The sequence below is a fragment of the Myiozetetes cayanensis genome, unplaced genomic scaffold (genome assembly GCF_022539395.1).
Source record: "Myiozetetes cayanensis isolate MyiCay16 unplaced genomic scaffold, myiCay2020 scf163, whole genome shotgun sequence".
Lineage (NCBI taxonomy): Eukaryota > Metazoa > Chordata > Aves > Passeriformes > Tyrannidae > Myiozetetes > Myiozetetes cayanensis.
Window position 1 is genome coordinate 1 of NW_026087304.1, and position 72089 is coordinate 72089.

General features: G+C 41.7%; 1 protein-coding gene across 1 annotated transcript; it reads left to right on the forward strand.

Moving 5' to 3' along the window:
- The first annotated feature begins 6 nt into the window (after positions 1–6).
- LOC126638128 (guanine nucleotide-binding protein G(q) subunit alpha-like) lies at positions 7–59832 on the forward strand. Its single transcript, XM_050311773.1, has 2 exons — positions 7–366; positions 58876–59832. Exons 1-2 carry the CDS (start codon positions 231–233, stop codon positions 59175–59177), a joined length of 438 nt encoding a protein of 145 aa, XP_050167730.1. The 5' UTR covers positions 7–230; the 3' UTR covers positions 59178–59832.
- The last annotated feature ends 12257 nt before the right edge of the window (positions 59833–72089 follow it).

Below are 72089 nucleotides of genomic sequence, written 5' to 3' on the forward strand. Positions count from 1 at the left end.
GAGGAGTTGGAAGCGGCGACTATTTGAGGCAGGGAACGGGAGAATCTGTGCTGCCGGGGGCCCACTCTTTCTCCTTGTCCGTGTTTGTCATCGAGGCAGCTCCCTGCCCTTGTCCTGCAGTGCCCAGGTGGGGCTTCCGGGCAGAGAGCGTCTGTGTCCCCCGGGGCTGGTGCTCTGGTGGGGTGTGTGTGAACGCGCTTTTAGGGTGGGGGTTGAAACAGTTAGGAAGAATGACTTTGGAGTCCATCATGGCGTGCTGCCTGAGCGAGGAAGCCAAGGAAGCCCGGCGGATCAACGACGAGATCGAGCGGCAGCTGCGCCGGGACAAGCGGGACGCCCGACGGGAACTGAAGCTGCTGCTGTTGGGTGAGTGCGGGCCGCAGTCAGCACACACGCCTTAAGCACCACTGGGGGTGCAGCCCAGACATCGCCGCCCCGGACTCTGTCCGGCTGGCCCCACTGGTGCATTACACGGCGTGGTCGGTTCGGTTTCTCCCGGGCGCCTGCCACCTTCGCGGGGTGGCCGTGACCCGCTCGTCGTTCCTCCACCACCGTGTTGTGTGTGCACGCTCATGTGCAGGCTTCGCCGAGGTGCTTTTAACTGGGTAAATAACCGTGGTTCCTATGGGTGGGTTTGATATGGTTGGGAACCCCGTCTTCCAAAATGGAGAGTGAAAGGATGGCTGGTCAGTAGAGGGGGTTTGGGGGGAATATCAGCGATGATGGATGTGGTGATAAGGAAGCAGATTAATGAAAGAATTTGCAGGGGAGTTTCTTTGCAGATTAATGGTTACAGGCTTTTAATATCTGCATTGTTCTGTGTGTCTTAGGTTGTTGGGTCACCGGTTTCATTTTTTAAATTGTGAGTTTTATTTAATGAGATAAAATGGGATAAGGGGCTTATGCCGAAATTGTAGACTGACTTTTAAAGCAAAATGAGAAAGAAACCATAAAGACCCAGATGCACCCATGAAGCTGAAGAATAACCTTAAGCATACTGGTGGATCGCAGGATCTTTAATACCTTTGGAATCCACCCGCTGTTCAGGAAATAAAATCTATTGTATCATTTATCTTTTATTAAAACGGGTTGTTATTTTGGAGCCACAAGTGTGCAAAGGCAATGCTTGTTTAATAGGAATTTGGCTTGTGTTAAAATAAGCTTTTTGAATTAAACCACATTTGTCTGCGTCTGATGTGATCTACTACACTGTGTAGTTGTTGTGGTAATACAGCTTGTGCCATAAACTAGCAGGCCTTGAAATATGCCTGCACCAGTGTTTGGATGAATGGGAATGTTCCAAATGGATGTTGGATGTTTATGCCAAAGACTTTTGTCTTGGGTTATGTATATGAAAGTAATGATTTATATTGGGGTAATAAACTGCCTTTTCAGTAAGTTAAGGAGATTTGAAAGGAAGTCAGAATTTATTTTAATGCTTGATTATGAATGTGTTATTTCCTACTTTAAATAATACAGTTGGTCTTTTGTATATGGAGAAAGGTATTGGGATCCTTAACTGATGTGGAAAAAGGAGGGGTAGAGATGCTATCAGTAATAACATTGTCTCATTTTGGTGTAATCTTTGGTTGATCGAAGTGTGTGCTGTGGCTGTTTCATGATGCAAACCCAAGATAAAATAGAGGACAGATAGCTTACCTTTTTTGAATTTTATGGATGTTTAAGTACTTAACTATATGAATTTACTACAGGAGAGGTAGTTGATGTTTGACTTGTTACTCAGGTCCAAACCGCTGCTGCATTTCATGGTCTTCTTGCAGCAATGCTAGAGGTTTCTCCCAAGTTTTTAAAAATTCATGAAACTTACTGAATGGTAACAACATATACCACCCAAAGAAGGAATTCAGAGATTTGGTTCCACAATCAATAGTGCAGATCTTGTATTGTTTTATAAGATCCACCCACTGGTAATGGTAAGTGTACAGATAGGTAATGGTAGATGAGGGCCTAATTGTGGCATTACTTTTAGACCAAATGAAATAAAGTGTTTTCAGGGTAAATAGATAAGAAACCATCACTTAGCTTTGAAGAAGATGCAGTGATTGCCTGTATGAATGTTTTCTGCATATATCAATATCTGTATAAACCATGCTTCTGAACATGTAAGCATGATGTACACAGAAGCGAGGTAAATGTTCTGTTTCATACTTAATAGCATATTTGTATTTGAGTAGAAATCAGTATAGAAATTGTTACTATGTACACATTTTTTGTGTTCTGTTGTCAGCCACAGTCACATATTTGATTGAAAGTGTTTGTGCACATGCAACTGTTTAACAGTTAATATTGTAAAATGCAGTATAGCAGTAAACCATTGAAGTCACGGGGTTGGATAGAGATTCAAGTTTCAATTTATTAAAAAAACCCCCAACCTTTCTAAAAATTAGTTTTAATTGGTGGTTTTCTTTTAAGTATCTGACAGTACTTTCAGTCACTCTCACTGCTTCCCCAACATAGTAATTTGTTCAGTTCTTAACCTTGTGTTATTTGTTTGAGTAATTCATATGGTTGAGATGGACAAAACCATTTTAAAAATAGTATAATAATAATTAAAATGGTGAAACTGGGAACATGCTTGCCATCCATTTTTTTAATTGACTTGACCTTTACTGTCCCATTACATATCTTTGTCCCTCAAAACTTAAAATAGTAGTATTGCTTAACTGTATTTTATGTAAATGTTAGGTAAACATTTTTCAAAAGTGCCAACTTCTCAGTCCCACTTTGGAAAGTGTTGTTGGACTTAAAAGCTTAAGTGGATTAAAGGCTTTTGAACATAAGGAGATAACATGGCTTAAGCTGAACTATGTTAACTGACCACATATACTCTTTGAACTTGTTGCAAGTGCAAAGTAAAAGGTATTAAATAAAAAGGTTTTAAGGAAAAATGAGCATATCTATGCCACTTTTTTTTTCTTGTTTAAAAATTAGATGTACATACAAATGCACACATGTAGCAAATATAAATAAAAAATTCTGGGTCAGAATAGAGGATTTTTTTTTTCCTCCTTAACTTGAAGAAATTAGAGTGCTTCCTTGCAAAGTGAAATATTTACATCTTAACTGTGTTGGTTACTGTTACTGTGTGACACGTTATGCTGTGTGCACCTTTCTTGTGTATTAATGATATGTTTTTACTTCTCATGGGATCAAAGAGTTTAAAATATTGAAAGTAATTTCTGGAAAACTTTTTGCATGGTAAGATTTTTTTAAATTATTAGTTAAAAAACAGAACCTCCTCATGATTAAACATTAAAATACCACTTTTAGGTGCTGCATTGAACATCATTGTCCTATTCTAATGTATTATAAAAATTAAGCCAAGTACCTCTTATTATTGTAATTCTAAAAAGTGAGGACTCTAGCATACGCACTGACATGCATTACAAAGACATAGAATAGCACAAGTTGGTTGTAATGTTTTAATGTACTTTGGAGCAAATTCAGTCTTCCACTGAATTTGGTTTTCATCTCCTGTATTTTTGAAATTCTTCTGTATTCCGTTACTACTGAACATTTTGTAAAACCTTATGATTGTTCCCCAGAGCATAAAGTTGTTAATAGTCATTTGTTGTTTGCTGTTGTAAATACATTTATTGCTATAGTACAAGAAAAAAATGATATGGTTTTAGTGTTGTATATTGGTATGCACCAAACATTGTACATATTCTGCATGCTTGTGTTTTAAGCATGTATGTACGTATTTATTGTTAAGTAGTAAGAGCCATGTACTCTAGCTTTCTATGTATATAATTTTGACTGTCATCAGTGGAAGTTTCACCTGGTCTCAGAAAGCAATGTTTGGACCTAAAAGTTTGTTGCCATAAACCTTAACTACTGGACATACTACGTCTGTACACTGTATATACTTCTGTTATGCATTATTTTCTCATCAGGAGTATCTAAGAAAATAATCAGCAATATTTTGCAAGCTATGTCTATATATCTATAAGCTTTGGCAAAATTAAGTATTGGAGCACTTGACAGTGTGTTTACTATTTGGTATCATGCTTGCAGGCATTGTGACATGCAAAGCATGGGTCTTAAGACAAAGGTATTCTTTTCCTGTGAAATACCAAATGAATCAGTGAAGCAATGTGTCGAATGTTGCCTAAATGGTTGTGGGGAAAAAAGACTCCAAGCCAAATTAGGTAGGAGATAAGATAAGGATACAAAGGCTTTAATGAGCCCCCAGGCTTTCCGGAATACTCCCAATGCGCGCTCTCCAATACAGGTGTTTTCAGTTTTTATAATGATTTTCACCCAATCCCCATCCAGCCACCGCCCAGGTTCTGCCCCCGCCACACCTCTTGGGAATTGGGTCTGGGGGTGTTTTGGGACCCCCTCTTCTTCATCTTCATATTCCTCAGAGCATGTACTGTTCTTGGAGGCCTTCCAGAGTTCTAGCCTGAAGGTTGTTGCATCTATGGCTATATCTTCTTGCGTAGATTTTAGGGTGTTCTCTATAATTCTACCTTGAAAAAGAGACTAAACAGGCTATGGAATTTAGGGAATTGATATGGGAATGGGTAACAGGGTTTGCTATGTGTGGTTGGTGTGTTAAAGGGTAAAGGGACAATGTATTGCTACTCTAAAATCTACATTTACTACATAACTACTTCTAAGATCCAGAAAAATTAAAAAATCAAAACTCCAAGGTATCAGTCCCCCCTTTAGAGACTGGACAAAACTCAAAAATTTTGTCCAATCTCTACTACTTACATCTAATCCTTTTCAAAGGAGATGACCAACATCTACAACATTGGTTCATGCAATGAGCTATTACAGAAACACTAACTATGTACATTACCAATAGAAACAGTTGTTTTACCCAGGTCCAGTTCGGTAACCATGAAGTAAGTTTGTGGAGAACGTCTCCCAAACCCAGTGAGACATTATCCAGAGATATCTGATGTAGAATTTTAGTTTGGTTCCAAATTGCAGCTAAATCGTTATTAATTCTTCCACTTTGGTCTATGTAAGAACAGCAACTGGTGTTAATGACTACACACGCCTCCCTGAGAGGCTAGCAAGATGTTTAGAGCTAGTCGGTTTTGTAGTACTACACAAGACAGACTATGGACCTCCTCTTGTAAAGTTGAAATTGCATCTGAAACCTGATCTTGAATGTTTTCAATAACAGTTGAGATGTTAACAATTGCTTTTTCCAATTCACTCACCCCTAGAGATGGGATCATGGCTCTGACTATACTGTGAAAGAGCGTGGGATGCTCAACAAGGGGATTGTTTGTCCTTTTTATTCTTTTTGGATAAGTTCTTTCTCATTCCTCTTGTTCATCAATTTGGTCAAAGATTGTTATGTTTGGAATTACAGCCCCTAGGACACAGGCCCGATCTTTATCAAGGGGCAAAACTTTCCAAGTCTCCTTTTCACAGATCCAGTACCACCCTGAACCATGGGGAGGAATTAATCTCATGGGGACCTGCGCCAACTTTATTACAACTTCTGGGTTTATCTCTTCCTTAGATTTATCTTGATCGCAGTAGGGAGGGAGAATGATTTTTCCTGTAGCATTAACAACCATGTAGGGGACAGTATAATTGTCCTGATTAGACATTACGTGACTCAGGGTTACTGGATAGTAGGCCTCAGTAATTGGTTTCCAGGTCCCTGGGAGTTCTAACATAGACTTACCAAAGTTTGTTTCATTTAGTAAAATGCCAATAAGGGGCCAGCTGCCATCTTTACCATCGATTGCTGGTATTTGGGTACAAATCCAGCAGTCATCTTTGCGGAGGATTTTAAATACATTTTGGACTATGGCCACATGCAATTTTGGATCCCAAACTTAATTCATAGTTACTGACCATACAGAAAACATGTACAGTAGAAACAGTCTATGCCACATCTTCTTCGTTGGAGTCAGGTCCTGCTTTGCTGATAGTTCCAGGAATTGAAGCTTTCTTCACTCTGGAGTAATGAAACTAGGGTCCTTTGCCAGCAACTTTGACAGCAGTGAGGGAAGTCAGCAGGACTTGGAAAGGTCCTCTCCACTTGGCTCACAGCGGGTCACTGTCCCACCATTTGATGTAGACCCATTCTCCTGGTTGGAATTGATGAGCAGGGGGGTCCAATCCTATGGGCCTGGAAAGCTCGATGAATTTCTGGAGCTTCTGTAAAGTAGAGCCTAAAGCAATTAAATACTTTTGTAACTCAAATTTCCCTCTCATGTGAACGTCCCCTGGAATGTGCAGAGCCTGGTATGGTCTTCCATATAATATCTCATAAGGACTTATGTTATCCCTCCGTCTTGACTGGATGTGAATCCTCAGCAGAGTTAGAGGCAAAGCCTGAACCCATGACATGGATGTTTCCTGACAAATTTTATCAATTTGCATTTTAAGAGTGCCATTCATGCGTTCAACTTTGCCAGTTGCCTGAGGTCTATAAGGGAGTGTGGAAGTCCCAAACAATTCCTAGGACACAACACACCTCCTTCACTATTGCTGCAATGAAATGTGTCCCTCTGTCTGATGACATTCCCAGAGGAACCCCAAATCTTGGAATTATGTGATTAAGCAAAGCTTTTACCACTTCCCTTGCTGTTTTAGTACGACATGGGTAAGCTTCAGGCCATCCACTGAAAGTGTCAACCAGTACCAATATGTATTTGTACCCCTCCCTTGGTGGTAACTCAGCAAAATCTATTTGCCAGTAATCTCCGGGAAGGTTCTTAGTCTTTGTCACTCCTAACACCACCCTCTTGGTTGTATCAGGGTTGTTCTGCTTGCATATTTCACACTTACTCACTATGGATTGTACGACTTCAGTCATACCTGTCCCTATCACTACCTTCTTTAGGTGTTTTAGAAGGTTCTCTATTCCCTAGTGGGTAACCTCATGTTCTCGCAGAGTTATTTCCCTTAGGAGTGGGGCTGTGACCGACAACCTGTCCTGTTGGTGTAACAGCCCACCCACTTTCTTTGATTTCAGCTTTAAGGGATTTAATTAATTGGTGGTCCTTCTCATCATATTTTGGGGTATACCCTGTCAAATCAATTTCTTTCTGTGGAACTACTGCTAGAATGCCTTTTTCTGCAGCCCTTTTTGCAGCCTGGTCAGCAAAATGATTTCTGAATTCGGGAATTATTTTCCCCTTCTGATGAGCTCTGCAGTGCATAATAGATACCTTTTCTGGCTTCCAGATACTTTGAAGGAGTGCATGGATTTGGTCGGCATGTTTAATCCCACTACCTTGGGCAGTTAGTAGTCCTCTGTCTTTTCAGATGGCTCCATGGGCATGTACCACACTGAATGCATACTTAGAATCTGTCTAGATATTCACTTTCTTACCTTCGCTCAGCTCTAGAGCTCTTGTCAGTGCAATCAGTTCTGCTTTTTGGGATGACACATCAGCAGGCAAGGCCTTTGCCTCGATTACCTCGTCTTTGGTTGTTACAGCATATCCTGTCATCCGTTTTCCATCCCGCACAAAGCTGCTTCCATCCGTGTACAGTTCCCAGTCTGGGTTTTCCAGAGGTACATCTTTCAGGTCTGGTCTGCTGGAATAGGTGTCCTCGATGGTCTGCAGTCATGCTCAGGTACACTGTCAGTCAATGTGGTGGACAGAAACATAGCAGGATTTACAACAGATGTTTTCAGGGTAACAGCATCCTGTTCTAACAACACAACTTGGTACTTAAGAATTCTGCTAGGGGACAGCCAGTGGCCCCCCTTTTGCTCAAGCACAGCTTGGACTGCATGGGGTACATGCACGACAGTGCGCTGTCCCAGGGTGAGTTTCTGGGCTTCTTGGATCAAGATAACAGTCACTGCCACAGCCCTCAAACACCCTGGTCATCCTTGGCTGACACTGTCTAACTGTTTGGAAAAGTAGACAACAGGCATTCATTGGTTTCCCAGGGTCTGTGACAGTACCCCCAGGGCAACATTTAGTTGCTTATATGTAAACAGTTCAAAGGGTTTGGTTAGGTCTGGTAGTCCCAGTGCTGGAGCTGACATTAAGGACTGTTTCAGTTGTTTAAATGCAGCTCTGATCTCATCTGTCCATGTCACAACTCCTTTCTTGGATGTTTTCAGTGCTTCATATAGGGGTTTGACGAGTAACCCATAGTCAGCTATCCATAGGCGACACCATCCCACCATTCCTAGAAAAGCCTGCATCTCTCGTACAGTGTGGGGCTCTGGGAGACGACAGATGGCTTCTTTCCGATCTGTGCTGAGTCATCGATGTCCACGATAGATTTCAAGCCCCAGGTAAATGACTATTTTCTTTGCAATTTGTGCTTTCTTTTTTGAGACCCTATACCCAGTTAGTCCCAAAAAGTTTAAAAGACTTACAGTGAGTCTGATGCATTGGTCCTGACTTTTGGCAGCAATTAGTATGTCATCTACATACTGCAGGACAACTCCTTCTGGCTGCTGTCTTCTCCAGTCCTCCAGTTCTTTTGCCAGCTGGTTTCCAAATATCGTTGGGCTATTTTTATAGCCTTGCAGTAGGACCGTCCAAGGTAGTTGAGTTCTCCCTGTCAGGATTTTCCCATTCGAAAGCAAATGATCTTGGCTGTCCTTGTGCACAGGAATGCAGAAAAAGGCATCCTTTAGATCAAGCACAGTAAACCACCCTAATTCCTCTGTTAATGTCGTTAACAAGGTATAGGAGTTTGCTACTACCGGGTATATATCCTCGGTTATTCTGTTGATTGCCCTCAGATCTTGGACCAATCGATAGCTCTTACCATCAGCCTTCTTCACTGGAAGGATGAGGGTGTTATATTTGGACTCACATTCTACCAATAGGTCAAATTTAAGAAACTTTTCAATTATGGGTGCTAAACCTTGACGACTTTCTAGCTTCAAGGGGTATTGTTTTTGTCTTACCGGTGTTGCTCCTGGCTTGAGCGTGATGCTTACGAGTTCTGCTTGCTTGGACCTCCCAGGATATTCGCTAGCCCACACTAAAGGGATCACAGCATTTTCAACCTCTGCGGGGATCTCTCCATGGTTCTCCTGTATGAAGAAGGTAGCTGCCTCGATATATTTAGTGTCAGGGATGATAATTTTTATCCCCCCTCCCCCCCTTACAGAATTTAATTTCAGCTTCCAATTTCTCTAATAAATCTCTACCCAATAAAGGCATGGGAGAATTTGGCATATAGAGGAATTGATGAATTACCCAGTGTTTCCCTAATTTAAATTTCAAAGGTTTGAAGAAAGGCCTGGTTTCACTTACCCCTGTGGCACCAACTACAGTTATAGTATCATGACTCAGTTTCCCTTCCAAGGTGTTTAATACGGAATATGCAGCACCTGTATCAACTAAAAATTCCACATCTTCTCCTCCCAGCTTAGCTATAACTAGAGGTTCTGCTGGGGTAGAATTCTCCAGTCCCCTTCATGCATTCTGGTTTACAGTCAGTTGGGAGGCTGGAGGAGGGGATGGTAATTCACTTCTCCTCTTCGAGTCCGGACAATCCCTTCTCCAGTGCCCCTTCTTTTTACAAAAAGAACATACATCATTAGCCTTAGCATGCTGGTAACTAGATCTATAATTTTCACGGTGGACATTGTGTTTGCGATGTTTTTGGTAGTCACCATCCTGCTCCAGCCCCTTTGCTTTGCCTTTTTGATCTCTATTTCGATAGACTGTCCAAGCTATATTTAATAACTCACCAATATTCTTGTCCTCACCCGCCTTCTGCAGTTTTCTCCTTATATCATCTGCAGATTGGTCTATGAATAAATAAACTAAATGCCTTTTCCCTGACTCTGATTCTACGTCTATGTCTGTGTATTTTCGTATGGCCTCTTTTAGCCTGTTCAGAAAATCTGTAGGGGATTCATTTTTATTTTGTTTCATTTCATACATTTTCGACCAATTTACTGCTTTTGGAACCCCATGTTTAAGACCATAAACTACCCAGTCCTGATAGCGTTTCAATGCTTCCCTTTTTTCTGGTATATTGGGGTTCCACTTGGGATCTTCTAAGGGAAACATATCTTGTAGTTCTCCTTGAATCTGCCCAGATGTTATTAACGTCTCAATTGCATTCCGGGCAGCTCGCTTGACCATGTCTATCTCAGTAGGATCTAATAATGTTTCCAGTATTGCCTCCAAGTCATCCCAATCGGGATTTTGTGTTTTTATTACTCTCCTCACATAGTTAGCCACTCTGTCTGGGTTATCCCTATATGCTCCAACTGAAGCCTTCCACTGCTGCAATTCATTTAGAGAAAAAGGAACTTTTATTAAAACTGGACCCTGGTTGCTCATGGCCTGCCTTAAGGAGGCTTCTACTGCAGGTTTTTCCTTTTGTGCCCTTGTTCTACTAGCCATGGGGCTGGGGTCTGACAGAGTTTCCCGTACTCTTCTTCCCCTTGTCTTTGGTCTTACTACAAGTGGTTTCTCTTCCCCCTCCCCCAAGTTATCGTTTAATTCATCCCCAGAGACTTCTGTGGCTGTATCAGTAAAATCACTATCCCGAGTCTTAAAGTGTGCGCTCTAGGAGTCAAAAGGGGGGAGGGTCCGCCTTTGCCTCCTCTCCGCAGCCCAGACTGACTTGTTTCTCTTTAATCTGCTCCTCCCCCGATGCTGTGCCTCTAAGCCCTGGTTCTCCCTTTCCGCAGTAGAATCGGGCTGTGCCAACGGGATGGGGGCGGGTTCGTCCCCGCCTCTCATGGCAGAGCTGGAGGGTCCCGTGTCAACCGGGGCGGGAACCCCGGCTGCAGACACCGCCCCTGCTCCTCCTCCTGCAGTGTTGAGGTCTGAGCCTCCTGTTGCCGTGGCAACTGAGCCTGCGCTGCCTGCAGCGGCCCCGGCGGGGACCGCCTCCCCGCCACCGCTACCGGCAGAGCCCGCGGCTCCAGCCAGGACTGGCGCTGCCGGTCCGGCCAGTGCCAGAACCCCCGATGCAGCCGGTTGGAACAGCCGGCGCCGACCCTGCAGGTCCCGGAGCACTAACAGCAGTTCCCAGGACCCCCGCTCCGCCCGGAGCGGCCCCAACTTGTCCCGCCGCTGCCCCCGAGGCCCCCGAAGCAACCGGACACGGCACCGCAGATCCAGCCGGCCCTGCCGAGCTGGCAGGACCCGCCCCAGGGGCTACCCCCGCTCCTAATGGACCTCCGCCCCCCGCACCTGCGGCCGGACCCAGGAGGGGTCCTGGGTTTGTTATTCTCATATCTGGGGGAATTAAAAGGTCCAGATCTTCATTTCCAGGGCTTTCAGTATTGACCTGACTGATAGGATCACGCTTAACACGATTTTTCTTTCCCTTTTTCTCCTCTAATGCCATTTCTGGGAGTTCTGTTTCTAACTGAACTTTATCTCTCTTATATTCCTTTCTCAATTTCGGACGGGTTAAGAAAAAATAACTCGGCATAGGGCAACTCAGACCACCTTTCCTCCTTATGAAGGACTGTCATAAGATGAAACACCATATTGATCTCAAAAGAGCCAAATTTTGGCCACGCTAATCCTCTAATCTGCCCGTTGAAAGGCCAAACATCCATAGAGAGTCTAACTAGCTCCTACCTTTTTAAAGATGTTTCAGGGCCAGTTAAATCATCCCAATCATCATCATGGCTAAGCTTCGCGAACGAAGATTTGAGAAGGGCTCTACCCACGCTTGCTACAAGCACGCTGATGGCTAAAAAGGCCAATGCGAGATAGACAAGTCCGGTTGCAGAAGGCACAGCAGAAAGACTCCCCAGGTGATACAGACGAGACGCGATTCTTTCTGCGTTGTCTTTTCTCCTCAAGAGTGATCCTGCGTGTGTTCTCAAAAGCAGCAGCAGCGTTATAGATGATGTGTCTCCAGGCCTCCCGACTGGAGGCCAGGGTAGACCAATGGTGATGATCAATATGGCCAAGGCTGAGGGATTGTTTCAGGGAGTCCTTGTAGCTCCTCTTCGGGGCTCCTCTCTTGCGGTAGCCAGTGGCAAGTTCCCCATAGAGCACGATCTTAGGGAGGCGGTAGTCCTGCATCCTGGAGACATGCCCTGCCCAACGCAGCTGTGTTCTCAGCAGCATGGCCTCAATGCTTGTGACTGCTGCCTGTTCAAGGACAGACGTGTTGGTCACATAGTCAGTCCAGTGGATGTTTAGAATTGAACGGAGGCAGCGCTGATGGAAGCGTTCTAAGAGACGCAAGTGGTGCCGATAAATCATCCCAATACCGTAAAACTAAAGTGAGGGGCGTTCCCTCTGGAATATCTTCTTTAGCTTGTACACATCCCATGTTGACAAGCAACAGACCTAAACCTAGAACTCACAGCCTCACACACGCTTTGCAAGCTTTGTACCCAGGCACCACCAGGTTCAGACAGAAACACAGTTTCAATTGGGGGAGGCATCCCCCTGCCTTTCTCTGGCCACACCCGGCCAACACAAAACCCGAAACCCTCCTGCCTGTCCTGACTGAAACTTCCTGGACACTTCCACTGCCCACTCTGGCAAAAATCCCTTTGCCAACAGACTGGGAAAACACTGACTTTTTGGGCCCAAGTCCAAGTTTCCTTTCCCAGTCTCACCGTATTCCCTAGCCCTGGGGAAAACTCCTTCCTGCAGCTGCTAATAAAAATTCTCCAGGAGTTGTTCCTTATCTTACCTCCGTGTGTGGTTCCGAGAAGCTGGGCTCCCCGAGACTGGAGCAGGAATTCTCCAAAATATGCCGGCTGGGGAAGAAATCCCTGCAAAACGAAATATCAATCCAGAGGACTCACAGGTCCAGATGTCCCCGTACAAAGCCACCAAAACTGTTGCCTAAATGGCTGTGGGGAAAAAAGACTCCAAGCCAAATTAGGTAGGAGATAAGATAAGGATACAAAGGCTTTAATGAGCCCCCAGGCTTTCCGGAATACTCCCAATGTGCACTCTCCAATTGGGTAGATTTTAGGGTGTTCCCTATAATTCTACCTTGAAAATGAGACTAAACGGGCCAGTGGAATTTAGGGGATTGATATGGGAATGGGTAATAGGGTTTGCTATGTGTGGTTGGTGTGTTAAAGGGTAAAGGGATAATGTATTGCTACTCTAAAGTCTACACTTACTACATAACTACTTCTAAGATCCAGAAAAATTAAAAAATCAAAACTCCAAGGTATCACAAACATGAACATCTTTTCATTATCTATATAAGTAAACCATTTGAATTTAGCATGAATTGCAACTAGTCTTAAGTGAAAACCTTTTTTTTGTTCTCCAAATCTAAAGGATATTTATATGTTGTGGGGTTTTTTATATACCCATTGTAGCTGAATGAAAGATTTGTGTAGAGAACTCTGAATTAGCAAAGACTTAGACTTAACAAACCTTGAAGAGGAAGCGGGCCCATCAAGCCAGCAATGAATCTTCTTTCCCTGCTGTAATCTGAAATGAGTATGCAAATAGACACTCATCTACTTATATAAGTAGATAAACTGATACTATGCATGTTTCATTTTTTTGTGCACAATTTAAAAATGCTGATATTGATTAGCATATTCAAATTGACTATTTTCTTTGCTCTTCATTAAAACAGAAAACATAATTATTTTTCAAGAGCATTGTAACCTTTTCTTATCATATTGTATTGGTCCATACTTTCACTGAACACTTGAAAATAATTTTATTTAGTTACAACAATATGTATTTATGATTAGATAACAAGCAAATACTTAAGATATATCTTGATGATGCATGTTGAAACTAGATTGGTAAGTATATCATACTTTGGAGAAGCTGTTTCTAAGGTTATCTAATTTGATTTTGCATGACAAACACTGATATATTCTATTATATATAGACATATACATTCATTTATAAAAATAACTGGCTTTGAGGAAAACATGAATTATCATCTTGATATCAATGTGATATGATTTCACATTTGCTGGAAAAGAGCATATTATTTTTTTAATGCATGATAAAGGAATATTTTATTTTCAACTCTTCTAAAGGATTTTCTTCTGAGTTGTTTTGTTTTGGTTTTCCTCCTTTAGAAGTGATCTACTGTAGTTAACGGAAATTATCTTAGAACCTCAACAGTCAAAGAATTCTATCTTAATTTTGCTCATATGTCAAAAAGTCAAGGGACCCCAAATTTGTACTTCCCTTTTAAAAATATTATCGAATTTGTATAGGACAGAAACATATATCCATCGACAAGAAGGGCCAGAAGGAAGATCTGGGAAACTACAGGATAGTCAGCCTGACCTCAGTGCCTAGCAAGGTTATGGAGCAGATCATCCTAAGTGCAATCACATGGCACCTACAGGACAGCCAGGGGATCAGACACAGCCAACACAGATTTAGGAGGGGTAGGTCCTGCCTGACCAATCTGATCTCTTTTTATGACCAGGTGACCCACCTGGTGGATGAGGGGAAGGCTGTGGATGTGGTCTACCTGGACTTCAGCAAAGCCTTTGACATCACCTTCCATAGCGTTCTCCTGGAAAAGCTGGCAGCCCACAGCTTGGACAGGTGCACTCTTAGCTGGGTTAAGAACTGGCTGGATGGCTGGGCCCAGAGAGTGGTGGTGAACTCTGCATCCAGTTGGTAGCTGGTCACTAGTGGTGCCCCCAGGAATCAGTTCTGTTTAATATCTTTATTGATGATCCAGATGAGGGATTGAGTGTACCATTAGCAAATTTGCTGATGACACCAAGTTGTGAGGGAGTGTCAATTCGCTGGAAAGCAGGAGGGCTCTTCAGAGGGACCTGGACAGGCTGGATAGATGGGCTGAATCCAGTGGTATGGGCTTCAACAAGGCCAAGTACCGGGTCCTTCACTTTGGCCACAACAACCCCCTGCAGTGCTACAGGCTGGGGACAGAGTGGCTGGAGAGCAGTCAGGCAGAAAGGGTCCTGAGGGTTCTGATAGACAGAAAGCTGAACATAAGCCAGCAGTGTGCCCAAGTGGCCAAGAAGGCCAATGATATCCTGGCCTGTATCAGGAACAGTGTGGCCAGCAGGACCAGGGAAGTGATCCTTCCCCTGTACTCAGCGCTGGTGAGGCCATACCTTGAGTACTGTGTCCAGTTCTGGGCCCCTCAGTTCAGGAAGGATTTTGAGGCACTGGAGCGTGTCCAAAGAAGGGCAACGAGGCTGGGGAAGGGACTTGAGCACAAGTCCTATGAGGAGAGGCTGAGGGAGCTGGGGTTGTTTAGCCTGGAGAGGAGACTCAGGGGAGACCTTATCACTTTCTAGAACTACCTGAAAGGAGCTTGTAGCCATGTGGGTATTGGTCTCTTCTCCCAGGCAACCAGCAGTAGGATAAGAGGGCACAGTCCTGAGCTGCACCAGGGGAGGTTTAGGTTAATTAGGAAGAAGTTCTTTACAGAGAGAGTGATTGGGCATTGGAATGGGCTGCCCAGGGATGTGGTAGAGTCACTATCCCTGGAGGTGTTTAAGAAGAGACTGGATGTGGCACTTAGTGCCATGGTCTAGTTGACAAGGTGGTGTTAGGTCAAAGGTTGGACTCGATGATCTCAGAGGTCTTTTCCAACCTAGTTGATTCTGTGCTTCTGTGATATATGCTGAACAGAGGACTCTCTTGAGAAGGGACTTCTGGGTATCGTAGTGTTAAGAAATATTTCTGTGTTTTTAACTACTTCAAATTATTTTTGTTGGTGTATTAAGGCAATGGTAATTTCATAAGGGACAGTATTTCTTTTGAAGTAATATGACAATCTGCAAAATTTATCCCAGGAAGGGAGGCCATTGTAAGGTAGATATGTGTTTCTTGCTCTGCTGCATGGATTAACACTCAGGAAATATGTGTTCTTATAATTGAACAAGATTGTATGCAGCTGTTGCTAATAAAATTATGTTAAGGTTTTCAACATTCACCTGTTATTTGCTCTACTTATTTAAAAAATCTAACTCACAAGAATCAAGAGCAACAAGGCAATATAAAAACTGAGGAAGGACTTTAAATATCAGAAATACTATGAAGCCATATATATGGTATTCTTAAAACCTGTTGCCTGCTTATTTCTCTGATCTTAAGTATTGTGTTAACAACAGACTTATGCCCCTCAGTATTAATGCAAGTGATACTACAGTTTTGAAAGTTTTCAGAGTTACTGGGCAAGTTCTAGGAACAACATAAATCGGTGGGTTGTTTGTTTTTTTTTTTTTTTAATTCTACCTAATTTGAGAATAGAATAGTTCAATTGGAAGGAGCTTACAATGATCATCTAGTCCAACTGCCTGACCACTTCAGGGTGGACCAAAAGTTAAAGCATGTTATTAAGGGCATTGATCTACTGCCTCTTAAACACTGACAGGCTTGGGGCATCAACCACCTCTCTAGGAAGCCTGTTCCAGTGTTTGACCACCCTCTCAGTAAAGAAACACTTCCTAATGCCCAGTCTAAACCTCCCCTGGTGCAGCTTTGAACCATTCCCACACATCCTGACTGATATATCAGACTGAATACCAGAGAGATCAGCACCTCCCTCTCCACTTCCCCTCCTCTAGAAGCTGTAGAGAGCAATAAGGTCATATCTCAGCCTCCTTTTCTCCAAACTAGACAAGCCCAGACTCCTCAGCCACTTCTCACAGGACATGCCTTCCATCCCTTTCACCAGCATTAGCTGCCCTCCTCTGGATGCATTCAAGGACCTCCACATCCTTCTTACATTGTGGGGCCCAGAACTGCACACAGTACTGAAGGTGACACTGCACCAACAATGAATACAGAGGTATAATCACCTCTTTTGACTGGTTGGTTCTACTGTGTTTGATGCCCCCCAGATGTGATTTGCTCTCTTGGCTGCCAGGGCCCACTGCTGAGTCCTATCGAGCCTGTTGCTAACCTGCACCCCCAGCAGGGCTACTCTCCAGGCACTCCTCACCCAATTTAACTTGTATTTCAATGCTTAAGTCTTTAATCTCAATGTTAATTCTCTTGGTCATGTTAGAGAACATTGGATAAGAATGCCTGAAACTACTTCAATGCATGTTTCTGGGTAAATGGGATTTGGACAGAAAGTCAGACCAGAAGGTTTCCATAGTAGCAAATGCTAACTTTATAAGGCCAGAAAAACTCAATCGCAATAAAGTTGGGAAAGATGCCATTGTCTCTTTTACTTTTAGAAAACTATCAGGCTTGGGAAACTGAGGATCTAATATGGGACCTCTTTTTTTTTTTTTTTTTACACTCTGATATTGGCTTTACTAAGCATTATGTGTGCCACTTCATCTCATAGACCAGGGCAATACTAGCAACAAAAATTAAATGCTTGTACTGTATCTGGATGGGATGGAGTTAATTTTCCTCAAAGCAACCTTTATGGTACTGTGTTTTGGATTTGTGACTAAACCATTGTTGATGTCTCCAATGTTTTGACTATTGCTGTGCAATGCTTTCACAGTGTCAAATTTTTTATCTTTTTTTTTCCCCCACTCTATCCATACCCTTTCCCCCATCCCTAACCTCAAGTCAATAAGGGGAGAGGTAGGATGTTGTGCTCAGCAATAAAAACTCTGGGAAAGGAGGAAGGAGGAAATGGCATTTGTCTTCCCAAATAACATTGTATATGCTAAGGCCCAGGAAGTAGCAAAGCAATGAATTTTTGCTTTTTGCTTTGCTTACACCTGTAGCTTTTGTTTCACCTGTTAAACTACCCTTATCTTGATCTACAAGGGCAAAAAGTGCACTCTTGAACTACAAACTCTTACAGATTGATGTGCTTGCACAATTCTTGGTATGTTATAAAAAATAACTTTCCCCTGTGAAACATTGTCCCTGTTCTCAACTTGAATTTTTCCAGATTTACTTCTAGTCACTTGTTATATTTTGTCTATTTTGACCTCTGATATTAGATATATGACCCATGTGCACTTAGAAACTGAGACCAAGATAGTTGTTAATGTTTGTATCTATCGTGAAGCTAAATGAATTGATTTCCTAATGCTAATTGTTGGGTGAATTTTTGAGTTCTTTAATTAGTCTTATAGTTCTCTTTTTAATCCTTTCCAACATTACTTCTGAATTACAGACGATGAGAAATGAACACTGAGATGTATATATTCTTTACTACAACTGCAGAAGTAACATTTCTCTTCTGGTAGTTGAGATGCCACTGTTGAGATTTGTACAAGTAATACAATGACCTTTTTAGTTATGGCATCAAACTCTTTGGGTTTTGATGACTATCTACCATAACTAAAATATTCTTCAAAATAATTGCTTTTCAAGATGGGTTCATTCACTATTTGCAACCAGCTTTCTCTATTCCTGTATAGTTAACCTTTCATTTAGCTGTATTCAAAAGCACAGTCTCTGTCTGTTCCCGGTTTACAGATTATTCCAGTTACTTCACATCATCATCTCCTCTTCGTAATTTACCAGTTCACAGCTTTTGCCTACAGGTATTGTGTGATGGTTCAAACTTGGCTCCCTGCCAAATGCCCAAACCCCAGTAGCAACCTCCTCCCCCTTCCTTCTTCCCCCAGAGCAAAGGAAAAAAACTATGTAAATTGAAGAACCCGAAAATCCAACTAGTTATATAAAAATATATATATATTTGATGTATATTACAGTTAAGATGCTATGTACACAGCAAAAAGGAATCCAAACACCGCCCAAAGGGATAGGGAAAGGGGAAAAGGAACAAAAGGAGATGAAGGGACACCGAGCAGATATACGTAATCAAACTTGAGAACTAGTAAAATAACTAGTAAAACAAATCTCACCACGTCCCTTAGAAAGAAGTAGGATTGGCACACACGGCCAGCACTCTGCTATCCTCCACATGGCAGGCCAGCGGTCGCTGCAGGCCTCAGCCTTAGATAAGCAAGACCAATGCAAGGACCCACTGTTCCTGTACTCCGCTGGAAGAGAAGAGAGTGAAGGCCTCTCTTCCCTTCTTATTTATACCCCGATTTACGTAAAAATTGTATGGAATACTGGGAACACTGCCTCTTCCTTGGTTACAAACTGGTAACCAAGGAAGGCCTAGATTAAACCCACCACATATTGTCAGTAGTAAGTTTAGATTTTTTTCTATCTCGTAGATAAAGATTCTTAAGTTTCTTATCAGGATGGGGGTATCACTGGGATCCTATTAGAAACAAAGCTGCCTGAGGACTTTCTCTTATGTAATTTAATATTTACTGCTTAAAGAACTCTAATGTGTGCTATGTTTGTTGTACAACACCAAATCAGTTGCTTAGCGGAACTCTAGTTCCTCGAAACTGCTGCATTTATAAACCAAACCACTAGAACTGTTGTAACCACATAACTCTTGGTATGCAGTCTCTCACTTGTCCCATTCCCATCCTTGTTGAGTGTTTTTTTGTGATATTTCAAGATTTATAAGGCAGAAGGGCTTCTCAATCAATTATCTCTTTGATAAGAGGTGTCTTGACCTGCTGAGTAACAACAGTGTTCTAACTTTAGTAACTGCTCTGTAACATCTTCACTAACTGCTGTAGTGGAAACTCTTTCATTGTCACTTTAAATATGACTATGTGTGGATTTTTTGGTGTTAATGTGAAGAACCATATCCATTTAGTAGAGGACCAATGCTGGTTTAAGTAATTTTTTTTTTGTATGAAAATATGAAGTTTAAAAAACAACAAAAGAAAGACCCTCCCCAATCTTTGGAACCCTTTAGTTCTTCATTTGAGTTCCCTCCCTCCCCCTCTCCCCCTTAACAATTTTTAATACTTCCAAAGGTTTGGGTTTGCCTATTTCAACTTTGTCTTTTTACATCCCCTCTTATCCAAACTCATTTTACTGTTTTTCAGGCTTCTTTGTTTTGTGGAATTGAGGCTGTCTAGCTATTTAATGAAATGTTATGAAATACCTCTAAGTTGTTCCCATTTTAAATTTAATTGAAGTTGTTCTCACTCCTAATTCTATCAGCTTTTGTTCAAGTATCTCTCATGAAACATGAAGTATTTGTACTGCTAGTTTCGGGCTTTTTTTGCTTGCACATAGCAACTGTAATCAAGTCATGATGACATTGTCTAAAAGTTACTTTTTACTTCATTTCTACCACAAGTTCTTTTTCTTAATATGATAAGATGTATTTCTGTATGGTGCTTTTCTGTGTTAGAAAATTATAATTTTTGAAATACAGACATTCCAAGGTCATTTGCTTGAGACTTTTAGCATCAGTTATGTTGCCCTGGGTGACTATTACCTCCTTCTCTTTTCATTAAACTGTTTAAAGAGCCCACCTCAGTTGTCTGTCAAATCAGCTGTGACTTGGTCATCTGACACGGCTCTAACTTTTGTGTCAATTCTTGTTATCTATTAGAATTTAAAACCTTAAGGATTGCTGGCTAGAAGCCAATTTTGAAGCACAGAAATGTTAATCACTGCACTTTGACTCATGTAAATCTTTGCTTCAGTTATACCTCCCTGTTTAAATTTAATCTGTATATTAGCAAGCTTTTGGGTTTACAGCCTACACATCTAGAATTTTTCTAGACAGTTGAACTTCCTCTTTAAATTTGATGCTTTTTTCAATTTTAATCTTATTTTTATTTTTTCTACTGAATAAGTACACTATTTTTTTCCTCTCATCCTTTTCTTTCAGTAATGAAATGATATTCTGGCCTCATTGGCCAGTCTGTCTTTCTGGATGTTGTTCATTTTAACAATGAGAACTATCCAAACTCTGCAACTCCATCTTCCACATACATCCAGTGATGTTGTATATTCTTTACCTGTCCAGGAATTTACCTTTAGGTGTAGAATAGTTTGACCCTATGTTCTGAGGCAGAGGTTTAATTCTGCTTGAGGTGGATGCCTCTAGAGAGCAACCCTGAACAAAGAAATCCCTAAGCCTTTATACCCTCATAGTCTGTGCACCCGATCTTCACATGCTCTTCATGCACCCTGCACCCACCTCTTGGTCCAATGGTGATTTATGGTCTGAGGTCTTCTAACACCTCATTGGATTTTCTCCATGTCTTTGTGGGCAGGCCATTAACTGCTCTTCCAGCTTGGGCCAGCCTTGCGGCCCTCCAGGGTCTCATCCCTTATGTGAAGGTATGCAGTCTTTCTCTGTTTCCTCCCCTGTTTAGCCATTCATGCCAAAATACAGAGTTCATTTAGCCTTCATCTACACTAAGTTTTGAGCAGAGCCCACTCATGCTAAGCTGTAAGCAGGTTACAATTAAACTTAAACCTACACAATTAATTTCTAACATTATATAAGTAAACTTTTAATCCCCAGCACTTACAATATACCTTCTCCCTTTGATCATCGTCTAGTTTTTGGTCATGGCCAGACTTAGTCTTACCAAGATGAGGATTTGAAGCCTGTGGGACTACATTGTCCTATGTACTTGTGGTAACCAGCAGGTTATGTATAATTTTCAGATGTGAAACCCCTGACTCATTCTGCTTGGAGGGCGACTTTGAGGTTAGTGAGTCCCCAGTGAGCATGCTGCAGCATCATCTTGCAGATATGTATGAGCTATGTTGCCAGTTCACCCAAACATTTAATTAGTGTGGCTGGAATCTTACTATGCTTCCCCTCACCTATCAATGTCTTGTGTGCTCAGGGATTTAGATTATTTTGCAGATACTCCTGGACCACTATGACTGACTATCTGAGGAAAATCAATGAAATCCTTAGTTCTGCAGTTTTCAGGGCTTCCAGTAGTAGTAGGCCAGCACACTTCTCAGGGAATAGCAGCCTCTGTGCTGGTAGTCTATCATGTGGGGTAGACAACAGGATATCTCTTACTCTGGATTATGGGCTCTATTGGGTAGCCTAGGGCTATGTTTCAACTGAGCCCTGAACATCTACAGGATTGAAACAGAATGTAGCTTCAAATAGTTGACTGTAAGCCAAGGGGCATTCAGAACTGACCAGATGTCAGTATCCCCAGTGTGGTCAGCATCATACCAGGCCAGTACCAACACATCCTGATAAATAATGTTTGATTGTGATAAGAAATTCAGCTCTTCTGCCCAGTGCTCAGAGGCTCACTGTCTACTGCCAGCACATTCCCTTTGGCAGAAAACAAAACCTTTTTTAAATAACACAAGATAAAAACATTCTCTTCTCTTTCCTTCTAAGCACTCACTAATGTAAGTGTGTGTCCCAGGTTGGACTTGGCTCCCAGCCAAGTGCCCAGACCATAGGAACAAAACCTTCCCCCTCCCTCTCCCTCTCTTGAACAGACCAAAAAGACCACACAAAAAAATCAAAAGAACCCAAACCAAACCGAATTCCACGTAACACACATTTATATGTATAAATAGAATTATATACAATTATTTACAAGATATCACCCACAGGGAACCCCCAAAAAGGGAAAAGGAAAGGGAAAGGGAAAAAGGGAAACAGGGATAAAAAGTAAATACTTCCCTCAAGGTAGCAGAAAAACCGCACCAACAACTGCCGGCACTATCTGCTTCTCAAGACCAACAAGGAGCACTAGGCCTCACTCCTTCACCTGGGCAGAACGACAGCAAAAAACCTTCGCCTTCAGTCTGCCAGAAGAAAGAGCGAGAGCTTCCTCTCCCTTCTTGTTTATAGCCTTACTTACGTAAAAATCGCATGGAATACTGGGAACATGGCCTTGGTTCCTTGGCTACAACCTGGTCACCAAGGAAGGCCTCTACTCAAAACCACTACAGTGTGCTACAAAGTCAGGAGATCTTGCAAAGGCCAAGATCTGTCTGTAGGTTCCTTTTTTAATGTGAAACTGCTTCTCAGTGCCTTTATGGTAACCAGGCTGTGAAATCCTTGAAGAGAGTTAGGCCTCAACAAATAGGACATTTTTAGCCTTCAATTAATCATGCTTGGCTCTTTACCATTATTTTCTAAAAAGGGCAAGAAGTCTTCTTATTTTTCCTTTTATATCCCTGTGGGTTTTTTTTATTTGTAGTGGTCTTCTGAGCCCTCAATCTGTGGAACTACTTTGCATCTTGAGCTGAAAAGCAAATAACAACAAGTAATTTCAAAGGCTCTCCTTAGTTGATTCCCATAATGACTATTACTGGAGTTGGCTTTGTGATGCTATACTATTTTCTTTCTGGAAATTCATAAATTATAAGGAAAAATCCATTTGAATACTGGTTTATTTTTTTCTGTCCTTTCCCAGTAGCCCACTTCATATGTACTAATGTCTTTGCTATAAAGATTTGTTTTTCAGTCTCTCTTTCTCTACAGAATAAATTGTATAAAAAAACCCCTCCACACAAAATAATTTCCATGTAATTGAATGGAAGAAATGGAAAAAACCTTGAAGCTATAGGTGTGCACTTTTCCTCCAACCAAGTATAGTGATCCTGTTAATTTTCAAATATGTCTTCTCCTATGATGAAGTATTCTAGAATATCACAGGTTCCCTTCATTGAGAAGACTGTAATGAGGAAGTCTAGTGGGATGGGTTGATGCTGGTTGGATGACAGGTACCCACCAAAGCTGCTCTATCGCTCCCCTTCTCAACTGGATAGGGGAGAGAAAATATAACAAAAAGTTTGTGGGTCAAGATAAGGACATGGAGAGATCATTCACCAGTTATCATCATGGACAAATCAGACTCAACTAGGGGAAATAAATTGAATTTATTATTGATTAAATCAGAGCAGGATAATGAGAAATAAACCTAAATCTTTAAAACACTTTCACCCCACCCCTCCCTTCTTCCTGGGCTTAACTTTATTCCTGATTTTCTCTGTCTTCTCCCCCCAGAAGCGCAGGGCGATGGGGAATAAGGATTTCAGTCAGTTCATCATACATTGTTTCTGTTGCTCCTTCCTGTGCAGGGGAAGGACTCCTCACACTCTTCCCTTGCTCCAATGTGGGGTCCCTCCCCTGGGAAACAGTCCTCCATGAACTTTTCCAACATGAGTCCTTTTCATGGGTTACAGTTCATCATGAACTGCCCCAGTGTGGGTCCCTTCCACATTGCGAATGAGTGATTTAGGTCACTTAAAGAATCACCAGCAAAGGTATCAGCAAAAGCAGGTTTAATATAAAAGTGAAAGCACAATAAAGTTTGTTGGAAAGGTTCACTCTACTAGATGGTTAAAGCACACAGAGAAAAAGCAAACTAAAATCTAAAACCAAAGCAAACCCAAAAATTATCTATGTAGAGGCTAGGGGGGAGGTGGGGATGGGAAAGGGTGAGGATAGAAAAGAGTAAGGATAAAAAGGAATAAGGGAGACCTTCCCATTGAGTCACAAGGTTCAGAGTGGAGCCCCTTGCCAAACTCAGCCCTGGACTTGCGTGACAGTTTATGCCTAGAGGTTTAACAGCATTTAATCGATAGCTTAAGTTAATTTAACAAAAGATTCATATGGAATTTACTATAGCACAACAGTAACTCACAGGTCTAACTTATTTACTGTGGGAGACAACGTGGAATACGTGCAGTGGAAACATCAATCCTAGAGGAGAGACAATTGCAGCCCGGGAGAGCTCCTGGAGTCAGCTCAGCGAAGCCTCGTATTGCGAAATCATTGTTCCGCGTTATCTTATATTGTGTAATCTCTCTCCCCTGTTCCTACACTGGAATGCAGCTCCTGTTCTGCCCCCAGAGCGGGGTCCCGCCTCTATCCTAACCCCGTTGGCTGTTTCCCCTGCCTTTCCCCGGTTCCTGGGTTCTTACTGGGTATTACCTCTCCGCCTTTGTCATTGGCTGGTAAGGCAGCCAAGCCCCTCCCTTCCTCCCAGAATCCATATATGCTGCGGGAAACTTGAATACAGCCTCTTTGCCTGCCTGCCTGCCTGCGTGCTCTGTGTTCTTTGCTGCGTCTTGCTCCTGGGCTCACACTGCCGCAACTCCATCCCGGTTGGGTGGATAGCAGAGAGCATTTCCCTAACAATCCTGTCAATTTACAAATCTAAAGTACTTAAGAATCGAGGACAGCAACATTCCTAGTACATTTGCTATAGCATATTCACACTTGCACGCACACAGACCTAAAAGAGTATGTACAAGATATATATACCTTTGAGAAATTCAACGGTTGAAGGGTTGAGCCTTGAGGAATGAGGGTATCAGCCCAGGATCCATCACCACTGTCATTTAGCGGTAGTCCTCCAAATATGACAAACTTGAGAGTTCACTGGCTCTGAGAAGCCCCACTCAGAGGGAGGTTGCTGGTCACAGCCCACTGTGGGCCAGGAGAGCTCAAAGGGTCTCAGGACCATTGTTTATAGAGTTGCAAGATGTGGGGTGCTTGGGTAAAACAGGCACTATGAACAAACCATACTATTAGGCCTTATCCTGCCTTAACAAGAGGCCTGCTTGCAGGTTGCGGGAAAAGTACTGGCATTGATATCAGGCTGCAAGAATGTAAACTATTGAGATAATAAGAAGGAGCTCTCAGAGAAAGACAATGATTTCATGCGCACGGACAGCGCATGGACAGTGCATACAAACCAATCATATAGCAACATGTACTAAGTAGCAAGAAGTGTGTTTAAGTATTGCAAACCAATTATGCAGCGACATGTACTTGTAGTTAACCAATAGTGTAGTGACATGTATGTGTGTGAGAGTATAAAACAAATGCTGTAACACATAATAAATGAGATCTGCCTATCGATCACATTGGTCTGCGTGCAGCTGCTCTGTGCCCTCTCGGCCAACAATTGACACTCCGGAACAGGGACCCGGGACCCTTCGGCCGTGCTGAGATAGAGCAGTAGACGGCAGGACGAAGGGGGAAGAGAGGAAGCTGGCTGTAAGGAGTGCTGTCCCCGTCACTGGTTGTTCAACGCGCAGGACACGGTAAGCCTGATTCTGTTGCTAGCAAAGGAAAACCTGGGTTAGGGGCTTCCCAGGCAGCTAGGGAGGAATGGGGGGACCCTGACCAAAACGGAAGTGGCAGTGGTGAAACTCCTGCAACATATACTCTCTATGAGAGGAATTAAGTACGATGAAGCTGCATTAAGGCAGCTACTGTCCTGGGCAAAAGGGAAAGGACATTTTGCATCATTTAATGATACCTTGGAAGTGACTTTATGGAAAGAAATTGGGCCAGAACTGTGGGAAGAGACCGGAAAAGAGTCTATGGGAGCAAAAAGGTTTCCCAGCTTGTGGTGAGAAGCTATGGAATCGCTGCGAGATATTAAGACTAAACGACAAGTTACAGCGTCTGCCCGTGCAGTGCTGACAGGATGTGGCGAACTATCTACTTATACCTCCGTGAATCAACTCATTTTCGGGGCACTGGGACCACTCCCGGGACCGAGGGCGCGGAACGCAGAGGCTCAGAGAGCAGCAGGTGCGACTCCGGCGGAGACTCCGGCGGAGACTCCGGCGGAGACTCCGGCGGCGGCGGTGGTAAGCACCCTTAAGCCGTGGCACCGGGCTCCAGCCCAGCCGCCGGCTCAGGCTGCAGTGGCGGCGGCACAGGAAGGGGGGAGAGATCGCGTCACCGGCACCATGGCAATGGCGGGGACGCATCAGGAGCAAGAGCGTGTCCCCCCCCCCCTTCCTTCCCCGCAACAGCTGCAGTTCCAACAGCAGCAGCAGCGGCAGCCGGGCGGGCTGAGGCGGCCACGCGCAACGGGGGCCGGGGCTGCGCAGGGTACCGGGGGCGCCAGGAACCAGGAGCCGGCAGAACTATAATCCTGTGAAAACAACTGCCCATGAGTATTGTCCAGTCTGCAAAGAGAAGGGTCAGATCCAAACTTTACGGACTTACTACATTCATTTTCATGGAAGTTTGAATGTGTATATTGTGACTACAAATACCAGAACCGATTTGAGAAAACACTAACAACATTTGTAAATACAATCTCTGACTGACATCCACTTAACGCTGTTCATATTGGACCATGCAATAACTGTGGTGATACATCTCAGAGACAACAAATGATTTTGGAAAAAGTACCTTCAGCAATAATGTTACATTTCGTGGAAGGCTTGCCTCATAACAACTTGAAGAAATACTCGTTTCAATTTGAGGAAGACACTTACCAAATAACATCTATTATTCAATATCAGACAGAGAAGAAGTAGCCCATGATTGCCTAAAGAGGAGCTGATGGGTGCAGCTCTAATCTGTCACAGTTAGAAACCTGTTTTGTGATGCAGTTTCAGACCTAGCTTACTCTGGACAGTGCCAGCTGTACTTTCCTACGTGAATCTACTTGTCTTTTTGTCAGAAATTATGCTCATTCAGAACTCTCACAAGTGCAATCTGGTGTGTTGCAAGGACAAATGTGCACTGCTACTTTCTCTTTGAACTCTGTGAGTCCACCAAGAAAAGAAACCATAAAATTGCTGTAACAAGAATTCTGTAGCTGTACAGCGATGACAATGAAGCAAACTGTTTAACACAAGGGGATAATCTTCGTGCTCTGAAAAGCAGAAAGCAAGCAAAAACTACAACTGCGTCTCCAGTGACAGTAATTCTGCAGTCCAGAATTCAGAAAAATCGAACCTCTGAACCTAGAAACTATTATAAAGAGAGATTGCTAATATGTATGAAGCATGTGTATAAATTGTGATAGTAATCATTTAACTGCTGACCATCAGAAACAAAAAGATGGTGAGAACGCTACAGTATTGGTACTTTCCTGTGTTCATCAACTGTTTTCTTATTTTATATGAAGTTTTTTATGAGACTGCAGTATTAAGTACACTAAGTAATTATTGTTCACCAAAGAGTGCTTTTTATTCATAGGTTATGTGGTTTGTTTATTTAGGAAAACTAACTATAAGTGATTAACTTGTTTTACTATTTCCCTTTCTATAATCAAGTACTTAATTGTTTGATTAAGGAGTTTTGGCTTTGTGTGAGAGTATGGATGTCTGTGGTGGCCACCTGCTTAGTGTGTGGATGAAAGTAGTGTGCAAGAGAAAAGTGCTGCATGGATATACATGTATGTAGATATTTGTAGGCTTAATAATACATTACATAGGTGTTAGGAAAATCTTTTAGCCAAAGGGTGTTGTATGAATTTATTAATTTCCTACTAGTGTGTATGGTTTGTCCGCAAAACAAAAAAGGGGGATTTGTGGGGTGCTTGGGTAAAACAGGCACTATGAACAAACCATACTATTAGGCCTTATCCTGCCTTAACAAGAGGCCTGCTTGCAGGTTGCGGGAAAAGTACTGGCATTGATATCAGGCTGCAAGAATGTAAACTATTGAGATAATAAGAAGGAGCTCTCAGAGAAAGACAATGATTTCATGCGCACGGACAGCGCATGGACAGTGCATACAAACCAATCATATAGCAACATGTACTAAGTAGCAAGAAGTGTGTTTAAGTATTGCAAACCAATTATGCAGCGACATGTACTTGTAGTTAACCAATAGTGTAGTGACATGTATGTGTGTGAGAGTATAAAACAAATGCTGTAACACATAATAAATGAGATCTGCCTATCGATCACATTGGTCTGCGTGCAGCTGCTCTGTGCCCTCTCGGCCAACAGCAAGAGAGTGGGCTTTAGTCATAGCAATTTTCCATTCCAGCTGCAATTCGAGTCTGTAACTTTTTTTGAAACTTCAATAACAAAAATGTTATTCCACTTGTGTTGTTATTCAGGCAAGAAAAATAAGTTTCTAAGGCTATTTGTTAAAAAACAGGAGCTTGTTATCCAGCACTAGTTCCTGGGAACAGAGTGTTTCTGATAAGCTGAAGGGGAGCTTAGCTCAGGTGCTGCTGTTCTTCAAGGCTGAGGCCTAAGGAGCATTTCTCAGATCATAGTGCTGCCTGAGGGGGAATATGATGCACCACCACACTTCAGGGTGCATTACTTCAGGAACGGACTGCTCCAGTGTGAGCTTCCTACTGGGTCACAACCTCCTTCAGGCATCCACCTGCTCCAGTGTGGGTTCCTCCACAGACTGCAGGTGGATCTCTGCTCCACTGTTAACCTCCTGCAGGGGGACAGCCTGCTTCACCATGGTCTTCACCAAGGCCTTCACCACAGGCTGCAGGGGAGTCTCTGCTCTGGAGCCTGGAGCACCTCCTCCCCCTCCTTCACTGACCTTGGTGTCTGCAGAGCTGTTTTCTCTCACATATTACTTCTTTCTCCAGCTGCAATTGCACAGGTTTTTTCCCCCTTCTTAAATATGTTATCACAGAAGCAGTAACGTTGCTGATTGGTACGGCCTTGGCCAGCAGTGGTTCCGTCTTGGAGCCGGCTGGCATTGGCTCTATTGGACATAGGGGAAGCTTGTAGCAGCTTCTCACAGAAGCTACCACTGTAGATCTTTCCATGCAAAAACCAATACATCTAGTAATTAAGTTTTGGTTTGTGTTTGTAAATCAAGGGTTTCCTTCCTGCCATTCTTCTTTTTAATTTAATTGCCTTACTAATGAATCCTCTTTCTGGAGATTGTAGGTCAAAATCTTTTTCACTCTTTTCCAATTTGGATAGTGTAATTGAAGAGATTAAATCAATAGGAAGGGGTGACTTAAAACCAGACAGGAAATACTTAATTGTTTCCCTTAGCATTTTCTCTGGGAACAAAGGGGAAAATGATTCTGAGTGCTTTCAAAGTGAAAGACCTCCCTGACTAATTGATTTTGCAAATTCAAGCTTTTAATTTTTTCACAATAATCTTGTTCTGGATTTGGGTAGACCTTTACATCTGTCAGCAAGCAAGGTAGATTGTTTTTATAATAATGCAGACTATTGCAATTCTATATTGTGACAGAAATGTCACCTAGGAGTGTTTTTTCTTTTCTTAAGCTAACAGTATCTCTGTAATGATAAATATCGTGGGCCTTATTCACCTCCCAGTAATCTCATGGAAATTATAGTTCAGAAAAATGTTGGAAATGACACTAGGTTTTGTTCCTGGATCAATTTAATGAATCCACACTCACCATTATTTCTCAAACTAAACACTGAATCAAGCTGATCTAGGTGTCGGGGGTTTTTTTTTGGTTGTTCCCTCCCCCCCCCATTTGCTTTATAGTGCATTTGATGTTGTAAATCATCAGATAGTCAGACAAACATTGCTATTTGTCTTTGAACTACTTAATTACTATGGCTTGGATCCTGTTGAATGATTCTGTTTCTAAATGATCAGGAATTTGCCCTCTAACTGAGGACTATAGATCAGTATTTTCATATAACTTTTCTATTTGGAAAAGTATCATACTGACACTAAATATTCAAGTTGGGGGAGATATTACTCTTGTAGATGGTACTGTTCCCTATCTATCTTATCATCCAATTTATAGGCTGATATGAAAAAGAGACAAAGGTACCAAAGTGGTAGTTTTTCCTAACCTATGTTGCACTAGAAATGCTTGCTGAGGAGTAATAAGATTTCCATGTTACCTAGACATAAATGCTTGAACTAAGCTTCACATTTAAATATATTGGAGAACTTGTTAAAATTCCATTAAAAAAATTACTGTTTATAGCACTTTCTTGAAAGATTCGACAAAGGATATAAATATAGAGATTTCTGCAAACTAGTTTGCATGAGTAAAACAGCAGAGTAATCCAGCAAATATTGCTTGTAAAGGTTTCTGAAACTTAGAAATGTTCATGAAGAATTAGACAAAAGTTATGTTTGAAATAAGTTGCAATAGTTCAGAAAATGAAAGTAACCAAAAATCAAGAAAACAAAAGATAACAAATATATCTATTAAAAAGTGAGGGGGAAAAGAAAATTTACAGCAGTTTGCAAAAATGCAAGTGAAAAAAATGCTTTTATTTCAGTTGTAACATTATGTGACTGTGTTGAAAAGAACCTAATTAATCAACAAATCTACTCTTTGATTACACTGTTTGCCTAAATTAAGGAAACTTCCCAGTCTGACCACTCATGAGACTGTCTGGCAGTCACACTCCCAATGTCAGAGATTTTAACTGCTGGGACCAAAGCCCCTCCACAGCAGGCAGCTCCAGTGACCCGACAGGTATCCCTCTTGACTCCCTGCACACCCCACTCACACATAGAAAAGATTTCCCTACCGGTTCGACCCCAGGTTTCCCGTAGCAGACTCTCAGCTGTCTTGTTCCATATAGCAATTTATTTACATCACAGTAACACAGAAACAGCCCGAGCTGGTGCGTCTGTCGTGGTTTTGCTACAGCCCTTCTGCAGCTGAAAATGGTTTTCTCCAGGTGGATTTCCAGAGAAAAAACCAATCAAAAGTTTTAGTAGCGTTTCTGCCAATTACATACTTAAGAAAACGGAAGAGAAGGTAGTTGCGCAGATGAAATTAGTAGCCATGTAGGAGCAGCGGCAGGCCCCAAGTGGGCCAGGGCCCCCCTCCTCCCTTGGCCCTGGGCCGGGGCCAGGTGTGGCACTGAAGACCCCTTCTCTCCTGTAAGAGAGTAGAGAAAAAAACCCCCAACTTTAGAGAAGAACCTGGACAAGATGTGCTGCAAAAGGAATTCCAGAGAGAGAGATAGCACAGCCTCCAAGGTCAAAGCTGGCAGCAGCAAGAGAGAGAAGACAAATTCAAGGGGCAGGGCTGCTTCTTCCCCCGCCTCCCTTCAGCAGGGAAAAGACTGAAAAATAAAACCCTGTCACCTGTGGAAGTTTATTGGGGTGAGGAGACCCCCATGCAGCTCATAGAGGAGCTTACACTGAAGTAAGTAGATGTACGAGGAAGCTGAGACTCATGAGAAACCTGAAATGAAACAGAGTCCTACTGGAGACTTCTAGGCCATGGAGAGAGACTTATGATGGAGCAGAACGGCTTGGGTAAGATGTTGGGATCCGAGTGAGGGATCCATGCTAGTGCAGCTGAATTTGTGACCCTGAGGGACAGCAGAGATTGAAGAGCTGTTGCCCGAGACATGGACCCATGTCAGAGAAGTCTATCAAAGGCTGTTCTCCCGTGGGAAGGGACCCCACAGGAAACAGGGGTGGACTCAAAAGCCATTATCCCCTGTGACTCTGTGGTGAAGATCCATGGTAGGCAAGTGTCCCCTTGCAGTCCATGGAAGACCCTGCAGGGCCTGGGTAACTCCCCAGCCTCTGGTCTTAGCCCAGGAGGGGGGTAGGACCGGCCCTGAGGCCGACATAGAAGAGAGAGAAAAAGAAACAGTTCCAGCTGCGATGAATTGGAGCTGTCGTCCTAGAGATAATAGAAGAAGAACTTTCGAGTACTGCAAAGTTATTTGAAAGACCTGGAGCTTCAGAAATGGAGAAAGAGACTGCTTCTCCTCCTGATCTGATACAAAGGGGGGAGGGGTATTTCTGTAAATACATAGTACTTTTTACCTAATTAGCATTGTAGTAGATATAGTTCTTTAGTTTTTATCTTGCTATTAATAAATGTTAATATTATTCTCCCCAATCAGGTCTCTTTTGTCTGCATAAACCTTCTCTCAACTTATAGCAATTGTGTGTGGGGTGAAAGAAAAATTAGCCCAGAGCAAACCCATGACAGCCTCAGAGGAGGGACCTGCAACAAAGGACCCCCTTGGGGTTTTATACCCTCACAGTCTAAGCATGCAGGTCTCGCTCTTCCTCCTGAGTCTTTGGCTCCAGCTGTGTCTCTCAGTGTCCATTCACCTGGCCGGCACCACTGGTCTTCGTGCCCTTTGTTATGCAAAGGGGTTGGCAGTTCATGGCTTCTTGTCTTCTCTGTGCTCCCACTCAGAGCTCAACCTGCATCTCAATCTACATCTAACATTGCAGCTTGCAAACCGAGCTACCTGCACCACATGTATGCCTCAACACCTATGTCAGTTGTCTGACCATAGCTATCTTCCACAAGAGGATGGGGTTAATTTTGCTGCAGCTGGAAGAAATAATCCTAGCTTCAGTACACAGTCTGCTGCCCCCAGTGCTGGGTCCGGTACTTAGCAGATCCCTCATTTCATCTGTCTAAACTGGCAGAAAACTTTTCACCCTTTTGTACTGATTATGGAGCGGTACTAATATTTTTGGTGGCACCACTAGACATTTGTTTTGAAAAATCTTATGAGATATTCTAGGCTATGCAGTCATACTGGTGTTTGGAAATAATTTTGACTAATATTTTTGAATGTGTCCTGTCACTGTCTCTTCTAATTGTCTGTTTAAAAACCACTGAAATTTAATATGTTTATTTCGGGTACATCTGTCTTAATTTACTGACTCCTCACATGGCAGCTATTGACAGACTTGCACACCTAAATGCATGCATTTATCCTCATCATGTCACATTGGGTAGATGATGAATCTATTTAAAGAGATTCCAGGATTCCCAGAGAGAACTGTGTCCTCCATCAGGAAGCACTTCACTGCCTGACTTATTTGCCCATTGACTTGGTTTAGAAGCCTAGGCAGAACAGGATTAGTGAGTAGGCACCGTGTATAAATAATAACTGTGAGGTCAATGTAGAATCAGAAGCCAGGACTCTGCCTTTGACTGAACATGGTAATTTTTGTTCCTTTTGTCTGATGATGCTTCCTGCTTTTCAATACATGGAAGGAAGATATACTGCAGTGCAGACTGATAGCGAGTTTGCTTTCTTAAGAGTTTGAAAATGTGAGTTTGAATTGTATTAGGCAAATGAGGGAAATGAATTAAAACTTTTCCACATCCAGCATGACTCTGCTGATTTATGAAGATGTTATTGCCTTCTCTGTATTGTGAAGCTGAGAAATTGCTCTCACACCGTAGTGCGAGAAATGTCTCGTTATTTAATTTAGAAAAATGCAATTTCCTGTGAAACAAGGGAACTGTAATGACAAAGAAAGTTTTATTTGCAGTGCGCGCTGGATGCCCCCTCCACCTAAGTCTGAGGAGGAAGAACCCTTTGCATTTAAATTTCATGCATTTTATAGTTTTACAAAATCCCACTCTTTCATGTCAGGTAATAGATATTAATTTTTGCCTTAAAAGGTTGTTTTCTCCAAAAGAAGGGGACGTTTTCCTCCTCCCAATTGGCTGTGAGTCATCCCCTGTCAAGATGATGGATCCTCCTTTGTTCTCAGCAGGTGGGGAGAGGCCCCTGTGCTCAAAATGGCCACAGAGGTTTTCATTTACTGGGGCTCTTTCTCTGGCCTTACATTTGCCTAGAATTCCCTATCCCGGCCGCAAGGAGCCCTGGCACCAGGCCCAAGCAGGACTCGGTACCTTACAACTTTGCAATACATCTGTAAGTTTTCTATCATAATTTGTTTGTAATAAAAACTGTATTTTTATTTCTCATAGTGTGACAAGTTTGCTTTGGTAGATAAACTGTAGAGAAGTCCCTCTGGGAGGCTAGAAGATGTTTTAGTTTATGGACTCTGGTGTTTAAGAATATGGGATTAAACCTCTCTTTGGAGCCCCTGGTGGTCTAGTGGTAAGGGCGCGGCGCTGTCAGCGCCGAGACCCGGGTTCGATTCCTGGTCAGGGCCACTCCTGGGCAGGTGGAGCTCGTCAGCCTTAAAGGCAACCCATCTACGTCCTAAGGACCTCGCTGCCACCGTCCAAGCTCGCTTGGCCCTGGCAGATGAACTTTAGGATTAAAGGGTGGGCTCAGTTCCGCGCACACTGTGTCTCACCTAAAAAATCCAATGCGCAGGCTGGAAGGTGTAAAGGCCTTCCCCAGATCTTCGCTCGCGAAGGCTGGCCATTATTATTAAACCTCTTTGTCTTGTCAATAATGGGATGCTTTAGGATGTCAGGAGCAAAATCCTAACCATCTGGGGAACTTTAATGTCACAGAGGCAGTATGGATTTTGCACAGTAGAAATACAAAGCAGTAGAGCAGATATGTAGAGACTTTGCATTTGAGGAGTTGGGCCTAAATCCCAATCCATTCTCTTTTCTTGTTGATGTGAAGGGAAATTCAGACTGAACATGTCTTACAGTCATTGACAAAGGCCCTACTAAGGAAGATCAGTGACAGTCTCAAAAAGAACAGCAGGATGAACATCTGGAGTGTAAGTCAAAGCCTCAGTTCAGAGTCCTAGTTTCCATGTAGAAAATGTGTTCTCATCACATACCTAATGAGTGACATTTTGTAATAGTATGTGTATTTATTGCTCTATCATCTTGTGACTCACATCAGGGGTCTGCAAATTTGGGCCTTCAAATTCTCAACAGACTATTGCTGTACTGCCAAATCTGACTGGTTAAGGAACTTTGGAATCCTAAATATAATGCTAAATAGAGATGTTAAAGATACTTTTGAAAAAGGTATTTTGTTAATTAATATTAACACATTCATTGCACAATCTTTGGTCAAATTAAGCAAGAATTAATAAATAGAATAAATTAACAAAATACTAGCTGGCATTTGTTGCTTCTGGTTTTGTAACAATGACATTGAGAAGGTTCAGTTAACTGTTTTTTTTTTTTTTTTAAATTCTGGTTGGTAAGTATTAAATATCCTTCTCAGGCCTATGAAAAACTTTTACTATATAAAGGACAGACTTCTACTTTACAAAGCAGTATCCAAAATAAAATTTAAAAATGCACTTCATGTGTATGTGTCAGAATTTTATCACCTTTTATGAAATAAATATGCTATGATTAGAGTTTAATCAATTGGAACAAAGTTTAACAGTAGAGCAATTGAAGATATTACAAATTAATTCTTGCTTTCACTGTTTTCTTTTTGTATGGTTGTTCCAACCCACTTAGGTACAGAGAGGCAAAGTATGCCTCTATCCATAAATGTGGGAAGGAATTTAAGTTCAAATATACCTGAAAGACACAAACGAAGTCAAATTTTGGTATCCAAAACGATAATTCAACTTTATTAACTATAAGAGACGCAGACAGAGAGAGAAGGAAAAACAGAGAAAAGTGGAGAAAGCGAATAATAATTATTAGAAGTACAGGAAAGAATATTACCACAACCAGGATCTAAAAACTGGATCTCGTCCTTGGGGATGGGGGGGCGAGATCTCAGTCGGATCATTCTCCGGTCTTTTGTCTCTGCAGCATGAGTGATGAGTGGAGTTCCCGCAGTGCGTCCTGGGTCCGACCAGGCTGGTCGCAGTGCTGCGTGGGCAGTGCCAGGGCATGGCTTGTGTGCCGGGCCGTGAGTGTGTGTGTGTGAGCCGCAGTACGTGCTGGCAGTGTGTGTGGGAGCAGGGTTTCCCGCCTTAGGGCAGTGCATCCCCAGATTGCTGGAATATGGGGAAATCCCCGTAGCCGAGCTGCAGCATGTCCCAGCGGCTTGTGTGTGGGGTCTGCGCATCCCGGCGGCTCATGAGGGGGGCAGGGTTCCCACCTTCGATCTTCCGCGCGGCTTACCCGATCCCCAGGCATGTCTTTGATCTCTCCCTAGGCACGTCTTAAGCACTTGTTTACATAGGGTCGGAGATGGCAATGCCTCACAGCAGTTGGCAACAAAGTAGCAACAACACGTTTAACATGCACCGCATGAAGGTGCTGTTGTAACAGTCATGACAATTCGCTTCTCGAAGTTCGAACAAAGAAAACCAGAGGGCAATGATGAAGTATGGTCTACTTCTACCAGTTCTTTACAATGGTAACAGCTCAATAGTATTTGTAATAAAAGAGAATAATTATTTAGCGCTTTTTGCATGTTCAGTGTGTTGTACATTCACTAACTAATCAGTCTGTCACCTTGGTGAGCAGGTAAGTAGGTAATCATTATTCCAGTGATTGCAGTCATGTAAGAAAAGCAGCTTTTCAACTCGCGTGTAGCAAGCTCCAACAGAAACTTTGTGACATCCAAAACAAGTGGTGGATCAATCTAGCAGAAAAAAATCAATTATGCACAGATACGAGTGACTACAAGGGATGCTATGAGGCTCTGAAAACAGCTTATGGTCCTACACACCAGGTTCAAAGCCCATTACTCAGTGCAAATGGTCAAATGCTTCTCACAGATAAAGTTTCCATTTTGAATCGATGGTCTGAACACTTTCAGGCTCTCTTCAGTACCAACCGTGTAGTTCAAGACTCAGCAATGCAGTACATTTCACAACAACTGGTGAAAACTGAATTGGATATTGCCCCCACTATGGGAGAAACTCTTAAGGCCATACAGCAGGTGAAAACTGACAAGGCAGCTGGGGTTGATGGAATCCCACTTGAAGTCTGGAAGCATGGTGGCCAAGCACTCCATGCTAATTTTCACGAGTTCGTGGTGCGCTGTTGGGAACGAGGTGAACTACCTTCAGACCTTTGTGATGCAGTCATCATCACCTTGTACAAGAAGAAAGGAGATAAATCAGACTGCTCAAATTACTGAGGTATTACTCTACTCTCCATTGCTGGCAAAATCCTTTCAAGAATTCTTTTGAACAGATTTATACCTGCTATAGCAGGAGAACTCCTACCTGAAATCCAATGTGGTTTCAGAGCCAATAGGGGTACCATAGACATGGTATTTGTTCTCAGACAACTGCAAGAGAAGTGTAGGGAACAGAACAAAGGACTCTATGTAAGCTTTGTTGATCTCACCAAAGCTTTTGATACTGTGAGCAGAAAAGGTCTGCGGCAGATTTTGGAAGGTTTAGGATGTCTCCCAAGTTCCTCAAAATGATCATCTCTCTTCATGAGGACCAGCGCGGTCAAGTCAGATATGGCAATGCACTTTCGGAGGCCTTTCCAAAAACCAATGGTGTGAAGTAAGGTTGCATTCTTACACCAACTTTATTCACAATCTTCTTCAGCATGATGCTCCAAAGGGCCATGGTAGACCTCGATGAAGAAAACGGCATCTACATCCGATATCATACCGATGGGAGCCTATTCAACCTAAGGCAACTGAAGGCCCATTCTAAGACCTTAAATCATCTTGTCCGTGAGCTGCTTTATGCTGATGACGACGCCCTCATGGCCCACACAGAAGTATCTCTGCAGTGTTTAATCTCCTGCTCTGCAGAGGCTGCTGAACATTTTGGGCTGGAAGTCAGCTTGAAGAAGACAGAAGTTTTCCATCAGCCTGCACCTCAGGAAGTCTTCCATCATCCCCATATCACCATTGGCAAATCAGAGCTCAAATCTGTCCAGCAATTCAATTACCTGGGAAACATCATCTCCTCGGACGGTAAGATTGATGCAGAAAGAGACAACAGGTTAACAAAGGCATACAAAACTTTTGGTAAACTCCATAAAAGAGTGTGGAGAAACAAACACCTTAAGAAAAGTACAAAGATCAGCGTTTACAGAGCCATTGTACTGTCTACTCTTTTATATGGGTCTGAATCATGGGTCATTTACTGCCACCACTTGCGTCTCTTAGAACGCTTCCATCAGCGCTGCCTCTGTACAAACATCCACTGGATGGATTATGTGACCAACACGTCTGTCCTTGAACAGGCAGCAGTCACGAGTATTGAAACCATACTGCTGAGAACACAGCTGTGCTGGGCAGGGCACGTCTCCAGGATGCAGGACTACCGCCTCCCTAAGATTGTGCTCTATGGGGAACTTGCCACTGGCTGCCGCAAGAGAGGAGCCCCGAAGAGGAGATACAAGGACTGACTGAAACAATCCCTCAGCCTTGGCCATATTGATCACCACCATTGGTCTACCCTGGCCTCCAATTGGGAGGCCTTGGAGAGGCACTATCTATAACGCTGATGCTTCTTTTGAGAACACATGCAGGATCACTCTTGAGGGGAAGACAATGCAGAAAAAATTGCGTCTTGTTGATATCACCTAGGGAGTCTTTCTGCTGTGCCTTTTGCAACTGGATTTTTCTATCTCACCTTGACCTTTTTAGCCATCAGCGTGCTTGTAGCAAGCGTGGGTAGAGCCCTGTAACACGTGCGAGAACTCCAAAGGAAACTTCGTCCCCACCAATATGATGTCAGAAGCTTCAAACTTTATTAGCCATCACACAGATTTTTATGCAGTCTAATAATTATAATATATTTTACTATTTCACACATCATTGGATACACACTTAAAACATATTTAACTATTTTAATAGCTATTGGTTACACATTTAAAACACACATTGTTCACACGATTATTATTGGCTAGTTAACATATCTTATTTTCTAAATTCTTCTCCTTCTAAATCTAACTACAACACTTCTATTCCCATGCCTCCTGGCAGGTTCAGCTTAAACTCCCTTCTGCAAGTGTTGTTTTTCTCGTTCCTGCAGATGTCCAGTCCTTGTCATGTTCTCAAAACACTTATCTAGTTCTCAAAACACCTATTCTTGGGACTTTTCAGATTCCCACCAACTGATCTATTCTTGTTTCAACCCAGAGAGCCTCTAATTCTGCAACATCTCCCCCTTTTTCTTTATTTACAACCCATACATTTTTTATCATTCTTGTAACTATTCTTTCTAAGTATTGCAGAATATATGGTATAAAAATTATAAAAAGTAGTATAACTATACTTATCATAACAGCCATTTTTACTAAATCATTAAGTAATACAAGTAATCTTGTTTTGATTATAGACAAAAGTCATTTTGATAGTTCTCAGCTGCTAAACAGACTAGTTAGTTAGTCTTGACCAGCATTAATTTGTAACTCTTTGATTCTTGTTTCCAATTGTTGAAGGCTAGCATGCATCAGCTTACCATAATTAAATTTATATAACACATCCTCTTAAAATCTTAATACTCTTAAAGTATTTTAAGTTCACACACATAGATATCTACACAGCTTTTCTCACTCATACAGCTTTTTTCCCAGTCATTCAAAAAGGTGGCCACCTCAATCACTCTTCACTCACACATAGCTAGAATTTTTATTATATTTTTGCATTTCAACCACACATCTCATATCCCAAGTATTACTGGCTGTGTGCTTCTCAGTTTGCCATCTCTATAGTCATGTTTAGTAATAACTGTACTTATTTTGAAGAGGAATCAATACAAGGAATATAAAGTTTAACCTAAATGAATAATACTATTAGTCACAGACATGGAAATCCTTTTTTTTTTTTTTTTTTTTTTTTTTTAAGTTTAGTTTAGCAGCTGCAGTTTCGGCAACTTTGTTACATTGTCGAGAAAGTTGTGCCGGCAACACTACAATTGCCGAGCTTTGTAGTTTTGGGTTAATTCTAGGACTCTTCACCGCGGGTGGCGGGGCCCGATTCTGTTAGGGAGTAGTGTGTCCCGTTCTGTCCCGGAGCCCGCAGAGCCTCGGCTCCGCACTCGCCGCGGAGCTGCAGTAACAGTGGCCCCGCCTGTGCTTGGTGTTTCAGCAGCAGGAGGTGCCCGTGGAGCGCGGCCGAGTCCCACAGGGGGTCCCTGCAGCCCCACAGGGGGTCCCTGGAGCCCCACAGGGGGTCCCTGGAGCCCCCCAGGATCATCTCCACGGGAGGCAGGAATGCCGGGAGCAATCCCGGAGCGCCGGGAGCCGCGGGAGCCAGCGGGATGTGGAGTCGCTCCCCCGGGACCGCATCCCCCGGGATCAGCCGCTCCGTGCCCGGCAGGATCCCGGTCCCGGTCCCTGGAGGTGACAATTCCTGCCGGAGCCGCTGGAGTTGCCGCCGCTGCTGGGCCAGGCTCAGCCGCGCCTGTTCCAAACGCTCTTCCTGCTCCCGGAGCTGCTCCAGCCGCTCCCGCTGCTCCCCCTGCACGGCCCGCGCTTCCCGGAGAGCCCGATCCCCGTCCCGGCACTGCCGCTCCGAGCGCTCGGCCAGGCCCCGCCTTCGCTCTGTTCACTTTGCACTGGCCTCGCTCTGCTCTCAGTGTGGTTCTGCATAGCCGTCCCGTTTTGTGCTGGCTCTTCCAGTTGTTTCTACTGTTAACAAAAGGCTTATAAATCATTCCTATTAATAGTTCAGTCAGTTTTAAGTGGCTATCGTAGCAGAAACAAATGAGAGAAGTCAGGTAATTTTGTAGAGGGGGAAAAAACGACAGACTCAGTCTGGGAGTTCTATCTCCTCCTCCTGTTGCTCTGGCGAGTCTAACGTGGGGCTCGAACCCACGACTTTAGGATTAAAAGTCTCTGAGCTAGTTGGGTTCCTGGTTCCGTCTGCTTAAGGCGACTGTAACTGGCTCTGTCGTCCTCAGAAAGTAAATCTGGATAGGTACTGTAAGTGAGATGTTGTTTCAACTTTCACAGTAGCAGTAAAAGTTTTAGGGAGTTCATGTGTTTGAAAGGTTTCAGATACTACTCTTACACAAGCTTTTGTTTTTCAGTCTTAGAGTTAGTAATGTTTAACTCCGTGTCTTCTATCTGTGAGTGACTGTTGGGCTGAAATTATAACTTGCAAAGCAAACATATTTTTGCTTCTTGTTTAATTTCATTAACATTGTTAAAAGTTCAAAGAATGTTGTTCACGGATTTTATGGATTTTTAGAGTGAATGGTCGTCATAGCGACTGATTGTCTCACTTCCCTGCTTCGGCTTGTCTCCAGCTCACTTTGTGAGGGGGGGGTAAAAAGGTTTTCAATCGCGATCTCAGCCGAGCGGTCTCAGCCGACCTCGATCCCGGTCCCGGCCCGCAGAGCCGAGCCGTCCCCCCCCACCAGTGCTTGTCACGCACCGCTGATACTTCGCTCTGCCATTTCGCGGTGCCGCTTCGCTCTGCTCCTTTCTATCCTTTGTGTTTTCCTCCCGCAGTGCCCGGGTGAGGGCTGAGCTATTAGCCCCCAGCTGCCGCCGCAGCTCCAGGCACTGCCGGGCCCTCAGCTCCGGTATCTTTGCCTTCTTTTTTGCTAAATATAGCATACATTTGAGCGTTGTTCGCTCAACTGCGGATACCGCATATCTCATGTTGTCTGCTGAATATTTTGCAAGCGCTTGCTTCAACTCACCGCCTCTTTGGGCTTCGCCTCTGTGGGCTCCTGAAACTGCGGCCCGCAGTACCACAGCCAGTCAGCAGACACCTCGCCTTTTCGCCACAGCAACAATCTTCCGATACGGATATGTGCTGTCAATCACTGGACTCCGTATATTCCGAACTCCGTTCCCAGACGAAATTCCTCACACGGGGCACCAGATGTAACACGTGCGAGAACCCCAAAGGAAACTTCGTCCCCACCAATATGATGTCAGAAGCTTCAAACTTTATTCGCCATCACACAGATTTTTATGCAGTCTAATAATTATAATATATTTTACTATTTCACACATCATTGGATACACACTTAAAACATATTTAACTATTTTAATAGCTATTGGTTACACATTTAAAACACACATTGTTCACACGATTATTATTGGCTAGTTAACATATCTTATTTTCTAAATTCTTCTCCTTCTAAATCTAACTACAACACTTCTATTCCCATGCCTCCTGGCAGGTTCAGCTTAAACTCCCTTCTGCAAGTGTTGTTTTTCTCGTTCCTGCAGATGTCCAGTCCTTGTCATGTTCTCAAAACACTTATCTAGTTCTCAAAACACCTATTCTTGGGACTTTTCAGATTCCCACCAACTGATCTATTCTTGTTTCAACCCAGAGAGCCTCTAATTCTGCAACAGAGCCCTTCCCAAATCTTCATTCGCGAAGCCTAGTGGTGATGATGATTGTAGGTGGAAGAATGGAGACAAAGGCTATGTCTACATTAGCAAGTAATATGGACAGGAGGGAGTGGGTCTGTAGGGGAAAAAAAGTACATGTTGAGATCCTGATATCCCTGTTGCAGGGTTTTTTGCTTGTTTGTTTTTCCTTCAGGCCATGTCTAGTCTGATCTCAGGGACTAAATGTTTATTTGTGGCTAGAATGCATTAAGTGTGATGTTGGTGTTCACCTGTCAGGATGTACTTAGTTTCCATTTGCCTCCTTAATTTCATTCTAAAGGAATCCAGTTCCTCACTTGGGAATTATTTGATGCTAATCCATAGGATATGCATAATAAGCTGGGACAATCAGGAGGTTCACTTTAAAAGTGTGCTCCTGAACCTAACTTAGGTTCAGAAGGATACTCTGGACAGTGATTTTCAGTGGGAGTTTTGCCATGCCAACAGAACAAGAAAGCCGAGCATTCATTTACAGTTTGACTCGATTCACTTAAAGGCCTTTTCCAACCTAAACAAATCTATGATTCTATGATTTTCAGAGCTGCTAAACACAGCCTAAGTTTCAAAAGGGTTATGTTTGTTTGACATCTCCAAATTGTATTTTATGTACAAAGAGTTATAACTTGGCTCTAGTGATTGAATACTACTTTGCACAAAAAGAACATTCTTCTAGGTCATGAATTAGTTTTAAATAATAGGAAAAATAGTTGCTTATTAAATGATATGAAGAAGACAAAGCAAAGTGGGTGAAAAACTGAGACAAGATTGGATTTGGACCTCAGAAATTAGCTAGCTGAATTCACAGGACATAAAAATCTTAATCATTAACTTTCTTGCCAGAATTCTCCAACATCATGCACCAAGAGAATCTCAGAGAATTTTTCTTTTATAGCTTCAAAGAAAATTAATAAATATATCTTGAATTTAAAGATGATAATGTCAAGTAAACAGTTCACGAAGGACTGTATCCCATGGGAAGCAGGGAAACAGTATGAGGAAGGAGCAGCAGAGAGGAAGTGTTATGAACTGACTGCAACTGCCATTCCCCATTCCCCTGGGCTGCTCAGGGAGGGTATGTAGAAGAGTCAGGAGTGAAGTTGAGCCTGGGAAAAAGGGAGAGGTGGGAGTAAAGTGTATTTAGTTTTGTTCTTATTGCTCACTATCCTACTGTTACAATTAATTGACAATAAATTAAATTAATTTCCCCAATTCGAGTCTGTTTTGCCCATGACAGTAACTGGTAAGTGATCTCCCTGTCCTTATCTTGACCCATGAGCTTTTTGTCATATGTTCTCCCCCTGTTCTATCGATGGGGGGAAGTGATATAGAGGGGCTTTGTGGGCATCTGATGACCAGCCAAGGCCATCCAACCACAGGCATTTGTGGTGCCTAAAGTGGGGCTATCAGGGAATTAGAGATAAGAGCAGTAATTAGGAGAGGTAATGGGCCAACCAGGAACTGAACATTGCTATACAGCTGAACAACTGTGGGAACTTTTGTTCTTGTAATTGTGGTGAAAGAATGAGGGGTGGAGTGTGTGTTAATTATCCATCTTTGTCCGTATTGTGATGATGTTATTTTGACTTTGCTGAGGGAATTATTTTTGTTGATGTAAGTAAAGTTTGTTAAGATTGCATGATGAATGTGATCTCTCTGTCCTTATTTCAACACAGGAGCTTTTGTATTGTATTTTCTCCCCCTGTCCAGTTGAAGAGGGGGAGTGATAGAGCAGCTTCATGGACACTTGGTGGCCAACCAAGGTCAACCCACCACAGGAACCAATCTGATAGATAAGTCACTGTGATAGTTTGGATCTGGCTCCCTGTCAAATGCCCGAAAGTCACGACAGCAGCCCCCTTCCCCCCTCCCTTCTCCTCTTAGGGCAAAGAAAAAAAAATATAAAAAATTAAAGAACCCAAAGTCAAACTACTTATATAAAAATATATATATATTTACGTAAATTACAGTTATATACAGTTAAGATGCTATATACACAGTAAAAGGGGATCCATCCCCCGAAGGGATAGGGAAAGGGGAAAAAAGGGATGAAAGGGAACAAAAGGGACACCAAACAGGTATACTTGATCAAACTCAAGAACTATACTAGTAACTAACAAAACAGATCTCACCACTTCCCTTAGAAAAGCAGGATTGGCAGACACAGCCAGCACTCTCCAAACCCCCCACGTGGCAGGCTAGCGGTCGCTGCAGGCCTCAGCTTTAGATAAGTGAGACTAATGCAAGGACCTACAGTTCCCGACCCTCGCTGGAAGAGAAGAGAGTGAGGTCTCTAATCTCCAACTTATTTATACTCTGGTTTACGTAAAAATCGTATGGAATACTGGGTACTTGGCCACTTCCTTGGTTATAAACTGGTCACCAGGAAGGCCTAGACCAAAACCATCACAGTCACATATAGTTGGCTTAACCACACCGGGCTCAAATCTGTTCTCATTCAGGTCAATAGATTTTTCACCACTGAATTGGAAATTAATAGGATCAAGACCTGTACATATAATTTTGTGATATCTTGCAAGGGACTATTTCTCAAATATAAATTAAAAAGCATTAAAGCAGGATAATAAACTTGTAACAGTAGAGTTGCATTAGACTAAATATAGGGAATTAGTGGAAAAATTAAGTGTTCTGCTCTTTTCACTTGACAGTTTAGCTTAAAAAATATAATGCTTACTAGAAAATTAGAATGAACACTAAATAGATTTGACTTCATTTGTTAGTAAGCTATAACAAAGATGAAGTCACTGTTCAGGACAGCATTTAAACATCTTTAATCTTATTAAATATTCAGTCCAGTAGAATTTAGTGAAATTAAAGAGGGCTAATAAATTAATTTATAAAGTTTGTTATTTGTACATAACTAAGTTACACATGGAAAAAAAAATAATGTGGAGCAGTTGATATGTGGTAGCTGTTCACATCATGGTAACTAAGTTCTTGGACTCTTCCTTCCATTAAAAAAAGCTATTTACCTATTTGGGTTACTAAGTGATGTGCAGAAATTTTTCTAAAGCATCTAATGCTTTATATTCTTTATTTTTAAAAAACGCCTCAGAAATTATTAAACCCCCCTGCAATATATTCTCTTTGTACCCTATTCACATTAATAAAACCATAGTTTGCAGTAATCTGTTGGGACTACTTAAAGAGTAAGAATGCAAGAATAAAGTCCTTAATAAGGTTTCTATGATTAACTTTTCCTGAGGTCATTATCACTTAATTTATATTTCCAAGCTGTTCTGTAACTATTTTTTTAAGAAGTGCGACTGTATATTTTCTGTACTGCTGAAATCAATAAATTTGGTAAGTGGTTTATTATTATTATTGAAAGTGGTCTAAAGCTCTCATCTGTTTACTTACATGGTTCAAAGATCATCAGTGGGAGATTGAACAGCTTTTGGGTTTGTATGAAGGAACTGTGTCTGAATGGAATGCACAGTCAATGAAGGTAACACTTTATTCTTTGGTGATGAATGGGGATCTCTAAATTGTAAATTCTACAAAATGATATCCATAGTCATAGAGAGAGTCTGATAATCAGAAATCATGAATTTAGTCAAAGGAGTAGTGTTTATAATTAATGTTTTTCCTTGTGTTGAAAAATTAATGTTTTCAAAGGGACTTTTATAATAAAAGATTGAAGGCCTTTAGGGCAACAGTGTTGTTATGCTGTTACTTTTTTATACGTCTAAAAGGGCTAGGCTGTTTTTTTAGTAATTATAAGGTATTATCTGTAGTTTCTGTCTGTGTATCCAGGACAGGTCTGAGAAACAAAGAAAACATTCTTCTGTTGCATTTCCCAGCATTTGTTTTTCACAAGACATTTGCATATGTTCCAATCCTACTTAAACTGTAACCTCTAAATCCATTTTATCTGATTTAGAGACTTAAAAGAATTTAAGATCAGTTATGTTTCCTTCATGAGTTCATGCCTTCTTAGAGGTGCTGAAGAAGGACTTATAGGTGTGGTCTAATTTTAAATAAGCCAGGTTGCAGTTGTTCTGTGTTGTTGTTGACAACTGTTTGTGTGCCTGGATGTTTTTTTTGGTTGAACTGAAATTATAATATAAAAAATTTAAGAAGAATGCTGACTTGTGTGGATAACATTTTAATAGCTGAACATGTAAGCAAAAAATTTAGACTCAAACACTTTTCATTTGACTGTTGTGAAAAGGAATGACATGTAAAATGACTGTTTATTTCCTGGAAGTAAAAGTTTACTTTGGAGAAAAGTAAAAAAAAGTTAAAAAAAAGACAAGCTACAAGTCCTCCTCCCTTGTGTGAGCTAAAATTTCATTATGATTATTTGTCAGAATATCAGGATAGGGACTGATTCCCTACCTAAGCATATTCTTAAGTAGCTTATTCAATAACAAATAAAAATTACTAGAAATATATTTAAGTTCTGCAAAACCAGAAGCAAGTATAACTAATGAAAAGTAGAAATATTGAAAACATGAATAAACAAAACCCTTAATTAACCTGTAACTTAAATGAATTTATAATTTTTCCTCAGATGCAGAGGTAAAGCAGGATTTATAATAATAATTTACTCTTATGCCAGTGATCAGCTTGTGGACTTCTATTAAACAAAAAGTCACATAACATTTTAAGAGAGCAGAACTATGAAGAAACCTTGGGAGAACTTGGCTTTTTCTAAGCTACATAAAGCTGTACCTCAGTAGTATAGTTTATTCACTAGAGCTGATGTCGTTTGAATAAAACAGTAGTTTTAACTCACCGCTTCTAATTCTTGCATTTAGTAAGACTTCTCATACTGTAAAAGTATCAACTAGTAGATACTGTTTCTGAAAGGCAACAAAGAACATTGCTTATCTATAATTTTCATTGTGTTCTGATTGACATCATCTTATGATTTTGTCATGGTTTTGTTTGTTCTTAGAAACTAAGCAGGAATTTTCCCTTCTCCCTGCCCATGGTGTGAAAGGGATGTTGAATAGGCAAGTTGGTTGTGCCTTGGTCCATTGACTAACACAAAAGAAGTGGCTGATAGAACCACATTCCGAGTTGATGGTCCTCAAGATCTTGTCTGTGGGGAGGGGTGAGGAGTTCTTTTTTACTTTTTTTCCTCCTCTCCTGGGAAACGGGGGAGGAGTTCAGTTGTTGCCTGAGCTGGGACAAGGTCTGGGTGTCAGGAGCTCGGAGGTGGCTTTGCTCTCAGCCTGGCTACCAACTGGGAATTTTGCTTGGATTTTCATCGGCGAGAAACTGTTTGGGAGGCCTCTCCTCCTCCGTTTTTTTTTTGGTAGAAGTTCTTGTGCACATTAAAAGGAGAGGGGAAGCCATACCACACAACAGAATGAGTTCCCATTGGGAAGGACCTTTTTTTTTTTTCCCTTTCCTTCCTTTCTCGTTTTTTTTTTTTTTTTTTCTAGTGAGGGGGAGGGAAGACTTCCATTTTCAGCTTCTCCAGCCCACCTGGGGGGCCCCCCAATTGGCAACCCATAGTGATCCTACAGAACCCCCTGGGGTTATAATTGCACCAAAGGGTGAAAACTGAACTGTTTACCTTTTTTGTTTGTTTGTTTTGAAGGGGAGTATTTTTGGGTATAGGATTATTGTTAGGTTTTTTTATTTTGTGTTCTTTCATTGTTCTGCCATTACACATATATCTTTTAATAAAGGGTTGTTATTTTTCCTTTTTCCACATTTTTCTCAATTGGAACCTTTTAATTTTGGATTTACAATTGCTTAGAGGGAGTAGTTTGGGTCTTCCTCATGACCCATACTCAGCAAAACACTTGTGTCTCATTTAAACTGAGATAGATTTTTAATGCCTTTTTAATTGGGAGCAGTTATTTATTAATATAGCCATCTTTGGTTGATATTTTATGTGTGTGTTTATAAATGCTATAAAAGCATTACAAAAGAAACTATAAAAACTTTTGGAGGAGTTGCTGATTTGATATATACAAGGTTACACAATCAAATCTAAATAAATATGTACATTAAGCATATAACAAGCTGCTAGGTAATTATAAAAAGAAGCAGTAGCTTTTCTTGAAGAGAATGTTGGGAGTATTAGAACCATTAGTTTTGATTTGTCTGAAAGGGTTGGAAGCTGTTTTAGTTACTGAATTAGCTCAGCTGAGCAGGTGGACAGAATGGAGCTGAATACAAACTAGTGTGACTGAATGGGCACTACAGGTGAATGCTGTCCTCATAATGTGATGCTCTGTTGTGCTGTTAATAAGAAGAAATAGAATATTATGTGACAGGGGTTTACCTAGGGACCAGTTCCCCACGAACAACCTCTCAGAGACGGGGCTGGTTGGTGATGGCCCTGTGCCGGGTGGCAAGAACCATGATACACACACTGAGGGTCCGATGGTGAAAAGCGTTTATTCAGAGCCAACAGAGGGTTTTTAAGGCTTCTGCGAGAGAGTTCAGGAAGTGGGATGTGATTGGGTAAAGGCTCGGAGGGAAGGGAGTGGTTTGGGTACTCAGTCAATGGGGGAAATGGGAGGATCAAAACCCAATAAAAACCCAGGGATTGGGGAAAGACGGGTGAGACAACCAATGGGAATAGGACAGAGGTGGGGCTGGCTCAGTGGGCAGGACAACATAGCGCTGTCCAGGCAAACCACGTGGGTGCCATGTGGGGGGGAATAACACAGCTTAAAGTGAAACTGTACAATATAAACCTCAAGTCCTAAGCTTAAACTGTGTTTCTAATTTGTCTGATTATGGAGGGCTGCTGTCGTGATCCTGTCTCCAAGGGTGTTCTTTCCATGCCTCGTAGTTGGAGCTTTCTCTCACAATTATGCTGTTCTTTTCAGCCATAGGAAAGCAGTGCTTTAAATGACATCATATGTTAATACACTGTGCTGTTATGAATGCAAATGCAAGATGACCAGATGTTTTCACTGATAAAATCTGCCCCTATATCCCTGATACCTTCTAATCTCATGCTCTTAGTGATCCAATAAAAGTTTCTGTCCTTCCCTTCCCCCAAGATTAAATTTTGTTTTAATTTATTTTCATGAGGAAATACTGCATCTGAAAATGACATTGCATTTCAGTAATCAGGTAGTTAGCACCAAAATACCTATATGGTATAGTGCATAAGGATGTCCTCCGAGAACTTAGCTATTCAATTTGCTTTCTCTTTTTATTTTTTTTCTTTAACAAAAAGCACAGGTTTCTTTGTGTGTGTAGAATCTAATTATTATTTTAATTATAAACTTGTTCTTTGATAATATTACCCTTGATCTGTTTTCTTAAACTTGCAGAGTACCAGTGGTATATTTGTATCTATAAAGTCTTCATCACTCTGTGCGTCTACACACATGAAAGTATACACATAGGTATATTGATATTAAAATATACAAGGAACATAATTAAAACATGAATTTATTTAATGACTTCTTCTAATGACCTGTCTTCCTAGATTTGAAATTATTGGAATTAGACTTGGGGTCTCTCCTGAGAATATAGAAGTTGTATTGTTCCTGTCCAACTAGAGGTCTAGCTGGCCCTGATTAATCTGTATGGGAACATGACCAGTTTCCATAGGGAGTGCTGGTGAAGGTGAGCTGGTCAGGCTCCCCCCCTCCTTGCTGGTGGACAGTCTGTAGAGGGGCTAGTTTTCTTTGAGAGGGGCTTATTGCAATGGCTGTGAAGATGTAGAAGTGCAAGAGGACAGCAAAAAATAAATAGCTGGCAACTCCCCAAGGGAAATAGACATTAAAAAACACTCTCAAGTTAAAGACAACCCACTGTAAGCCACCAGAAATGTGTTACAATATTTGGAACTGTGCTTCCCTCTGGGTGGATTTATAATGCTGTTGCCAGCATGGATTTCTCTGTATGCACACACATGTGGGTGGGTGGGTGTTCTGAGAAACAGATAAACTATAAGTGATCCTATAAATTCAGGACCAAGGGGGAAGACAAATTCAACATTTGAGTCCTTCTGATTATGTGAGAGACAAAAATAAAATGTGAGTAGTGTTTTCATTGTCTCATTACCATGTCAGAGCTCCTTATTGTGAACTTTCATCTAGTTTGGTGTATGCATACTCACTGGGGAGAAAGGATGAAGAAATAGTTTTAAGGAACAGGTCTTTTGGGGACATAGCTTCTCAACATTTATTAATATCCTGTGAGAAACTTTCAATTTGAACAGTGGCTTTAGTAAGGAAGAACTATGTTTTGTGCATAGCCAAGAAAGCAACAGTTGCACACTTGGAGCGTTAATGTGAAGGGAAAGAGGGAAAGGATTTCACAATGCTTTCCCAAGGCTGGTAATCGGAAAGTTTTATACTCTTTAACCTTACCCTCCCACCTCCCTCGAATTACCTCTTTTTCTATCCTCTGTTGGAGGTTATGGTTGGTATTATCCATATGGTTCCTAGGTAAAGTTTCCTCTGTTTGTGTGTTTTCTTTATTATTTTATTTTATTTTTTGGAAGAGTGATTTTGTTTGTTCCTTATCAAATGACTAATACACCTCTTCTTCCCCCCCCCTCAAAGTTTAATTATGTAATCACATGTAACAATACTGAGGCAAATCTCAGACAACAGAGTAGCCAGGATGAGAGTATATGGGAGTGAGATTAATGCTCTTTTAAGAAACATCTAAGAGTAGCCTTGAAACTAGGTAGGTGTAGGTCTAGATAGTTACTGTTCAGTCTTCTTAATAAGAAAAAGGAGTGTGAAGAAGTTCTATACACTGGTACAAGGAAAAAGGGTTAAATATGAGAAGAAAATATTAATTGTAAGACAATATTTAACTTACATTGTTAAGATAGTATTATGTTTATGGTACTCTCAAGGTGTATTCTCTTTGAAAACCAATAAGGATACACAATGTGTAATAAATATTGTAAGGTATATTATTTTAAAATTCATGTTATCCATGAGAATTCAAGTTGGTGGAAGGCTTTGATTGCAAGACCATGGACTTGTATTTTTGTGTTTGTTTGTGGTTTGTTTGAAGTAAGAATTACTTTATCATTTTAGTACAAGTGGTATGTTTGAACCTTAAAAGAATCCTTCTTTCATGTATAGTTCTGACTGAGCAAATGGAAGTTATGGACAATGGAAACTATAAGACAAGCATCTGAATACTAATATTTGATATATGATAGCTTTAGGTTTCTAAAGTAAGTTGATATATTGAGTATATTATATAGCACAATGAGATCCCAAATAGCTGCATGGGAGAAATGTGTTTAATCTATCATGTTAGAATAACCAACTTGATCTGCATTTATGTTTTTACCATCAAAACCCATATGATAATGTTCTTTCTTTTGCATGACTAAACAACATATAAAAAGGTTCTAAATCAAAGTATCAGTTGCCAGCAGATCTATCTGTGATGGCTCAAATCAGTCCAGCAATTCAATTACCTGGGAAACATCATCTCCTCGGATGGTAAGATTGATGCAGAAATAGACAACAGGTTAGCAAAGGCATACAGAGCTTTCGGTAAACTCCATAAAAGAGTGTGGCAAAACAAACACCTGAAGAAAAGTACTAAGATCAGTGTTTATAGAACCATTGTACTGTCTACTCTTTTATATGGGTCTGAATCATGGGTCATTTACTGCCACCACTTGCGTCTCTTAGAACGCTTCCATCAGCGCTGCCTCCGTACAATCCTAAACATCCACTGGATGGATGATGTGACCAATACATCTGTCCTTGAAAAGGCAGCAGTCACGAGCATTGAGACCATGCTGCTGAGAACACAGTTGCGTTGGGCAGGGCACATCTCCAGGATGCAGGACTACCGCCTCCCTAAGATTGTGCTCTATGGGGAACTTGCCACTGGCTGCCTCAAGAGAGGTGCTGTCATAGTTCCAATTTTAGCAAGGAATTTTTCTTTCCCTTCCCCCTGTCGTGTGTGCCCTCTGGTAGCTATAAGGCCATCAGGTAGCTATAAGGTGAACAAAAGAGTCGGCCGGTCCACTCATGGTCGAGAGATCAGTCTCCTAGGAAACAGGCAGATGAAGGATCTAAAGTCTACTTTTTTCTCTCGTCTCTTGGCCAACGTGGGAGGAGAAATTTTGGTGGGCTGGGGGTGTGGCTGGCACGCAGGTTGGGAGGAGAGGCTGGTGTCCCGGTGGGCTCAGGACCTGCTGCGAGCTGCAGACACTGCCTGGTTTTTTTTTTTCCTGTCAGAGGGGAGTTTGCTACTGCTCTCTGCTCAGCTGTTGCTGGTTGCAGGTCCTGCTTAAAGGGAACTCTAACCAGCTGAAGATTGTGTTTTCTTCCATTGGGACAACTTTCTGTTTGATTGCTGGTTTTTTTTCCTTCCTTTCCCTTCTCCCCCCTCCCCCCACCTGTCCCAGTGTGGGAAGGGAAGGGGAACCGAGGGGTGTTTTTGTTGTTGTTTTGTTGTTATTTTTTACTGGACATTACAAGTTCTGCACCTCCAGTGATCCAACAGCACCACCTGGTGGCTACTATAGGACACTACAAGTTCTGCATCTCCAGTGACCCAACAGCACCTCCTATTGACTGTGGTTGGAATTGCACCAAGGGGCACAAAAACTGAACTGTTTACTCTTCCTTTTACTGGTTTATTGGTTTGTTCTTGAAGGGGATTATTGGTGGGTATAGGAGTATTGCTTGGTTGTTTTACTTGGTTTTTTTTCCCATGTTTCTGTTAATACACACATACCTTTGAATAAAGGGCTGTTATTTTCCCTTTTCCATAATTTTTTTCCTTCAATCGGAGTCTCTTAATTTTGGATTTATAATTGCTAGAAAGAGAAGTTTGGGTCTTTTCTCCTAACTCATCCCCAGCAAAAGACCCTTGTCTCATTTAAACTGGGACAGGTGCCCCAAAGAGGAGATACAAGGACTCCCTGAAACAATCCCTCAACCTTGGCCATATTGATCACCACCATTGGTCTACCCTGACCTCCAATCGGGAGGCCTGGATACACACTATCTATAATGCTGCTACTTCTTTTGAGAACACATGCAGGATCACTCTCGAGGAGAAAAGACAATGCAGAAAGAATCGCCTCTTGTCGGTATCACCTAGGGAGTCTTTCTGCTGTTCCTTCTGCAACCGGACTTGTCTATCTCGCATTGGCTTTTTTAACCATCAGCGTGCTTGTAGCAAGCGTGGGTAGAGTCCTTCTCAAATCTTCGTTTGCGAAGCCAGGCGATGATTTAATAATATAAGAATTGCTGCTTGACATAAATATTGAACTTTAACAAAAGTATAACTATTTCTATCAGTTCTGTTTTCAGTAAAGAGATGTTTATTCTGACTTTGGTATGATAAAACAGTTAGGTTTTAAAACTTTTACACATTTTAAGAAACAAGGTGCTCTGTAGTATCCTTTGATTTCGTGGCTGAAGGCCCTTAATACAAGTGGGAGGTCAAGAGTTAATGTTACTCTGTCAAAAAAGACCCTACAAATGTAAAATATGTGAAATATTAACTCCCCCTTTGGAAAGTGTACTTTTATCTTTTTGCACTTCAGTTTTCAACATATTAAAAATTAACAAATTGCATAACATACCAGGTTTTAATTTGCATTTCTGATGTATACAAATATATATCAAGTATACTTTCCAGATAGTGCTTATTTAAAATATCAAATAGAAAATTGAGCACCAAATATTTTCTCTACAGTTTCTGAAAGAAAAATGTACAAAGTTGTATTTCTGTGGTAAATTTGTGGGGCTTTTTTTTCCTAGATATGTTTTCGTACATGATAATTATGTATAATACTAGAAAACATCAAGAGATCCAGACTCATCTTTTCCATTTATAATCACTGAAATTTCATTCAGTGGAGAAAAATGTTAGTCTGTGCAATTGGAGGGGGAGGATAGGACAAATTAGGAGGAGCTGTTGATTCCCTCGAGGATAGAGAGGTCTTAGAGAGACAACTTGATAGATTAGAGTGCTGGGCAATTGCCAGCCTTGTGAAATTCAAGAACAACAAATGCTGGATTCTGTACCTGGGACAGTGTAATCTTGGGTGCAAGTATAGACTGGGGGTCAAGAGGCTGGAGTGCAACTCTGCAGAAAGGAGTCTGGAGGTTTTGGCTGATGGTAGGTTCAATATGAGTCAACAGTGTGCCCTGGTGGCCAAAAGGGCCAACTATGTCCTGGGGTGCATTAAGCACAGTATAGCTAACTGATCGAAAGAAGTATTGGTCCCACCATACTCAGGACTGGTGCAGCCTCACCTTGAGTACTTGTGTTTGGACAGTTAGGTTAACATTTAGGTTGCACTATGTAGAGTCAGGAGTTGGACTCTATGATCCTCATTGGTCCCTTCCAACTCAGGTTATTCTATGCTTCAAAGCATATTCTGTTTTATCATTTTGTAGTTTCATTTCTGAAGGATGTGTGCCAGGAAAAATAGTATTAATGCAATAAACTGTGCATGATGTTTGTATATAAGAGGTTACTGCTGCACTTAAGCAACTTGACTGCCTTCCTGGCTCTGCTATGAGTGTGCTATCAGTCAATGTTTTGATCTTTTCATAGTGCCAATCATGGAAATTTAAAAGGTCCAAAATATATAAAAGTAGTTTGACTTCAGTGTTGTAATAATAGTCTTAAACTCCACTCTCCACCAGTAATAATGCTGTAATTATGACAGCTTTGCTTAGCTAACTTTAGAGATTAATTAATTCCAACTTTTCCTTGTTTTGTTTTAGCTAATAACACTGCTTGTTTTATTCTGAGTTATTCTAGTTGTGGGGGAAGTATCTGAGCAATCCCTAGACATGCATGTATTTGGTGTTCTGCCACTACTAAGTAGCTTTATTTTCACCTAAAGAGGATTTATTTTTTTACAGAAATATTTGATTTCATAGTTTAAAAAAAACCCATGAAACTTTCTGTGTTTTTTATGAGTAACAGTATAAAATTACATTTTTATATATGTATGTCTAGTATTGTACTTTCTTTTGTGTGACTATATAAAAAAAGACATTGGATCCAGTTCTGTTCCCTTACAGACTTCTAGAAAAGTTGAAGATAGGAGTAAAAATAGTTTTAATTCAGCACCATTGAATCGCAGTTTTTGCAAATTTTAGTATACCTTTTCATCTCCAAATACAGTTTATCAGCCTTAGGCTGACAAAGCCTTAGTACACTGCCACACAATTAAAGAATCACAAAGAATCACCAACTCCTTTGGGTTTATTTTCTTGTTTGTCTATATATTGCAATTGTTTATAGACTCACGAAGAGTAAATATTCTGAAGTACTGTTTTCTCTAATGTAATGCAGATGGCTTTATCAGCATGTTTTCTTTCCAATTGTGTATGATTTTAATTGCTACCTAAACTCCCACTAAAGAATTACAAGCTTCAAGTTTTACCTATTTTTAAAACCGAGTAGATGATACAAACATGTTCTTACCATCTCAGTGGCTATGTTTGTATTTGTTACGACCTGCCCCAGGAAGGGGTTGGGTGGGTGGGTAATCTAGGTTCTTATTAATAAATCCCTTGGGGTGGATTAGAGTGAAACGACACTAAATAATCGGTGTTTGAAAACATATATATGTAGGGTTTATTTCAGAACAATTTTGTTTCAAAGGCAAACAGGTATGTTGCCATTTTGGGTGTTATCACCTATATCTCTCATCTATAGCAATATGGCATAAAGATAACCTTTAGGGAAAATGCATAAGGGAGAGAATGGAAAGACAGGATAAGGGTAAGGGAGATTAAGGGAAAGAAAAAATGAGAGTGGAAAAATGCATATAGTCACTGGCCACAGGGTCCAGTGATGGAACTTGGTAGTTTCAACTTCCATGTTTGTCAGTTGAAGTGGTGGTCTTGATCCGTTGGGGATGGGGGAGGGAAGCCCACACACTCAAAGAAGTTATGAGTTATTATATCCATCGATAGTGTCACGGGCCATGCTGTGAGCCTCCAAGGTCTCCTGGACCTGCACAGAGTTCCTATGAGGGGCATGGTAAAAAAGGGTTTTTCCTACCTTTCAGGATTGGCGGGGGGATGGGCTTTGATGGGCCAGCAGTCGCCTCTTCCCAACCTGCAAAAGTCCCCTGGTATCCTAGAATGCGTAAATCATTAACAGTTTCTGTCTCTGACAGTATTTTTTGATTTTTTTTGAGTAATATGGATTTCCTCTTAAAGAAACAATATTTTGACCAAAAATGGAAGTTACTTTGTATTCCAATGATTTAGAGGGTTTTGATGCAAATGATTTTCTTATGTATTAGTTAAAACAAAGTTTTTAATAAGATTTAATCCTGTCAAAATGTGTACCATATACTATTCTGTGCTTTATGGGTTCATATTGAACAGACTCTTGTACTAAATGTGGGACATATCTTTCAGGAAAAAATGGAAAATATTACAGAATTATTAAGACAATGTGCAATATGGTGTTTTATTTCACTTCATATATATAAGAACATGACTCCATTGTGTAGGTTTCAGAAAAAGGGAAAAACTGAAATCTGAGGGTAGCCTGAAACATTTATTTTTTTTAGCATGCAGTAGTTCTACATTGCCTGAGTCTGTAATTTTATAAACTCTTGAAAAAAAGTAACATTCTCTTCCTTCTGGTAGATTACATCCTGGTGGTCGGTTAATGCCCTGAAGAGATGGTCTGTATATTTGGTGCTTTGCTCTTGATCACAGTAGTCTGGGGATCATAGTGAAGGCTGATTGTAGATGCAGGTTTGGTCTAACCTTTCAACTCTGGAGAAGTTTCATTGCAGCAACAACCATTTGTGTTTCCACAAAAAAAGTAAAATAGGCCTGTATATAACATTGTGCTTGATTTTCTGGGAATGTGTGTGTAAGGAAGACTTGTGTTAAAAGTTTGGTTTAAACATGGGGGAGATGGGGCTGAAGGTTTCAAAACAAAAATCCACAGTGTCACGGTCTGTTTGGATCTCAAATTTTCAGGACAACATACTCTGTGATTTAAACTTTATATCATGGTCTCATTAAGAAATACAACAAACGGGCTCAATCCCCTTTTGACCAGACTACTCTATTATGTGAATTCACTTATTCACCATTGAAGTCATAAGGTTTCATAACTTAAAACCCATAACTCTTAATATCGTGTACCTATGAGCAAAAGGAAAGAATTAGTTACCTAACCAACAGTGAGAATGCTCATCCTTTCTTTTCCATCATGGTGAGGGCGTCTCCTGTATCATATGAAAGCCTCAGCAGTCCAGCTGCTGTTGGAGCCACTTCAAAAGATTTTTGGATAAGTTTATATTTTATACCCTCCAACTTGGAGATTTGGTCTATACCATTTCCATAATTTAGCAGATTCTGATGAGACTGCCAGACAAAAGATAATGGCTGAAGGACACAACAATTTGCAGGTGATAATGGTTGAATATTGTCCCTTTAGCTCTTCCTGGCCACCTGTCCTGCCTACCTGATGCTTTGACTTTGACCTAATGGTGCTGCTCCCAGCATACCTCAGGCCATAGCAGGAGTTGAATGAACAGTCATGCATAGTAAAGACAAAATCTTTTAGAGACTTCAAGGTTATATTTTGTGGTGTACTACCTGAAGTACTTAAGAGTTACAATCACAGAATCATGCTTTACCCTTGCATTGCACTGCTTGTGAAATACATTGCTCTGAGACACCTAAAATATCATGTAAAACATAAGGCTTTCTTTGTCCTGGGAGCCAAATATTAGATCATAAATGAGGCCTGAAAGTTTTATAAAAATGATCAAAATAAAATCTAGGTTGAAAGGTAAAGAAGTACTGCACACAGGTAAATGCATTACATTTCTTAGGGAGTTAAGAAGCTAGGTGAACATACAGCATTCTGTGCAACTGTTTGCTTTAAATTTCAATTCCTCCTTATAAGTTATTCATATGATTTGTTTGCTTAGATAAACTCTCCTAATCACAGAGAGAGTGAATTGGGCCAAAGGAAAAATGCTGTGTGATATATTTTGTGTGAAATTCCAAATAAGCAAATCTTAACTTTAAATTGTTAAACATGCAGAATGTTAATTTATTTGTGCTTTGTGTAAAGTACAAAGATGCAAAGAAATTTAAAGAAAGTAATGACTCCCTATTAACAAATATGAGCCAAATTTTACTTAAAACTGATTTTATATATTTCTGAGGTTGAAGTTTGCACAACTGTAATTGTTATGTCTTTCTAACAAATTTATGTATTGGTTGTATATTGCTGTTTAAGATAATGTCATGAAAGTTGGCCAAGTAAGCTATTTTTTTTTTTTTTTTTACTCTTAATTTTTGTGATAGAACATCTCATAGAAATTCCCTATAGTTGAGAACTATATCTTCAGGAATGGAAATTTATGCTTATAATTTTAAATACACAGTGGTGTATTCTAGATTTTTTTGAGAGTATATTTTGCTTTAGTTATTAGTTTAGTTATTAACTCATTGCTATCTTTTTTATTTCTACTTCTATTTTGTCTTCAAAATAAAAGTTTCAATTCATTGTTGCTTCAGTTGTTACTGTGTTACTGCTGTTTTGATATTGAACTGATCCTTGTAGGTAGCACCATAACCACTTGACAGAGTTCTACCCTGCACTGAACAAGCTGTCTGCTTTGTGCAGAAGTCATGTTTGTGTCCAGTGACTGAAGTATATTCTTCTTTGTCTTGCAGGCACAGGAGAGAGTGGCAAAAGCACGTTCATCAAACAGATGAGAATCATTCACGGATCAGGTTACTCTGATGAAGACAAAAGGGGATTTACAAAACTGGTGTACCAGAATATATTTACAGCAATGCAGGCCATGATCAGAGCCATGGATACCCTGAAAATCCCATACAAGTACGAACATAATAAGGTGAGATTTTTGTTTATTTCCATAGTTGAAACTTTTCCTCTTTTATCTTTAGGAAATGTACTGAAGGTCTCTAAAAATTTTAAATCACATACAAATTATATTTTACCTAAAGTTTAGAAGAAAAGTGCTTCTTCCAGTCCTGCCTCTAGTTCTCTGCCCTTTGCACTGCTCTGACAACAGAGGTGCTGTTCTTAACAAGACTGTCTAGAGGGTTTATTATTGTGAGAAGGTAAAGGGCAGGCTGGTGTTTGCCTGTGACAGAGTTGCTTTGAATCCCTTTCACTTCTCTAATTCTCATGTACATCAGAGTTCATGAAATGTATGCCTTGGCTGGGGCAAGTAATACTGTGAAAAAACCTGTTATGATTAAGGTATTTTCGTACTAATTAAGTTTTATTTCAGGTTGATGACTTTGCATTTGTCTTCACTTGACCAATAGGGCAGTGTAGCAGTTGTATTAATATAATAAATAAAAGGTCCTTGGGACTAGGCAGTGACACCAATGTGGTGTGTAACAAATGCCTTGCTTTATTGGAAGAGACAAGAGCTTATATAGTAGTTTCAAATGGTGACACATCACAACACATGACCTTCTCAACCAATCTTATACAAACATTCAACTGTACATGTTTGATAGAGTACTTAAAAACTACAACTCCCAGGATGCTTTGCTAGCACCCATCCCATAACCAGACCCCACAGGGCAGAGTTTAAATTTGGTTTGTTTTGTTTTAGTTAACCTTGTTACCTAATTTGTATACAGTGTAACAATAGATTGCATGTCCATGTTTTGCAAATTTTGAGTTTTTCTTGAACATTTTCAAAATGTAACTTATGTGCCAAGTAGTTTGCTTGAAGATGTTCCTCTATTTTTAGATTTTTTTTTTAATAAGTTATGACCCTTGTTTTGAGAACATATGCTCTCAGTATGTATTGTTGGCTGTACAAGCAAATAAATGCACGCTCCTGGAGCGTGCATACGTTCTTTGCATCTTGCCTCCAGTCCTTATCCAGTTATTTTTTGTTGACCAGAGAACCAAATACTGTCAATTGTATGAGTTATACAAAAAAGTAACTGTCACTGGAGCTTAAAAATGTCTTGGGCACACTTACTTCCTTTCTGGACTCTGGTACAACCATATACTGGGCGAAGAGAAAATGGAAATATACCATGGAGTAAAGAGGTATTAACACTGCAGTTGTGTAACCCTGGTGAATCCCATAGCAGTCTTTGGGGTGCCAATTGTACCACTTCATGACTGTTTTGATATTTTGATTTGTGTTTATCCAAAAAAAGAGAAAAAGACAGAGATCAAAATTATTGACTTAGGATTTTGTTTGGTCATATATTTTTCTTACCTAGTCTATATCTATTTGTAATCCACAGAGGTTATGCTGTGTATGTTGTAGAATAAAAGCACCATCTTGACCTTGTGGAAAGTCTGACAGCAAACTTGTTTTTTCTAACTGTACCAGTTATAGGGCCAGACTATGTCATTTTACATTTATTAAGAGGAAATCAAAATGGAAATCAAATTTTTGTGTGTGCATTTCTATTAGTGTGTTACCTAAATGGCTGTGAGGAAAAAAGACTCCAAGCCAAATTAGGTAGGAGATAAGATAAGGATACAAAAGTTTTAATGAGCCCCCAGGCTTTCTGGAATACCCTCAGCGCGCTCCCTGAAATACAGATGTCCACAGTTTTTATAATGATTTTCGCCCAATCCCCGTCCTGTTACCACCCAGGTTCTGCCCCCGCCACGCCTCTTGGAAATTGGGTCTGGGGACGTTTTGAGACCCTCTCTTCTTCATCTTCATCTTCCTCAGAGCACATAATGTCCTTGGAGGCCTTCCAGAATTCTAGGCCTGAAGGTTGTTGGGTCTACGGCTATATCTTGTTCCGTAGGGTTAGGGTGTTCTTCTACCATACTACCTTGAAAAATAGACTAAACAGGCTATGGAATTTAGGGAATTGATATGGGAATGGGTAACAGGGGTTTGAGCTGGTGTGTTAAGGGTAAAGGGATAATATGTTGCTACTCTAAAATCTACATTTACTACATAACTACTTCTAAGGTCTACAAAAATAAAAAAAATCAAAACATCAAAACTCCAAGGTATCAGTGTGTTTATTCAATTATGATTATTTTTGAGGTAGTCCAGTATTTTATTCTTGTATTGGGTTTGTGTGGCAAGGTTTTGGTAGCAGGGGCAGTACAGTGGTGGTTTTTGGGAGAAACTACTACAAACTTCTCCTATGTCTGATAGAGCCAATACCAGATCGCTCCAAGACAGACTCGCTGCTGGTCAAGGCTGAGCCAATCAGTGATGGTGGTACCACCTCTGGGATAACATATTTAAGCAGGGAAAAAAACCCTGCACAACAACAACTGCGGCTGCAGCCAGAGAGAGGAGTGAGAATATATGAGAGAAATGACTCTGCAGACACCAAGGTCAGTGGAGAAGGAGGGGCAGGAAGTGCTCCAGGCACCAGAGCAGAGGTTCCCCTACAGCCTGTGGTGAAGACCATGGCTGTGCCCCTGCAGCCCACAGATACAGAAAATTGTTAGTAAAGTTAAGCCTGGGAAGAAGGGTGGGGGGAGATGTTTTTAAGATTTGTTTTTATTTCTCATTATCCTGCTCTTTGTAATAAATTAAACCAATTTCCCCAAGTCGAGTCTGTTTTGCCCATGATAGTAATCCGTGAATGATCTCTCCCTGCCCTTATCTCAACCTACGAACTTTTTGTTATATTTTCTCTCCCCTGCCCATCTGAGGAGAGGGAGTGATAGAGATGCTTTGGTGGGCATCCAGCCAAGGTCAACCCACCACAATTCTTTACTGCTGGTTCTGCTCAACTAGGTGCTTGACATTGGAGAAATATGGTAGATCCAATAATTCAAAGCTCCTTCAAGGATCATTTAAAACATGAATCTGCTGAGTACAAAACAGGTATCGCCTTTACACCTGCAGGGTACACTCAGACTACACTAGAATTTGTAGTTGTGCAGAAACAGGATTTCTGTCTCATCTAAGTATTTTAATTGGTGTTCTGACATAACAGAACTTTTCTGCAGTGTATTCCAGTATTTCTTTTGAACTGGGTGTAGACTGAAAGGTAATATGTTATCAATACAGTTTTTCAGAAACTTAAAAGATGTGAATAGTTTGGTTTGGAAAGGTTCTTTACTGTTATGATTTTTATTAAGTGTTAGAATCATGATGATACTCCATTAAAAAAACCCAACACCCTCCATTTCTATGTCTAAGCCATAATGTCATATGTTGATATATTATTTGGTAATAAAAGTAAAAAGACCAGAATAATTCATTGTACCAGTCTCTGAAAGCTAAACTTGCTTCTTAAAGGTGCATATCACAGTCAAATAGGAAGAATCTTGTGTAATTTTAAACTCTGGAAGGGTGGGGTTTTTTTACTTAACTCACAAATCAGATAAAATTGTGTGTTTTCTGAGATGAAATATTTATATTTTTAAGAAACATTTAATATAAATTTTTAATATTTTCTTTGATGTTTCTATTTAATTTGGTTCTTTTTTTCCACCTTTCCTCTACTTTCTTTGTCAAATTGGAACTTTTTAATACTTCCTTGGCCTTTGAAATTTTAAAACATTAAAGGATTGAAAATAAAACTACTCAAACCAACTCAAAATATACTGGATATTTGTGGTGGGTTGATCCTGATTGGATGCCAGGTGCCCACCAAAGCTACTCTATCACTCCTTTTCCTCAGTTGGACATTGGTTGAGATGAAGACTGGGAGATACTTCCTAATTACTGTCGCAGGCAAAACAGACTTGGTTTAGGGAAATTAGTTTAATTTATTACCAATCAAATCATAGTAAGATAATAAGAAATAAAACCAAATTTTAAAAAACCCTTTCCCCCACCTCTCCCTTCTTCCCAGGCTCCACTGCATTCCCAGTTTTCTCTACCTCCTCCCCCTGAGTGGCGCAGGGGGACGAGGAATGGGGGTTATGGTCAGTTCATTACATGTTGTTTCTGCTGTTCCTTCCTCTTCCTACTCTTTTCCTGCTCCAGCATGGGGTCCCTCCCAGAGGAGACAGTCCTTCATAAACTTCTCCAACATGGGTCCTTCCCTGGGGTTGCAGTTCTTCACAAACTCCTCCAGCATGGGTCCCTTCCACAGGGTGTAGTCCTTCAGGAACAACCTGCTCCAGTATGGGTCTCCTGTGGGGTCACAAGTCCTACCATCAAACCTGCTCCTGCTACCAAAACCTTGCCACACAAACCCAATATAATTTTATAAATTCTCTTGCAGTCAGTCTGTGAGGAAATGTTTTAACATTTTTCAAAAGTAGTTTGCAGAGCATTTAATTTAGATGTACAGTAAAAATTTGGGGAAGAAAATAATTTCAACATTTAGTCTCTTTTAAAAAAGTTTTTTCAACTACTTGCTATTTTATAACTAACATGTGTTTTTTAAACCCTTTTCTGTAGTGAAAAAGTTAACTGGTTCTGTGGTAATGCAGGTACCAACAGTATCGGACTGAGATATCACTAAAAGATATGGAGACCATTTGACTAGTACATGTTTGTACTGTGGCAGACTGTATAAAATGGATTTTTCTAAAAGAAAATTGTATGTCTGCAAGGGAGAACAAAGCATTCAGGTAGTTTCTAAACTACGTTCAGGAAGTTCCTAAGAACCCTATCTGTCTGTTTTTGGATGTTCATCATTTGTGGTCTTCCTGCAGAGTTTTATGTGTGCTGTTCTTGGATACCATATGAATCAGCAGTGTGTGTGGTGTTTTATCCATCTGACAAATAAAACTGAAGCAACAATATTTTTAATATTCTTCATTGAGATTGGGTCTATTAAGAGAACTGCTTTCTTAAGTTGCATTGGAGTTAATTTATGTGACCCAGTAGGTCTTTTTTTAATTTCTGTCATTTACTAGTTAGAACAGGCAGTAGAAAACAGCCTTTTATGAATGCATCCCAAGCAGATGGTACAACCGTCTGTGTACTGAAACAGATGCCATATACAGAAGCCTTTTCCACATAAAATCAAATCATGGTTGTTCTACATTCTATTGTAAGTTTTCTTCGTGTCCTGCATTGCTGGATTGAACTACATGAGAATAGAATTCTATGATTTCTTTCACCTTGAGAAAGGAATGAAAATTAGATTGTTCATCTGAAGCTATCCCAGTGAGAGAAAATATGCATAAATATGCTTTGGAGGGGATTTGATGGTATAAAAGTAATGATATAATTGAGATGCAGGTTGAATTGTCCAACCTACTTTTAAGGTCAGGGTTAATACCTGAATAAGTGTATTCCGTAATGTTTCTCCAGTGTTCAAATGATCTCATTAAGTTATTATTCCTTGAGCATGACAGTTATTTCTCAGCAGGATATAAAATAATTTTTTTTCACTAAATACCTGTGCTGATTTTGGCTGAGAAAGAGTTCATTTTCTTCACAGTAGCTAGTATGGAGCTGTGTTTTGGATTATCAAAAAAATTGATAATACAGAGCAGTGTTTGCTACCGCTGAGCGGAGCTTGCACAGTGTCAAGGCCTTCTTTGCTTCTCACACCATCCCACCAATGAATAGGCTGGGGGATGCACAAGAATCTGGGAGGGGACACAGCTGGGAAAACTGACCAAAGGGGGATATTCTGTACCATATGGTGTCATGTTCAGTATGTAAAGCTGGGGGAAGAAGAGGGAGATGCTCAGAGTTATGGCATTTTGTCTCCCAAAGTAACTGTTACATCCTAGAGATGGATGAACACCTGCCTTCCAATTGGCGTGCATAGCTTTTACTTTCCCTATTAAGTTGTCTTTATCTCAGCCCATGAGTTCTCAGTCTTCCAATTCTCTCCCCCATTGCACCAGGGGGCTGTGTGGTGCTTAGTTGCTGACTGGAGTTTAGCCATGATAACCTGTTTTGCCTATTCTGGATTTGGTGATTAGATCTCTTTTATCATGTTAGGGTTGTGTGTGTGTCAGTGGTGATTTGGGGTTATATCAACTTCAGAGTTTTAGAGAATTTTAATACTGTGTTGTCCCAGTTTAAATGAGACAAGGGTCTTTTGCTGAGGATAAGTTAGGAGAAAAGACCCAAACTTCTCTCTCTAAGTAATTATAAATCCAAAATTAAAAGGTTCTGATTGAAGGAAAAGAACACATTATGGAAAAGGGAAAATAACAGCACTTTATTAAAAGGTATGTGTGTATTAACAGAAACATGGGAAAAAAACCCAAGTAAAACAACCAAACAATACTCCTATACCCACAAATAATCCCCTTCAAATCAAACTGATAAACCGGCAAAAAGAAAAGTAAACAGTTCAATTTTGCACCCTTTGGTGCAATTCCAACCACAGTCAGCAGGGGGCGCCATCGGATCACTGGAGATGCAGAACTTGTAATGTCTTATAGCAGTCACCAGGTGGTGATGTTGGATCGATGAAGATGCAGAACTTGTAGTGTCCGGTGCCCACCACCATGTGGCGCTGTTGGATCCCTGGTTGCTGCCACGCGGGGGGTGGGGGGGAAGAATGCCCTCCAGGGTGTGTCAGGGGAAAAAAAACAAAAAAAACCCAAAAAAAAACACACACAAAAAAATCGGTTCCCCTTCCCTTCCCACACACCCAGAAAAGGGGGAGGGAGAGGGGAAAGGGAAAGGGAAAACAGCAACAAAACAGAAAATTCTCCAAATGGAAGAAAACTCACGAACTTCAGTTGGTCAGAATTTGCTTCAGATAGGGCCTGCAGCCAGTAACAGCTGAGCAGAGAGCAGCAGTAAACTCCCTTCCAACAGGGAAAAAAAACCCAGGCAGTCTCTGCAACTGGCAGCAGGTCCCGAGCAACCAGGCACACCAACGTCTCCTCCTGACCTGAGTTCCAGCCACCGCCCCCCTGAAAAAATTTCTCCTCCCCTGTTGCCCAGGAGACGAGAGAAAAAGGTAACATTAGCTCCTTCATCTGCCCCGTTCCCTAGGAGACTAATCTCTCGGTCAAAAAAATGCTGAGGGAGCCATTTCTTTTGTTCACCTAAGTACTTATCTGATAGCTCTTAATGGCTCCTACGACCAGGGGGGAAGGGAAAGAAAAAAAAATTCCTAGAAACTAGCAGAACCATGACACTTGCTTACCAGTTGTGTCAGGAAGTTTTCTTCCACACACTCCAGGAACATCATCAACTGTGTTGTATTTCCAGTAGACATCTGGTAAATTGAAGTCCCCCACCAGAACAAGGGCCAGTGATTGTGAGACTACCCCCATCTTCTTATAGAATATTTTATTCATCTCTTTTCCTGGTTGGGTGGTCTGTAACAGACTAACCAGGACATCTGCCTTGTTGGACTTCCAACTGATTCTTACTGTTGCCTAAAAGGCTGTGGAGGAAAAAGACTCCAGGCTAAATTAGGTAGGAGGTAAGATAAGCAGCAGAGATTTTAATAAGCCTCCAGGCTCCAGGAATACAAACCCTTGCATGCGCTTTTGAACACAGGTGTTACAAATTTTTTAATTATATCATAGAATCATAGAATCATAGAATTAACTGGGTTGGGAGAGACCTCCGATATCATTAAGTCCAACCCTTGATCCAACCCCACTGTGATTACTAGATCATGGCACTCAGTGCCACATCCAGACGCGTCTTAAAAACCTCCAGGGACGGTGAATCAACCACCTCTCTGGGCAGGCCATTCCAATGCCTGATCACTCTCTCTGGAAAGATCTTCTTTCTAATATCCAACCTAAACTTCCCCTGACAGAGCTTAAGCTCGTGCCCTCTTGTCCTACTGCTGGTTGCCTGGGAGAAGAGATCGACCCCCACTTGGTTACAACCTCCTTTCAGGTAGTTGTAGAGAGTGATGAGGTCACCCCAGAGCCTCCTCTTCTCCAGACTAAACAATCCTATATCCCTCAGCCTCTCCTCATAGGACTTGTGCTCAAGTCCCTTCACCAGCCTCATTGCTCTTCTCTGGACCTACTCCAGCACCTCGATGTCTTTCCTGAACTGAGGGGCCCAGAACTGAACACAGTACTCAAGGTGTGGCCTCACCAGCACTGAGTACAGGGGAAGGATCACTTCCCTGCTCCTGCTGGCCACACTGTTCTTGATGCAGGCCAGGATGCCATGCTGGTTCATGTTCAGCTTCCTGTCAATCAGTACCTCGAGATCCCTTTCCACGTGGTTGCTCTCCACCACTCTGTCCCCAGCCTGTAGCACTGCAGGGGGTTGTTGTGGCCAAAGTGCAGGACCCGGCACTTGGCCTTGTTGAACTTCATCCCATTGGAATCAGCCCAACTCTCCAGCCTATCCAGGTCCCTCTGCAGAGCCCTCCTGCCTTCCAGCAGGTCGACACTCCCTCCCAACTTGGTGTCATCTGCAAATTTGCTAATGATGGACTCAATTCCCTCATCTAAATCATCGATAAAGATGTTAAACAGGACTGGGCCCAGCACTGACCCCTGGGGAACACCACTGGTGACCTGACTGCCAGCTGGATGCAGCCCTGTTCACCACCACTCTCTGGGCCCGGTCATCCAGCCAGTTCTTAACCCAGAAGAGAGTGCCCTTGTCCAAGCCGTGGGTTGCCAGCTTTTCCAGGAGTATATTATGGGAGACAGTGTCAAAGGCTTTGCTGAAGTCCAGATAGACTATGTCCACAGCCTTCCCCTCATCCACCAGATGGGTCACCTGACCATAAAAGGAAATCAGGTTGGTCAGACAGGACCTGCCCCTCCTAACCCTGTGCTGACTGGCTCTGATCCCTTGTCCATCCTGTAGGTGCTGTGTGATTGCACTCAGGATGATCTGCTCCATAACCTTGCCAGGCACTGAGGTCAGGCTGACAGGCCTGTAGTTTCCCAGGTCCTCCTTACTGCCCTTTTTGTAGATCAGTGTGACATTTGCCAACTTCCAATCATCTGGGATCTCTCCAGAGAGCGAGGACTGTTGGTAAATGATGGAGAGTGGCTTGGCGAGCTCTTCCACCAGCTCCCTCATCACCCTAGGATGGATCCCATCTGGTCCTATGGACTTGTGTGGATCCAGGTGGCTCAGTAAGTCACTGACTATTTCCTCCTGGAATACAGGGGGGCTATTCAGCTTCCTGTCCCTGTCTACCAGTTCCAGAGGCCAGTTGTCCTGAGGGCCATCTATCCTACTGGTGAATACTGAGGCTAAGTAGGTGTTAAGTACCTCAGCCTTCTCCTCATCCCTGTTAACTATGTTTCCCCCCCAAGTCCAACAAGGAATGGAGGTTTTCCTTGCCCCTCCTTTTTTTATTAATGTATTTATAGAAGTTCTTTTTGTCATCCTTAACAGAAGTAACCAAATTGACTTCAAATTGCGCTTTTGCCTCTCTAATTTTCTTTCAGCATGACCTAATTATACTCCTAAACTCATCCTGAGTAGCCAGCCCTATTTTCCATAGTCTGTAAGCTCTCTTTTTATTCCTGATTTCCTTCAGAATCTCCCTGTTCAACCAAGCTGGTCATCTACCTCGCCAGCTTGACTTTTGGCACACTGGTACAGCCTGTTCCTGTGCACTCAAGACTTCCTTCTCGAAGCACGTCCATCCCTCCTGTACCCCCTTGTTTTCAAGGGTAGTTTCCCCAGGTATGCTCTGGACCATTCTGAACAGGCCAAAATCTGCCCTCCAGAAGTCCAGTGTGGAGGGTTTTTTGGTGGTCTTCCTTGTATCCCTGAGTATTGCAAACTCTATTATTTCATGGTCGCTGTGCCCCAGGTGGCGTCTGACCACTACATCTCCCACCAGCCCTTCTCTGTTTGTAAACAACAGGTCTAGTGGGGCCCCACCCCTGGTAGGTTCATTTACCAGCTGGAGCAGGAAATTATCCTCTATACGCTCTAGGAATCTTTTAGACTGCCTCTTCTCTGCTGTGTTGAGTTCTCAGCAGATATCTGGCAGGTTGAAGTCACCCACAAGAATGAGGGCTGGTGATTTTGAGACATCTGCGAGTTGCTTGTAGAATAATTCATCCCTTTCATCATTCTGGTTGGGTGGTCTATAACAGACTCCCATTAGGATGTCAGCCTTCCCCCTGATTCTGATCCATCCAATCCCTTTCCGGTCACTGCCCCAGTTCTGCCCCCAGGATCGCCTTTTGGGAACTGAGTCTGGGGGAGTTTCAGGACCCCCTCTTCCTCATCTTCATCTTCATCAAAGCATGTGCAGTTCTTGGAGGCTTTCCAAAGCTCTGGTCCTGAAGGTCATTGTGTCTATGTCTATATCTTCTTGCACAGATTTTAGGGTGTTGTCTACAATTCTACCTTGAAAATGAGACTAAACAGGCTAATGGAATTTAGGGGGATTGATATGGGAATAGGGCAACAGGGTTGGTTATGTGTAACTATTGTGTTAAGGGTAAGGGATAAAATGCAGCTAACATTCAAATCTACATTCACTACACAACTACTAAAATCTACAAAAATTAAAAAATCAAAAACCCTAAGGCAACATTACCTATAAACACAGCCCTATCCCCACCATCATTAAGCTCTAGAGAATCAAGACCCCACCACCTCTCCCTCCTTTCCTCCCTTCTGAGGAGCTTCTAGTCATTCATTGCCCCACTCCAGTTGTGTGACTCGTCCCACCGTGTCTCCCTGTTGGAAACTATGTCATAGTTTTCCAGCTGCACCATGGATTCCAGTTCCTCCTGTTTGTTGCCCATGCTGTGTGCATTGGTGTAAATGCACTTCATTAGGGCTAGCAATCCTGCTGTCTTTTTTTCCTGCATGACCATTCTCAGGCACTTCTGCAGCTTCTAACTTATCATTAACCTTTGCATCCTTGCTGCCACGTGGATCTCCATCCCCTACCTCTTCCAAGATGGCAGACAAAAGGACCTCTCTAGTACACCGTCTCTCAAATAGTGGTGTGCTGCCCCCAGGTATATCTCCAAGGATCCTGATTTTACATCCTTCCCCCTTCAAATCTAGTTTAAAGCTCTCTCAACAAGCCCCACTAACTCCTGTACAAAGATCCTTTTTCCCCTTTGAGACAGGTGTGCCCCATCTGTTGCCAGTAGGCTTGGTGTCATATAAACTGACCCATAATAAAAAAACCCACAATTCTGCTGGTAACACCAGTCTTGGAGCCAGGTATTCATCTGTATGATTTTCCTGTTTCTACCCCCATCATTCCCTGCAACTGGCAGCATAGAGAACACTACTCATACTCCAGATCCCTCAACCAGTTGTCCCAAAGCCCTGAGGTCCCTCTTGGTTGTCCTTGGACTTTTTGGTTTGACTTCTTAGTTGCCCACCTGAAAAACCAGTAGTGGATAATAATCAGAGAACCATACCAAGTTGGAGAGTTTCTTGGTAATGTCCTTTACCCAGGCCCCAGGGAGACAGCAAACTTCCCTATGCATTGTGTCTGGTTGGCATATTGAGCCCTCTGTTCCTCTCAGAAGGGGTATACCAATGACAACTACCCTTCTTTTTTTCTTGACTGAGGCGGTCATGATGCAGTAGTTAGACTGACTCACCCTAGGCAACCCCTCTGAGCTGGATGGACCTTCATCCAGTTTTGTCATGTGCCTGGCCTTCAAGTTCCAAAACCTCATACCTATTGTATAAGGGCACCTGGGAAGGTGAGGTAGGTCAGGAGGATATTTGCCTGCCACCTCAAGCAGAGATCAAATTCTATTCTCCTGCCATCTCTTAGGTTCCCTCTTTCTGTCTGGTGGCAAGAGGGTAAGGGATCCTTCACTTCTTGTGGTGCAGCCAGCTGGTGTATTTGCCTCAGGGATGGTAGAGAGTGGTCCCACCAGTCAATATCTTCCTCAAAGTCCCTAATACTTCTTAACGTTTGATAATGCATTGAATCACGATCCCAGTGGGGGTGAGAGGGACTGAGACATGAACTCAGTAAGAGAGGGGAGCTGAGAACTTTACTGAAAGGATTCAGCCTTTTATAACCTTTCACAGACATGAAAACATTCCTTATGAGGCAAAACTTCCTTATAAGGCAAAACCTGTGATGGTAGCATCTGATTCGTTGCTGGCTGTTACCTGGGGACCTGGCAGGCTTTCGGAGTAGTAGCTCTATTCCTGTAATGAATTGCTCTGTGCTCTGTGCTCTGCTTAGCCCAAAGCTTGCTGGTCCTGGAGGCCTTGAGCCTACATTAATCCCCACAAATCTTTCCACCTGCTCTCTTAGCTCCACCACCAGGATGAGTATATCATCCACTTGATCATACCTTACACAGCTTTCATCTCTACTGCTGTACAATACCAGTGCCAGGCTCTGACTTTCCCTGCAGTCTCAGACCTGGACAGCTGCATGTTTTTGTGGGGGCTCCATTAGTGTTGCCACATCTTTTCTGGTGAGTACTGAGGACATGGCTCCTTGCTGAGTGGTTACCATACCTGGGCTCCTCCTGAGAGGGCAATGACCACCAATGGAGCTCTGGAGCCAGTAGGGTGACTGAGCCCTCCCTATGCACCCTTCCTTGCAAACTGCCCATGCCAGACCCTGCTTATGTGCCACATCCTGTTTGCCTGCCCTGGTTGCCAAGCTCCCTGGAGCCATTTAAATTTCCCATGTTTGCCCCTGTCAATGCCCATTCTATGTCAGCCTCGCTTGCGAGAGCTGCTCATTTCCAGCAGGTCTCTCTGCTCTTGATCAGATTTTCCTGACTCTAGGAACCCCCTGCCTAGCTTGTTCTGCTCGTCTCAACAACTGACCTTTTCAGAGGTTTCATAAGGAACACATTCCCCATCTGTTCAAGACAGTGAAATAAATCCTACTCTCCTTGAATGTTACACCTATTTCAATTATGTGCAGGCTTGCAGAAAAGTCTTTATCATTTGCTCTTGATTTGGTAGGTCCAAGGAAAAAGAAAAGAAGGGCAAAGGATAGATGAAGATTTCCTCCAAAGCTACATATCTTGCTATACAACCCAGTAAGGCAAGGTATTTGCATGTACTACAGTTGCAGATTACAAGTTATCAGGGTCCAGACCTGTAAATGACTCATGACTTTGG

Excerpts from the sequence above, each read along its gene's own strand:
- LOC126638128 (XM_050311773.1), top strand. The coding sequence starts at position 231 with ATGACTTTGGAGTCCATCATGGCGTGCTGCCTGAGCGAGGAAGCCAAG. Across the intron at positions 367-58,875 it reads ACTGAAGCTGCTGCTGTTGG|GCACAGGAGAGAGTGGCAAA; the intron begins GTGAGTGCGGGC and ends TTTGTCTTGCAG.